At 48.4% G+C, this 70797-nt stretch overlaps 2 protein-coding genes across 4 annotated transcripts; one reads left to right on the forward strand and one right to left on the reverse strand.

Annotated features, from left to right (window-relative positions):
- The first annotated feature begins 13611 nt into the window (after positions 1-13611).
- LOC103650680 (probable LRR receptor-like serine/threonine-protein kinase At1g67720) lies at positions 13612-33329 on the forward strand. Of its 2 annotated transcripts, none has more exons than XM_008676243.4 (11): positions 13612-14058; positions 14146-15352; positions 15436-15507; positions 15583-15651; positions 15780-15800; positions 15907-15975; positions 16061-16227; positions 16296-16676; positions 16758-16817; positions 16921-17113; positions 32591-33329. In XM_008676243.4, exons 1-11 carry the CDS (start codon positions 13959-13961, stop codon positions 33117-33119), a joined length of 2868 nt encoding a protein of 955 aa, XP_008674465.1. In that variant the 5' UTR covers positions 13612-13958; the 3' UTR covers positions 33120-33329. The 2 variants fall into 2 exon arrangements, with proteins under 2 accessions (XP_008674465.1, XP_008674464.1); XM_008676242.4 differs by having other exon boundaries at positions 13627-14058; positions 15729-15800.
- LOC111591133 (uncharacterized) lies at positions 29211-32394 on the reverse strand. 2 transcript variants are annotated; one of them, XM_035966320.1, is made up of 3 exons: positions 30310-32393; positions 30086-30201; positions 29211-29617 (listed from the first exon to the last, which is right to left on the reverse strand). In XM_035966320.1, exons 1-3 carry the CDS (start codon positions 32231-32233, stop codon positions 29477-29479), a joined length of 2181 nt encoding a protein of 726 aa, XP_035822213.1. In that variant the 5' UTR covers positions 32234-32393; the 3' UTR covers positions 29211-29476. The 2 variants fall into 2 exon arrangements, with proteins under 2 accessions (XP_035822213.1, XP_023157762.1); XM_023301994.2 differs by having other exon boundaries at positions 29459-29617; positions 30086-32394.
- Positions 33330-70797: the final 37468 nt, after the last annotated feature.

Consider the following 70797-nt stretch of genomic DNA (forward strand, 5'->3'; position numbering starts at 1 on the left):
GTGCATAAGTTATGAAAGCATTTCTAAGTATATAAGTTTGATTTGATATTTAACATTTTAGACCACATTTGCACCACTTGTTTTGTTTTTGCAAATTTTTTTGGAAAATCTTTTCAAAGTCTTTTTGCAAATAGTCAAAGGTATATGAATAAGATTTCGAGAAGCATTTTCGAGATTTGAAATTTTCTCCCATATTTCAAATGTTTTTCCTTTGACTAAAACAAAACTCCCCCTGAATGAAATTCTCCTCTTAGTGTTCAAGAGGGTTTTACCAATTGAAAGAAGATTAAATATTTTTAGATACCAATTTGAAAAAATACTAACTAATTGAAAACTTATTTTAAAAACTTTGAAATTGGTGGTGGTGCGGTCCTTTTGCTTTGGGCTAATACTCTCTCCCCCTTTGGCATTAATCGCCAAAAACGGAGACATTTGAGAGGCCTTTTTACTTTCTCCCCATTGGTACTAGTAATAAGAGTGAAGATTATACCAAAGTGGAGAGCGGTGCGGAGTGACGGCAAAGGGTAAATAATACCGATAGAGTGGAGTGGAAGCCTTATCTTCGCCGAAGACTCCATTTCCCTTTCAATCTACGACTTAGCATAGGAATACACTTGAAAACATATTAGTCGTAGACATAAAAGAGATATGATCAAAGGTATATAAATGAGCTATGTGTGCAAAGTATCAATCAAAGTTCCAAGAATCAAGAATGTTTAGCTCATTACTAAGATTGGTAAAGGTTTTCTCATCTAATGGTTTGGTAAAGATATCGGCTAATTGTTCTTTGGTGCTAACATAAGCAATCTCGATATCCCCGCTTTGTTGGTGATCTCTCAAAAAGTGATACCGAATGGCTATGTGCTTAGTGCGCACTACACGACGGTTGATCTTTAGCGACCCTTATTAGGTACCAACTGTTGGTTGCTAAAGGTTAGGGACCGACGGTCAGTCGCTAAATCCGTTTGTAGCCACGGTCGGTTGGTCGCTAAAAGTCTAGAAATTTAACAACTTATGGTTGGTCGCTATAGATGTCGTCGGGGACTAGCGGTGGGTCGCTATAGAGCAAGGATCACTATCAAATCTTATAGCTTGAACGTACCTATGGATGTTAGTGACTAAAAATTAATTAAAACAAGTAAACATTGATCGCTAAATTGCGTGGTGATTTATTTCTTTTTAATATTGCTTATATATTTATTTCATGGTTTGTTTATGTATGGACATAACTATAGTATGCAACTATGTTCTTTGTGCTTATATGATATTAGATTCGAGTTGAAAGTCGTTTAAAATGTTTATTATTTATTTGCATTCGCAATAATTTATTCAAATGGTTATCGATGCAAGAGCTAAATCGGGCAGAAAAAATTAGTCCTAGCCAAATAACTATAACTAATTTGATTCCCTATTTGTAACTACGAAATAGTAATACGCTTAGTCCCTATGTCGCTTTAGTCCAAACCATATATATTTCGCCCAAACCAATTCGAGTTTATATGTGCATTTGCATTTGTATTTTCGAGAATGAATAAAAAAATAGGTGAGAAAAACCCTAATTCCCTACTTCCCTTCCCTTCCCGAGCTCCCATCCCGGCCGCCCACCCCAGCCGCCACTCCCAGGAGGCCAGGACCCCAGCGCCCCACGCCACATCCTCGCGCCCCCGCCCAGCAGCTAGTCCCCGGCGGCGGCCAGGCCACATCCCCGCGTGAGCCTGCGACGAGCCCCGAGCCCCGAGCGGTCGAGCTATGCCTGCGGCCTGCGCGGCTGCGACCAGCGACCGTCCCCAAGCTGCGACTGCGACTGCGACCGGCGACCGTCCCCAACCTGCGGCGTCCCTGAGCCCTAGGCCCGACCGGCGTCCTCGAGCTGTGCCTGCGCGCCTGCGCCGTCCACCGTCACCAAGTCGCGCGAGAGCTGGACCGACCCCGAGCACGACAAGTTCCTCGAGGCACTGCAGCTGTGAGTCGACCCACTCTCTCCCTCCCTCCCTCCCCCATCTCCTTCGGCGGCGGCGGCGGCTTACCTTTGCTTTGTCTCACTGGCGCTGACATCTCCTGCTGCCTCACCTGCTCTTCCTTCCTCTCCATTGCCGGGGGTTAGTTAATCTGCGAATTGTGCTCAAGTGTGTCTTCCTGTGCTTTAGTGGTCGGTCGTCGGTCAAATGGTAGATCTAAGGGTATGTTTGGAACTTTGGATACGACAACTAATTGCTAGCTAACGAAAAACTAGCCAAAAATTGGCTTAGGTGGGCAAGTCTTCAACTAGTTGTTAGCCAACTAGCTAGCTAACCCCGCCTAATTTGATCTGATTTTTTAGTCCAACTACTAACTAGCACTGCCTCATACAAAGAGCCCCCAAACATTGGAGGTTCCTCACTGATTGAATCCTGCAGTGTGGTTAGTAAGTGTCTGTGTTCACGTGTAGCTGCTGCTAAATCTGTATAAATATAGCCAGAATCCAAACTTATTAGAACTCAGGTCCTTACGCACCATTCCACTGTTACTGGATCTGTGTATAGGATTTGCCTAGTTCTGTACCACCTGTAGGGGTTGTTGGGGTTGATGTAGTAGTTGAGTTCCCAAGTGCCTCAAGTAAAAGATCCTGATGGCAAATCATTTCCTTTGCACGTTGTCTCACATGACAATTTTTTGGTTTTCCGTGTTCTGATTTAGTTGGTTGAATGCTGTAAGGCAGAAACTGGGTTACTTCATTATCTTAATGAAATAAAATCCCTTCATAAAAAATACGATATGTCTGTTGGGATTCTGCTTAGTTGTCTTTTAGGATTTCACCCTACTAAGTTATTCTGAATGGAAATGCCTTACCCTAAGGATAGATGTTAGGATTTTGGGTACATGATAATCCATTGTGGAATATGCATCCTGGTCACATAGATGACTTATCACCTAAACTGATGCTTTAGCAGTTTAAGGACATTTCATACTTGTAGAATGCCTCATGTCACACATCTGGAGCAGCTTTCTTACATATTATGCTATAAATCCTTCTTTCTTTTCGTGTAACAGCTTTGACCGTGACTAGAAAAAGATTGAAGCATATGTTGGCTCCAAGACAGTAATACAGGTCTAGTTAAATCTGCTCTTCGGCACTCAAATTTGTGTCGTTGTTTTCCTGTTTAGTTGGTTGCTACTTGGCTTTGTCACACAGTGTTTTAGGCTAGTTATGATGGAATAATTCTTGAGCATCTAGAGGACAGCTTGACTATCCTCAGCTCCTCCTTCATGTATTACAATGCAGAAAACAAAAGGATCTTTACCTTTGGATGGTGAAGTCTCATGGAGGGTCAATGGCAACCAAATTGAAACTGCTGCAAGGCCATATGCTTTTATCAAGTTTGGTATGGTTCCTGAGTTCACTTGACAGCATTGCTTCGTTTATCATTTCAAATTCTACCACTTTAAAACTTATGCCTCTTTCTGTTCTAGATACATTCATCCATAAGATTAAGAAACTATATTTGGATACAAGAACTCAGACAAACCTCGCAAAATTGAACGATGAACTCTATGAGGTGCATCAAATTATGGCTCGCAATGTTCAAGAGGTTCTTGGTGTTTAGATTTATATGAGCCATCAACTTAATGATGATTAACCTTGATTTGCAAATGTAGCAACAATATACTAATTTGGTGTACTTTTTTCTAGGGTGTTCTCGACAAAGAAAGCCTGTACCTTAAAACAGGAGGATACAAGAAGCTGGAGTGATTGTCTGAAGGCTTTTGAACTGCTTGAAGCATTAGTGTAGCTTTGGTGCTTTTGTGACTGATCAACTCTGGAGCAGCTAGAGTGATGTAGTTGTGGGCTTTTGAACAATAGCTGAAGTGATATGAAACATTAGTGATGTAGTTGTGGGCTTTTGAACTGCTTCAAGTTAGAGTGATGTCAATGTGGTGCTTTTGTGATTGATCACCTCTGGAGTTTTTGTGAATGATCTAGCTAGCTATCTGTAAATGATCTAGTTGTGAATGATATTATAATTGTGATGCTTTTGTGAATATATAATTGTGGTGCTTTTGTGTTTATGTGATGGATCTATGACTGTGGTATACTGATTAACTGTGTATGTCTTTATGATTTGTGTATAAAAATATGTGATTTGTGGTGCTTAATTAAATGTATATTATTACTAATAACAACTGTAAAAAGGGCGACTTTCTGTTGGTTGCTAAGTGTATAGTATGACGACTTACGGTTGGTTGCTAAATCTATAGTACAGCAACCCACGGTTGGTCGCTAAATATATAATATTAGCAACGGACGGTCGGTCGCTAAAAAGATGTCGGTCGCTAAAGCCTTTAGCGACGGCACTTACAGCGACCATCCTTATGGGTCGCTAAAAGTTTTTAGCGACCAACCGTAGGTCGCTGAAGGCCGTTTTAGCAACCAACCGTAGGTCGCTGTAAGTGAACCGTCATGTAGTGGCGGTTGTGTTCAACGGGATTATCCGCCATGCGGATTGCACTCTCATTATCAGATAGGAGAGGGACTTTGCTCAATTTGTAGCCATAGTCCCTAAGGGTTTGCCTCATCCAAAGCAATTGCGCGCAACAATGGCCTGTGGCAATATACTCGGCTTCGGCGGTAGAAAGAGCTACTGAATTTTGTTTCTTTGAAGCCCAAGACACCAGGGATCTCCCTAGAAACTGACAAGTCCCTGATGTGCTCTTTCTATCAATTTTACACCCTGCCCAATCAGCATATGAATAACCTATTAAATCAAAGATGGATCCCTTAGGGTACCAAAGACCAAACTTAGGTGTGTGAACTAAATATCTCAAGATTCTTTTCACGGCCCTAAGGTGAACTTCCTTAGGATCGGCTTGGAATCTTGCACACATGCATACAGAAAGCATAATATCCGGTCGAGATGCACATAAATAGAGTAAAGATCCTATCATCGATCGATATACCTTTTGATCTACAGATTTACCTCTCGTGTCGAGGTCGAGATGCCCATTGGTTCCCATAGGTGTCTTGATGGGCTTGGCATCCTTCATTCCAAACTTGGTAAGTATATCTTGAATGTACTTGGTTTGGCTGATGAAGGTGCCCTCTTGGAGTTGCTTCACTTGAAATCCTAGGAAATACTTCAACTCCCCCATCATAGACATCTCGAATTTTTGAATCATTATCCTACTAAACACTTCACAAGTAAATTGGTTAGTAGACCCAAATATGATATCATCAACGTAAATTTGGCATACAAACAAATCATTTGCAATGGTTTTAGTAAAGAGAGTAGGATCGGCTTTGCCAACTTTGAAGCCATTAGTGATAAGGAAATCTCTTAGGCATTCATACCATGCTCTTGGGGCTTGCTTGAGCCCATAAAGCGCCTTAGAGAGTTTGTAAACATGATTAGGGTACTCACTATCTTCAAAGCCAGGAGGTTGCTCAACATAGACCTTTTCCTTGATTGGTCCATTGAGGAAGGCACTTTTCACGTCCATTTGATAGAGCTTAAAGCCATGGTAAGTAGCATAAGCAAGTAATATGCGAATTGACTCAAGCCTAGCTACGGGTGCATAGGTTTCACCGAAATCCAAACCTTCGACTTGTGAATATCCCTTGGCTACAAGTCGGGCTTTGTTCCTTGTCACCACACCATGCTCATCTTGCTTGTTGCGGAATACCCACTTGGTTCCTACAACATTTTGGTTAGGACGTGGAACAAGATGTCATACCTCATTCCTCGTGAAGTTGTTGAGTTCCTCTTGCATTGCCAATACCCAATCCAAATCTCTTAATGCATCTTCTACCCTATATGGCTCAATAGAAGACACAAAATAGTAATGTTCACAAAAATGAGCAACTCGAGATCGAGTTGTTACACCCTTATGAATATCGCCAAGGATGGAGTTCACGGGGTGATCTCGTTGTATCGCTTGGTGGACTCTTGGGTGCGGTGGTCTTTGACCCTGTACTTCTTGATCATATTACTTATCTTGATCATTGTCATCTCACCCTTGATCATTGTCATCCTCTTGAGGTGGCTCATCTTCTTGATCTTCTTCTTCAATGTCTTGAGCTTGATCCTCATCTTGGGTTGGTGGGGATGCTTGATTGGAAGATGATGGTTGATCTTGTGCTTGTGGAGGCTCTTCGAATTCCTTAGGACACACATCCACAATGGACATGTTCCTTAGCGCGACGCATAGAGCCTCTTCATCATCTAGCTCATCAAGATCAACTTGCTCCACTTGGGAGCCATTAGTCTCATCAAACACAATGTCACAAGAAACTTCAACTAGTCCAGTGGACTTGTTAAAGACTCTATATGCCCTTGTGTTTGAATCATATCCTAGTAAAAAGCCTTCTACAGCCTTAGGAGCAAATTTAGATTTTCTACCTCTTTTAACAAAAATAAAACATTTGCTACCAAAGACTCTAAAATATGAAACATTGGGCTTTTTACCAGTGAGGAGTTCATATGATGTCTTCTTGAGGATTTGGTGAAGGTAGAGCCGGTTGATGGAGTAGCAGGCGGTGTTAATTGCCTCGGCCCAAAACCGGTCTGGAGTCTTGTACTCATCAAGCATGGTCCTCGCCATGTCAAGTAGAGTTCTACTCTTCCTCTCCACTACACCATTTTGTTGAGGTGTGTAGGGAGAAGAGAACTCATACTTGATGCCCTCATCCTCAAGAAAGCCTTCTATTTGAGAGTTCTTGAACTCCGTCCCATTGTCGTTTCTTATCTTCTTGATCCTTAATCCGAACTCGTTTTGAGCCCATCTCAAGAATCCCTTTAAGGTCTCTTGGGTCTGAGATTTTTCCTGTAAAAAGAATACCCAAGTGAAGCGAGAATAATCATCCACAATTACAAGACAATACTTACTCCCGCCGATGCTTATGTAAGCGATCGGGCCGAATAGATCCATGTGGAGTAGCTCAAGCGGCCTGTCGGTCGTCATGATGTTCTTGTGTGGATGATGGGTACCAACTTGCTTTCGTGCTTGACATGCGCTACAAACTCTATATTTCTCAAAATGAACATTGGTTAGTCCCAAAATGTGTTCTCCCTTTAGAAGCTTGTGAAGATTCTTCATTCCAACATGGGCTAGTCGGCGATGCCAAAGCCAACCCATATTAGTCTTAGCAATTAAGCAAGTATCGAGTTCAGCTCTATTAAAATCAACTAAGTACAGCTGACCCTCTAATACTCCCTTAAATGCTACTGAATCACCACTTCTTCTAAAGACAGTAACACCTAAATCTGTAAAAAGACAGTTGTAGCCCATTTTGCATAATTGAGAAATTGAAAGCAAATTGTAATCTAAAGAATCTACAAGAAAAACATTGGAAATGGAATGGTCAGGTGATATAGCAATTTTATCAAGTCCTTTGACCAAACCTTGATTTCCATCCCCGAATGTGATAGCTCTTTGGGGATCTTCGTTTTTCTCATAGGAGGAGAACATCCTTTTCTCCCCTGTCATGTGGTTTGTGCATTCGCTATCAATAATCCAACTTGAGCCCCCGGATGCATAAACCTACAAAACAAGTTTAGGCCTTGTTCTTAGGTACCCAAACGGTCTTGGGTCCTTTCACATTAGAAACAAGCACCTTGGGTACCCAAACACAAGTCTTGGAGCCCTTGTGTTTGCCCCCAACATATTTGGCAACTATTTTGCCTGATTTGTTAGTAAGCACATAAACAGCATCAAAAGTCTTAAATGAAATGTTATGATCATTTGATGCAATAGGAGATTTCTTTTTAGGCATTTTAACATGGGTAGAATGCATAGAGCTAGAAGCATCATTCTTATACATAAAAGCATGATGGGAGACAGAATGAGTCTTCTTAGCATGAATTCTCCTAATCTTGTGCTCAGGATAACCAACAGGATATAAAATGTAACCCTCGTTATCCTGAGCCATGGGAGCCTTACCCTTAACAAAATTAGACAATTTCTTGGGGGCATTAAGCTTGACATTGTCTCCCTGTTGGAAGCCAATGCCATCCTTAATGCCAGGGCGTCTCCCATTATAAAGCATGCTACGAGCAAATTTAAATTTTTCATTTTCTAGTTCATGCTCGGCAATTTTAGCATCTAGTTTAGCTATATGATCATTTTGTTGTTTAATCATAGCAACGTGATCATGGATAGCATCAACATTAATATCTCTACATCTCATGCAAATAGAAACATGATCAACAGTGGATGTAGAGGGTTTGCAAGATTTTAATTCATCTATCTTAGATCTTAGCATGGCATTTTCATCTCTAAGACAGGAAATAGAAACATTGCAAACATTTAAATCCTTAGCCTTAGAAATTAGTTTATCATTCTCAATCTTAAGGCTAGAAATTGATTCATTTAATTTGTCAATCTTAGCAATTAAACTAGCATTCTCATTTTTAAGATTGGCAATTGAATCATCACATTCATTTGACTTCTCAACCTTAGCAATCAATTTGGCATTTTCAATTCTAAGGTTGGAGATAGTGTCATGACAAATGCTAAGCTCACTAGTTAATTTTTCACATTTCTCTATTTCCTGAGCATAAGCATTTTTCACTGTAACATGCTTTTTGTTTTCCTTAATAAGGAATTGCTCTTTTTGTTGCATGTTTAGGTTGGCAAAAAGAGCAAGCAAATCATCTTCATCATCACTAGAGCTACCCTCATCACTAGATGTCGTATATTTAGTGGAGGCTCTAGATTTTACCTTCTTCTTTTTGCCATCCTTTGCCATGAGGCACTTGTGGCCGACGTTGGGGAAGAGGAGGCTTTTGTTGACGGCGATGTTGGCGACGTCCTCGTTGGAGGAGGAGTCGGTGGAGCTCTCATCGGAGTCCCATTCCCGACACACGTGGGCATCGTCGCCCTTCTTCTTGTAGTACTTCTTCTTTTCCTTCCTCCTTCCCTTCTTGTCATCGCCCCTGTCACTATCACTTGATAATGGACATTTAGCAATAAAATGACCGGGCTTACCACACTTGTAGCATACTTCCTTGGACCGGGGTTTGTAGTCTCTCCCCTTCCTTTGCTTGAGGATTTGGCGAAATCTCTTGATGGTGAGCGCCATTTCCTCGTTGTTGAGCTTGGAGGCGTCGATGGGGAGCCTACTTGATGTAGACTCTTCTTTCTTCTCCTCCGTCGCTTTGAATGCGACGGGTTGTACCTCGGGTGTGGAGGTGCCGCCTTGCTCAATGATTTGTTTGGAGCCTTTGATCATCAACTCAAAGCTCACAAACTTTCCTATCACTTCCTCGGGAGACATTAGCTTATATCTAGGATCACCACATATTAATTGAACTTGAGTAGGATTACGAAATACGAGTGATCTAAGAATAACCTTGACCATTTCATGGTCATCCCATTTTGTGCTTCCGAGGTTGCGCACTTGGTTGACCAAGGTCTTGAGCCAGTTGTACATGGCTTGTGGCTCTTCTCCTTGGTTGAGGATGAGTCGACCGAGCTCCCCCTCAATCGTCTCCCGTTTGGTGCACTTGGTCACCTCGTCCCCTTCGTGCGCCGTCTTGAGGACGTCCCAAATTTCTTTGGCCGTCTTTAACCCTTGCACCTTATTATACTCCTCTCGACACAAGGATGCGAGGAGTATAGTTGTGGCTTGGGAGTTAAAGTGCCGAATTTGGTCGGCCTCGTTCGAATCGTAGTCCTTGTCCCCTACCTTTGGTACCTGCGCTCCATACTCAACAATATCCCATATGCTTTTGTGGAGCGAGGTTAGATGATGCCTCATTTTATCACTCCACATACAATAATCCTCACCATAAAAAAATGGTGGTTTGTCTAGGGGAACGGAAAGTAATGGAGTGCGTTTGGAAATGCGAGGATAGCGGAGGGGCATCTTACTATACTTCTTGCGCTCATGGCGCTTAGAAGTGACAGACACCGATTCAGAGCCGGAGGTGGAGGGTGACGAAGAGTCAGTCTCGTAGTAGACCACTTTCTTCATCTTCTTGTCACCTCTCCGTTGTGACTTGATGGAGGAAGAGGATTCCTCCTTGTTCTTGTGGCCGGACTCCTTCGAATGAGTTCTTCCCGAGCTTGCGGACTTGTCGCCACCAGTCACGATCTCCCTCTTAGCGTGATCTCCCGACATCACTTCGAGTTGTTAAACTCTAATGAAGCATCGGGCTCTGATACCAATTGAAAGTCGCCTAGAGGGGGTGGATAGGCGGAAACTGAAATTTATAAACTTAAGCACACAATACAAGCCAGGGTTAGCGTTAGAATTAAATCGGAGTCCGAAAGAGAGGGAAAACAAATCAACCAAGAGATAAAACGGATGAACACGGTGATTTGTTTTACCGAGGTTCAGTTCCAAAGGACCTAGTCCCCGTTGAGGTGGTCACAAAGACCGAGTCTCTTTCAACCCTTTCCCTCTCTCAAACGGTCTCTTAGACTGAGTGAGCTTTCTCCTTAATAAAACGGGTCACTTAGACCCCACAAGAACCACCACACACTTGGTGTCTCTTGCTTTGATTACAAGTCACTTGAGAATAAGAATGGGAATAGAAGAAAGCACGATTGCAAAAGCCAAGCGACAAGAGCGACAAATAACACACAGATCACTCTTTCTCTCAAGTCACTAATCACTAATGATCACTTGTCTCAATTGTGGAACTTGGAGAGATTGGAAGCTTTGATTGTGTCTTGGAATGGATTGCTAGCTCTTGTATTGAATGTGAGAGATTGGAGTGCTTGGTTGAAGTAAATGGAGGTGGTTGGGGTTGTATTTATAGCCCCCAACCACTTCCTAGCCGTTGCTCCTTTTCTGCCGACCGCGGATGGTCCGCCCCTGCACATCAACGGCTACAATCGCAACGGTCAGCAGTAACGGCTACTATGCATTAAATGCGTCGTCAGATGTCAGATAAAGGCAGTCGCGGACGGTCCGGTCGTGCACCCCGGACGGTCCGCGAGGACGCTATAATTCATTTTACCGAACCCGTCACCTTTAGGTTTTTCGGTTCTGCACCGACTGGACGGTCCGCGCTTGAGGCCGGACGGTCCGCACTTGGTCTCGGACGGTGCTTGCTTTTCCATCGGACGGTCCGTAGTGTAGACTTGTGTGTTTTGCATTGGTTCTGTCCGAGGCTCACCCTAGTGTCGCGGACGGTCCGCCGCAAGGGCCTGGACGGTCCGCGCTTAGGTGATTTTTCCAAAAAGCTTCTCCTGTCCGGAATAATCTACGGTATTTTGGACAGTTGGCTTTAGAATAGTTGTAGATGAACTTATGCACCTGTGAAATGATCAACTAGGCAAACTGGTTAGTCCACAAGGTTTGTGATGGTCGTCAAACACCAAAATCGATTATAGGAAATGTTGAGACTATTTCCCTTGCACTATTCAACCCCCTCTAGGCTACTTTCAACTAATCAATGATACATGTACGATTTTACATGAAATCTCAAGAATTCAAATTTCCTTGTCCGAATTTCATACAAACCAAAACCAACTCCTTATTTGGCACTACAAAGGTACAAAATTTCTTCATTGGAACTTTGTCCATGTTTGAAGATATGTATACCCTTAGATACTAATGAAATATTTTCTAGAACTCTATCAGAAAAAGATCCAAAGTGGACCCTGGCTGGTGCCACCCTAGGATCCCACAACTCGTGGGGCGAAGCCCCTTGTACTTAGACCTAGAGCCCTCTAGGTTGAGGGTCTCAACCAAGGGCCTCCCGACATTCTTCAAAGATGTCCTTGAGCCAGTATTGTCCCAAACGATATGGCCTCAAGGCAGGACAACACTACGTGTTACATCCCTACTGCCACATGTACCCGCAATACGGCAATCACATAACACTGGGTAGAAAAATAAGGCTCCCATCAATTGCATTAAATATGACGGGTGACATTGTGGTCAAGAGGTATGTTGTGCTACACATAATATCGCAGGCATACTTACGTGCACTATGTAGGATGTGTGGGTGCAACAGTCATTATAGATGATGAGGGCATCATTCCCACACAAACAATGCATGGACCGACAACACAAGCACGTGCATGAAAGCTGAATCTCTAGGTTCATTCTAACCTAGTCAATTGTGTTTTAGAGTTTACGCTTGGTGCCATGGATGTTTTAATGATTAGGAACTTTGGAGAGGACCATCAAGGATTTAAGAAAGGCCAAGGTGTCGAGGAGGAGCAACAAGGGTGTCCACAATAGGAAGGAGATCATGTCCGGCTCGGCTGTGATTCCATCTCAGGTTCTAGGACCAGTCTGCACTAAAATGTACGCCTAGAACACATCTAGACTCCGATTGCGACTGACTTGATATGGTTGGAAAGATAAGAAAAATATATAACCAACCCAACTGGTCCCACCTTAAAATTCATCCGGAGTCAAGAGGAATCATAAACATAATTCAGCGCTCATATTCTGTTTTGGTGTTGCGACTTTGTCTGTTGGACCGTTGGGTCGTGTATCGTGTTGGAGCCCATTAGAGGTACATCTAGGGGTTGTGCATGCTCCTAACCTCTATTTTAACAGCAGCCGCCGCCACATTAGGGTTTGGGTTTTGCTTAGATCATATCTGTCATCGAACAATATCGTCGTTCATCGGTTTGTGAGACCCCACCTCGTGATCAATGCAGTTTTGATTGCATTCTTCCTGTTCTTGCTTGCGTTATTGATTACGCTTATAGGGATAAGCCTTCGTGGACCAGAAGGAGTATAAGAGCATGATTGGATCTCTCCTGTACTTGACTACGATGAGGCCAGATATACATTTTGCAGTGTGTCTGTGCGCTCGTTTATAGGCTTTCCCACACACTTTTCATAGATAGACTATGAAAAAGATTATGAGGTACTCGCGCTTTACTCCTGAGTTTGGTTTATGGTACTCTTCTTTTTTTAGTTCTATTTTTGTGCAATTATTCTGATGTTGATTTTGTGGGCTATCGCTTGGAGCACAAGTCTACTTCTAGGACTTATCAGTTTTTGTTGACTTCATTAGTTTTTTGGTCTTCTCGCAAATAGTTAGTGTTGTTCAGTAACAGTAGTAACAGTAGTAATAATAATAATAATAATAATAATAATAATAATAATAATAATAATAATAATAATAATAATAATAATAATAATAATAATAATAATAATATACCATTACTAATTACTAGAACATCTGCCTAGATGTTCTTAATCATGCAAGGTATGCTTTTAAAAGCTGTGCTCGCAAACAGGCAGGCTGATTGTGCATGAGGGGATGTAAAAGGCAGGCGCGGTAGCTTTTCTTTGGTTGGTGTAAGAACGAAGCTAGGTGTACGTAGATCTGCCTGGTGTTGGCGTCGCTGGAATAGCATGAGAAAGAGCAACCGTGGCCGTGCTCCTGCATGTCAAATGCCAATACTGGTTGATGTTACTGGAGTTGGTGGTGGGAGGGTACGGTGGTGGTAGTCATATTCATATGTAGCTTTGCCTTTACGAGTTGATGAATGTGGGCATGGAGATGCATGTGAAATGTGAATGGGCATCATAAAGCACAAAAGGAACCCGCGAATCCGCTAAAGAAAAGAAACATGCTATTGGTGGGCATGCATGATCCCGATCCCAGTCCCAATCCCAATCCCAATCCCAATCCAGCAGTACATTTGCCGGGCATGGTTGAGAGAGGAGCCTATGCACTGTTGGTTTCTGTTGTTGAGTTGCTTGGTCCCCTCCTTTAATTTGGTTTGGCCCCATACATTCATTCAATTGAACCAAGCAGCAGCAGCAGCAGCAGCTTTACTGTTGCTGTGGGCTTTTGCCGTGACCAAATAATATAATCAATCCATGTCCATGGTGATGCTCTGCTACCTTTTGATGCTTTGTTAGGACAGGAGTTAGTGCTGTCTGTGCTCCTCTCATCCCTTCCCCTTGCTTTGCATCGAGTTGAGTACGGTCTCTCACTCACTCACTTCGCCTGTAAGGAAGGAAGAAGGAAGGGATACGATTATTATTGCAATTGAAAGCGATGGCATCAAGCAGCAGCCTCAATCCCTCCTCCTATTCGTGCTTCCTCTTCGTCACCGCCGCCGCCGTCTTCTTCACCGCCTCCGATGCTCAGGTGCCTGGTGAGTTATTGCCTTCAGTGTGGATATCGATCAGTTAGCCCAACTGTGTAGCACAAAACAAAAACAAATACGTAACGTACTCCACAGGATTCGTCAGCATCGACTGCGGCGGCTCCACCAACTACACGGACGAGCTGGGCCTGCAGTGGACGGGCGACGCCGGCTGGTTCCCCTTCGGCCAGACGGCCACCATCTCCGTGCCCTCCGAGAAACGCGCGCAGTACTCCACGCTGCGCTACTTCCCATCACCGTCCGCCAGCAGCAGCAGCAGCAGCAAGCACTGCTACACGCTGCACGTCCGCACCCGCACACGCTACCTCGTCCGCGCCACCTTCCTGTACGGCAACTTCGACAGCAGCAACGTGTTCCCGGAGTTCGATCTTTACCTTGGCGCCTCCCACTGGTCCACCATCGTCATCTACGACGACTCCAAGGTGGTCACCAGGGAGGCCGTCGTCCTCGCCGCCGACCCCGCCCTCAGCGTCTGCCTGTCGTCCACGGGGACGGGGACGCCCTTCATCTCCACGCTGGAGCTCCGGCAGCTGAACGGCTCCCTCTACTACACCGACTACGAGGCGGACGCCTTCCTGGCCCTCTCCGCCAGGATCAACTTCGGCGCGCCCACCGCCGACCCCGTCAGGTACCCGGACGACCCCTACGACAGGATCTGGGAGTCGGACATGGTGAGGAGGGCCAACTACCTGGTGGACGTGGCCGCCGGCACCGTCAACGTCTCCACCGACAGGCCCGTCTTCGTGGCCGGCAGCGAGAGGCCCCCGCAGAAGGTGATGCAGACGGCGGTGGTCGGGTCGCTGGGCGAGCTCACCTATCGCCTCGACCTCCCAGGCTTCCCGGGCAACGGCTGGGCCTTCTCGTACCTGGCTGAGATCGAGGAGTTCTTGGTCCCGGAGACGCGCAAGTTCAAGCTCTACATCCCGGGGCTGGCGGACGTGAGCAAGCCCACGGTGGACATCGGCGAGAACGCGCCGGGCAAGTACCGGCTCTACGAGCCAGGCTTCCCCAACATCTCGCTGCCTTTCGTCCTGTCCTTGGCGCTGAGGAAGACCAACGATTCGTCCAAGGGGCCAATTCTCAACGCCTTGGAGATATACAAGTACATGCACATGGAACTCGGCTCACCGGATGGACCTGTGATGGCGACCCTGAGCCTGGCCCTGGCGTCGTCGTCGTCGTCCTTGGCTGATGTTGCAATGGAAGGCGGTGATCCCTGCCTACCTTCACCCTGGTCCTGGGTCAAGTGCAATTCAGAAGCGCAACCAAGAGTAGTTTCCATGTACAGCTAATTCCTATTAATTCATCTCTGAGGAGCTAATAAGCCACGCACTGACCTAGCTTGGTGGTTGTTCGAATCTGCAGAAATCTTTCAGGAAAGAACTTGACAGGGAGCATACCACCCCAAGTAGCGGATTTGCCCTGCTTAGCAGAGATGTATGTATATAAGCTAGCCTAGCATTGATTGCCATTTGAACCTGTCTGTCAGCAGCATTTCAATTCTCTTTGCAGCGGATTTGCTAATAACATGTTGACGGGCCCAATTCCTGATCTCAGTGGCTCCTCCAACCTATCCATCATGTGAGCATTTCAATTCTTTTGCTGCTCATCATCGTCCTCTTCTCCTTTAATTTTCTCGTTAAAATGCATGCATGCAGTCATCTTGAGAACAACCAACTGACCGGAACTGTTCCTTCCTACTTTGGCAGCTTGCCAAAACTGAGCGAGCTGTAAGTATAATAGTATAGTGTACTTCCTTCCTTTCCTCTCTCTCTATGTGTATATATATTGGTTGAATTAAGATTCCTTCAATTCACCAATACAACAACTGTTCAGGTACCTTGAGAACAACCGGTTGTCTGGACCCATTCCCAAGGCTCTGCTAAGTCGAAGCATTATTTTCAAGTTCAGTTTCTTTCTTGATCAATAATATCTTCAGTTTATTTCTTGATCTGATATCATCTCTGCTAATACGTAAACAAATTTTCAGCTACTCTGGGAACGTGTACCTTGGAACAGCAGGGAAGCAAAAGAAGAAGCATGTCATCATCATTATATCTGCTCTGCTTGGAGCATCCTTGCTACTTGCAGCCGCCCTCTGTTGCTATATGCTGACACGCAAGGCCATGAATTCATCATCCTCACCACAAGCACAAGGTCTGTTCTCCTCGATCTGCTGTCCGTTATCGAGCTTGCATTCATGTCTGCATGCTCTACCATTGCAGAGAAGGCGCTTCCTGCAGAGCAGAACAAGTTGCAGAAATACCCAAGCACGCAGCAGCTGCAGTCGATCGCCACCGAGACGGCTCATCCCTACAGCCTGTGTGAGCTGGAAGAGGCGACCAACAAGTTCGCGAGCAGGATCGGCTCAGGGGGTTTCGGGATAGTGTACTACGGGAAGCTGAGCGATGGAAAGGAGATCGCTGTGAAGGTGCCTAGCAACGATTCGTACCAGGGGAAGAAGCAGTTCTCGAACGAGGTGGTCTTGCTCTCGAGGATACACCATAGGAACCTAGTGGCGTTTCTAGGCTACTGCCATGAGGATGGGAGAAACATTCTGGTCTACGAGTTCATGCACAATGGAACGCTCAAAGAGCAGCTGCATAGTAAGATCGATCGATCGATCTATCTATCCATCCATCCATCCACGTCCTCCATCGCCTGAATGTCATTTGACTGACTTGCAGGGCGCGACAAGCACATCAGTTGGATCAAGCGGCTTGAGATTGCCGAGGATGCTGCGAAAGGTCAGCTATAGCTTCTTCATCTGTTCCAAGCAGCTTAGCTAGAATCAATCGAGATGCACACAAGGAAAATGAAATGAAATGAAATGAAATGAAATGGTTGCAGGCATCGAGTATCTTCACACTGGATGCACGCCATCGATCATCCACAGAGACATCAAGACGAGCAACATCCTTCTGGACAAGCATATGAGAGCCAAGGTGTCCGACTTTGGGCTATCCAAGTTGCTGGCAGCGGAGGGCAAGGACTCTCACGCGTCAACCAACGTGAGAGGGACAATGGGCTACCTGGACCCGCAGTGAGTACAAATCATCTCTCTCAACCTTGTTGCTCAGGACAGGACGTGCTTTGTTAGGGCTTTGATAGTGTAGGAAGGGGAAGAATACAGATCGCTCAGCCATGTTCGATTCAGTGTTTCGTTTCTGGAATAGTTCTTCGTGCGCTACACGCCACCTTATTTAAGCGGTCGCTGGGCTCAGCGCCTCAGCCCACGCTTAGATGGCCCACTCCGGCCCAGACAACCGAACGTTGCCGCGTCGCGGCAGCTCCTTGCATCGTCAGCTTCAGTTGTGATGCCTCGGCTGCTTCCTCTTCCCCGGGCTCGCTCTGGTCGTCTACATGTTCTGCCTGCAATGCCCTTGTAGTGGTGCTGACAGTCCCCTCCTTCGGACGCCACTTGCCCCCCAAGCTGGCGCGTGCAGAAACGTCATCTTTAGAGCCTCATTGTCTTTCTAGGTGGCCAGATATGGATCTAGGCCGGACCAGACGACACGCACCTGGGAAACCATCGACCCGCCACGACGTATCGTCCTACGAGATAAGATCTGTAGAGGCACCTGCAGACCGATGTTAGAATAAAGGCAAAGTAGGAATGACCGGGTGGATATGTGATGAAGCTGGAAGCTGTAGTTTGTATGCCACTGGTCCAACCCTTTGCACAATTGTGTAGGGACCGAAAAACTTGAAAGCTAATTTCTGGTTAGATCTTGCAGCAATTGAGGCTTGCACATAAGGTTGCAGCTTGAGATATACTTGATCCCCCACCTTAAAGACCAGTTCAGAGCACAACTTATCCGCTTGGCGCTTCATCCAGGATTGAGCATAGAGAAGGTGTTGCTGAATCAATTTGGAAATAAGCTCTCGATCCTGCAACCACTGTTTCAGATTCGTTATCTCGACGGTAGTCACTGAATCCACACCAAAATGTCGGGGAGCATGGCCGTAAAGCACCTCAGAAGGAGAACGTCCCAGGACCGAGTGGTAGTTGGTATTATACCAAAACTCGGCGACAGCAAGCCAAGATGACCATTTGCCTAGGCATAAATGAACAAAACATCTGAGGTAGGGTTCAATGCACTGGTTAACCCTTTCTGTCTTGTCGTCCGATTGAGGATGATAGGCCGAGCTCATACACAGCTGTGTGCCGGATAAGTGAAAGAGCTGTTGCCAGAAAGCACTGGTGAAGATCCGATCCCTGTCTGAAACGATGCTGGAGGGCATACCGTGCAGTTTGTAGACATTGTCAAGGAAAAGCTTTGCCACTTTTGCTTCTGTGAAGGGATGAGCCAGAGGCAAGAAGTGACTATATTTCGAGAATCTATCAACAACCACTAAGATACAATCCACTGATCTTGACTTCGGAAGTCCCTCAGTAAAATCCATGGATACTGAGTGCCAAGCCTGAGGTGGGACTGGTAGAGGATTCAGTAAACTGGGATATCGAGCACGGTCCGACTTGGCCTGTTGGCATGTGTTACAGGACTGCACATAACGATGGATGTCACGTTTCATACCTTTTCACATGAACAATTGTTTCACCCTTCCGTAGGTTACCGGCACCCCCGAATGACCACCGAGTGATGAATTATGAAACGCTACAATAACCTTGGTTTGCAACACAACATTGCTAACTAACCACAGACGATCCTTGTGGCGAATGAGGCCATTCTTCAGAGTGAACGGAGAGTCTGATTCAGTCTATGTAACCGTGAGCTATGGGTTAACAATTCTCGAGCTTGCGAGTCCTGCTGATATCCTTCTATAATCTCTTGCACCCATGTCGGTGTACATTGGGACACATGTAGCACATGTGCCAAAGGGTGAGGACAGCAAGACAAAGTGTCGGATGTGGCATTGTCGCATCCATGCTTATAAATGATTTTGTATTGTAAGTCGGGTAATTTTGAGTAAACCTTCTACTGCCATATAGTGTGAAGCTGCTGCTCGTTAAGTTGTGCCAGGCTCTAATGATCCGTGTATATATGGAACTCAGCTAGTTGGAGGTAGGATTGCTATTGTGCCACTGGAAGCAAAATTGCCATGTATTCCTTCTCGTATGTGGAAATTCCTTGGTTCCTTGGTCCCAATGCCTTGCTAAGGAAGTCTATAGGGTGTCCTTTCTGCATTAGAACCGCACCAATGCCGCTATGACACGCATATGTATATATGCAAAATGGGGTCGAGAAGTCTGGCAAGGCCAAAACCGGTGCCAAGATCAATGCCTGCTTCAGTGTCTCAAACGCCTGTTGATGCTCCGAGGTCCACACAAACAAGGTGTGTTTCTTGAGTAGCTCTGTGAGTGGCTTACTAATTATCCCAAAATGGCGGACAAACTTGCGATAGAAACCTGCCAGCCCGAGGAAACTGTGAACTTCCTTGATGTTAGTGGGAACAAGCCACTGTTTGATATCTTGCAACTTTGCTGGATCCGTGGCAACCTTCCATTGATCCTTGTGCAAGAGCTCGAGGAGAGTGGCTAAATGCTGCAGATGGGATTCGAAAGTAGGACTGTATATTTTTTTTGATAAGACAGGAGGGGCGAGCCCCTACTGAAAATTTTATTAAAACTTTAAAATAACAGAGTTAGAAGCAGACAGAAAGCAGATTACAAAGGGTAAAACAGCCTAACTACAACGGGAAAAGGAAAAGAAACGAGGTCTACTGCCAAAGCTGAAGCCATGCAGGAATTGTCGAATCAAAACGGCCTTTAGCCCTCAGCATGACAAGATGAAGTTCCCTTGCAAACTCGTTTTTGCAGTGCTGCACAGTCGGGGCTTTGTTCTGAAAAAACCATGCATTGCGGGTTTTCCAAATGCTCCAGTTCATGAGAATGACAATTTCCATAGAGAATGGAACATTGAGTTGTTGCATTAGGTTTACTGCCGCGGCCTCAGGATTAGCAATTCTGGGAGACGTCAAACCAATAGAAGTCCAGCAGGCCTTTGCAAAAGTTACACTTGAGGAAAAGATGGTAAAGAGTTTCTTCCTTTTGCCAGATGCAGTTCTCACAAGTGTAGGACTCTAGGTTCATATTCTTCCTTTTCAGCAGATCTCTTGTATTGAGTCTGTTTTTTAGCCACAGCCAAAAAAAGACCTTGTGCTTTGGTTGACACTTGTTTTTCCAGAGCAATCTGAAGATCCGGTGAACCTGGGCCTGACCCATCAAATGCTTATACGTTTTTTTTGTAGAGAAAATGTCTGCTCCCCAAATGAGTTTCCAAGAATCGTTTGTGCTGTTTACCATGATTTGGCCCCAGGTTGCATCTAAGTCTAAAAATTGTTCATGAGCTTGAACCGACAGAGGAAGCTGGAAAATTTCAATAAGTTGCTCTTTTTGGAGAGCCTCTTTGATGGACAGTTTGCTGTTGCGGGCAAAGGAGAATAGTTCAGGGAATTGATTAGCCGGGATGCCCGAATTCCACATATCTTCCCAGAATAGAATGGTTCTTCCATCTCCAATTTTTGGGGCAGCCATACCCTTGTAATCTTGGACAAACGTAAGTAAGCTTTTCCACCAGAAGGAGCCAATTTTCGAGCAGCCAGGCATCCTGGCTGTCCTGTAATAGTTGCTCCAGACCAAGTTAACCCAGGGAATATCGTGACTGTTGAAGAACTTGTATAAGAACTTCAGGAGCAAGGCTTTGTTTTGAGTCTCTATTCTTACCACTCCCAAGCCCCCATTTTTTTTTGTCTGGGTAATCATACTCCAGGCAGCTAGCGCCGGTTTCTTTGAATTGACGTCGTTCCCCCTCCAGAGACAGTGCTTCCGATAGGAATCAATCTTCTTAATCGTGGTCACCGGGATCTTCAGCGTACACATCAAAAAAGTCGGGAGAGCTGAGAAAACCGAGTTAACAAGCTCGAGCCTGCCAGCCTGCGAGAGGAGGGCAGAAGTGCATGAAAGTCGTTTTTGAATCCTCTGAATGAGTGGTAAAAAGTGGCATATTTTAGGTTTTGCAAGCCCCAGCGGGATACCCAGATAGGTAAAGGGCATTGAACCTATCTGACAGTTAAGAGTTCCAGCAAGGATCACCATTTTAGCCGGACTGACGTTGATGGGGTACATACTTGATTTGTTGTAATTCACCTTCAACCCCATTGAAAAAGCAAAAGAGTTCAGGACAGCTCTTAGAAAGAATAGCTGTCTAGGGCAAGCTTCCAAAATCAGCAGCGTGTCATCCGCGTATTGGACTATCGGAAAATCTTGACCGCAATTCTCTGGCAATGGTAACTTGAGCAAGTTTTGCCGCCGCGCTTTATTTATGATGCTTTGAAGCAGATCTGCCGCGAGAACAAAAAGAAGAGGCGAGAGTGGATCACCCTGCCTGACCCCACGCTTGCAGTGGAAAGTTTTCCCAGGTACACCATTAAGAAGAACTGAAGACGTGCCAGACCGAAGAATGTCCCTAATCCAGTTAAGCCATCTGGGGCCGAAGCCATTGTGCAGCAACACCTGAAGAATGAACTCATGCTCTAGAGAATCAAACGCCTTTTCAAAGTCCAATTTGAGCACAATAATCTCTTTTTTTTGAAATATGGCAAAGATGGATATATTCGAATGCCCAGGCCAGGCAGTCTTGAATGGTTCTTCCTTTGATGAAGCCATATTGATTTTTATGAACCAGGGAAGTCATCACAGTCTGAAGCCGGTTAGCCAGCAGCTTAGTAATGATTTTCATACTATTATTCAGAAGAGAGATTGGTCTGAAATCGCCCGCTACTCTGGCATTATCCTTCTTCGGAATCAGAACAATATAAGAGCCATTAATGCTTCGAAGGCAAACATCTCCGTGGTAGAATTGATCACATAAGTCATAGAAGTCTTGTGAAATAATCGGCCAGCATTTTTTGATGAAGTTAGTATTAAACCCATCAGGTCCCGGGGATTTATCAGAAGGAAGGGCCGCCACAATACTATCAATTTCTTGCTTTGAAAAAGGCTCATCAAGCCACTGTAAGTCCCTGTTGCAGAGAATCAAACTAGGAAGATCAAAGACATTGTCCACGAAATCGGAGGAACCCAGTCGTTGTTTGAACGCATTCCAGAGCAGGTTGGCTTTGAGGTCATGCTCTGAAAAGACTGCACCACTGTCATCTTCGAGCAGCGCAATTTTATTGCGGCCATGTCTTACCGTTGCATGGGCATGAAAGAATCTGGAGCAGATATCTCCATCCGTAACCCATTTGATGGAGGCCCGTTGCTTCCAATAGATTTTTTGAAGCCGAAGCAACTCAGCAGCCTTGAGTTGCAAAAGCTCGCGGAAATTCCATTCTTCAATCAAAAGGTCTCGATGCTCTTCGATAAGATCAATAAATTCAATAATCAACTTAATTTGGCTCACAGTTTTGTCAATTTTTGGCAGGGACCGCTGCCAATTTTTTAGAATCTTTCTGGTGGACTTGAACTTTGCTGTTAAATTCTTCGCTTTGTCCAAAATGCTTGGCATACCCGTCCACGAATTTTGAAAAATTGTCATGAACTCGTCAAACTGTAACCAGAAATTTTCAAATCTAAAGATCTTGGGCTTAGGAATCTTTGACTTAAAAGAAATCAAGCAGGGCACATGATCTGAAATATCCCTGGGCAACGTTGTAGCGAGAGTATCAGGGTAACTGACCGCCCACTCTTGCGACATGAAAAACCAATCGAGTCTCTGGAGAAGGGGTTCCCTTTGTTTATTCGACCAAGTAAAGGAGAGGCCATGGAGGGGGATTTCCACCAGATCTAGCTGGCTGATTGCCTCATTAAAGGCCAGCATCATATTAATGTCCCCCCTGCAGAATTTCTATTCTCAGGCCTACGGGTTAGGTTAAAGTCCCCAACAATCAACCAACGCTTATCGGAGGGCATGTTGATATTAGAAAACCAGTAGGACTGTATATAAGGATACCGTCGAAGAAAACCAATGCACATCGATGTAATACTGGAGCTAGAGTGTCATTCATTGCACCAAGAAATGTATTAGGTGCTCTCGTAAGCCCAAAAGCCATCACTCGGAACTCGAAATGACCGAAGTGTGTTTGGAAAGCTTTTTTCGGTTCCTCACCAGGTTACAACTGAATTTGGTGATGTCCGGCTTTGAGATCAAGTTTGTTGAACTAGCGAGCAGAGACCAACTCATCCATCAACTGATCGAATATCGGCACGGGGTATTTACTCTTCACCGTCATGGCATTCAAATAACGGTAATCAACATAGAATCGCCATGAGTGGTCTTTCTTCTTGACCAAGAGAATTGGAGATGCAAAGGGACTGCTGCGCTTTTGTATCACCCCCTAGGATAGCATTTCCTTAACTTGAGTTTCAATTTCATCTGAGGGTTGGAGGGTAATGGTATGGCCTTATGTGGAACGGCTGGGCACCGGGGATCAATGAAATTGAATTATCACACGGGCGGGTTGGTGGGAGTCCCACTGGATCGGTGAAAATGCTAGGATAACTGCCGAGTACATCTTGCACTCTGGAATCCACTGCAGCTGCTGCTATGCTAGAGTCAGATGTGGATAATGATATTTCAGATAGTAACAATAATTCCACCACCATTCCCACTAGTAAGGAAGACCTGATACCCTAAAGGTAGATAGTATTTTCCTGGTAAGAAATAGCCATCCACTTGTTTGTCCAATCCACTCTCCTCAGGCTATATCGCTGCAACCATTCCATACCAACCACCAAATCAAACGATGGTAGAGCCAAAAACTTGAGATATGCTGAAAATTGATAAACTTACATGGTCCATTGAGTTGTTGGAAGGTGGTGTGAGCAGGTAATAACTTGGCCATTAGTAACCTGAACTGTAATTGGTGTTGTCAATTCTTGGACTCCAGACAATAGTGGTTGAAGACTGTCATTGAGAAAAGTATGTGAAGACCCTGAATCAATAAGAACCAAGAGATTATGTTGTTGAATCTGACCCTGTAATCTCATGGTTGATACCGTGTCAGATCCGGACCATGCTGCATTAGACAGGGATACAACCATCATCAGTTGCTCTGTCGGTTCAATGACTTCCACTGTAGCTTCATCCAAGGTGAGCAAATCCCAGACTTCCTCAATGGCGTGAAGTTGCACCGTGTTGGCACACTTGTGCCCTTGGAACCACTTCTCTACACATCGATCACATAATCCAAGTGCTCGACAGTAACTCTTCAATGATGCCACTTGGTCAGCAACACTAGTGGCTCGAGTGCTGTCAGTTGGAGGCTTCTCACTGGCAGTCAGCCGTTCTATGGATCGATCCAGACGAGCACAGTCAGACAACGAACTCGCATTCAACCAAGCCGTTCGGTTGGAGAAAGGCTCAGCCCGGCGACGCCGTGTGGAATCCTTGGCCTCCTCCTGCACAAGAGCGAACGCACAAGAAGTATCGAGGTTTCGAGGTCGCATGGTGTAATAGCGAGGATCAGTCCTAGACTCGTAAGCTGCAAGTTCATCCACTAAAGAGGCAAGCTGCTCTACATAATTGGGCACTAATCCTAGTTGTCTAATGTGGAATAATTGGTGTATCAAGGATTCTTGTTATTCACGGTCGAAGCGCTCGTGAATCAGACTACAAAACTCCTCCCATGACAACTGACGCAAGCTGCGTTCCACCAACTGAAGCCAGCACTCAGCTCGCCCCACAATATGCATCGTAGCCACTTTCACCCACATGTAATAGTCTGTCTCATACATCTCGAAATAATTTTCACATTTGGTCTTCCATAGTTGCGGTTGTGAACCGTCAAGCTATGGGAAATTGAGTTTGGGTAAACCCCCGTGCGCCTGATGCGGTGATGCCCCCATCACGCATGGACTCACGAGGAAGAAATTGCTTAGGCATGAACCCAGAAATCCGAGATGGATGGTTAGCACACGTACACTTGACCGGGCCGTGAGCCTGGGTTGCACACTCGCGCTCTCGGTGAAAATTGTCGATGCGGTGGCTTAAATGCCCGTCGGCGTGATGTAGTCCGACAGGTGGGGGCGCGGACGCTGAATCATATGCACCGAAGATACCCGGTTTGCCGAAGGATGTTTGGCGGTGCTCATGTTCGAGAAATCGGTTGACCCGGGTAATCTCCAACTCGAGGTCGCCGACGCGCTTGTCGATGTTAAGTTGGGGCGTCAGAGGTCGGTTTCGGTCTTCATCATCTCGAGCGCCATTAGCGGTTCTTCGCCTTGGAGAGCGGCGACGTCGACTTGCTGCTGTTGGATGGAATCACAGCGATTGGTGAAGTGATTCTAGAGTTCATCGCAGCGATCATCGAGGCGCCGCTCAAGACCATCGCAGCGGCCACGACTCCGCTTGACAAGACGGGCTTCCATCAGCTGCATTTCATCGAGCAGCCTACGGGTGGCTGCGTCAGCGGTCTCCATGGTGCTAGAATGAGGATGACGAGGGACGATGATGAATGGATCCTGGATGACGGTCTTTGATACCAAGTGTTAGGGCTTTTTTTTTTTGAAAGACGCGGCAAGAGAAATGCCACGTCCAAGCTTTATTAAGAGGAAAAAGAGAACACACTTACAGACACTTAAAAGCCAAACAGCTCCCGAAAAAGCCACCCAAGAACTCAAGAATGAGAAAAAAGATAAAGAACGCTACGCAGAGACACTAGCAACCAAAGTCAAAAGAATTAGCAATTCGTTGCTGCCCAAAAACATCCTTATTAACCCTGCAATCACACACTCTGACTTCTCTAGGCTTTGGAAGGTTCTGCGGTTCCGCTCTTTCCAAATCTCCCACCAGAAAAGGATGATCAAACCATCAAACTCTCTCCTTGAGCATTTATCGACTTTGGCTCTGCACTTGTTCCACCAAGTGTATATTGACGAAGATTGTGCCATCCCTGGCAGCAACGCGAGGTCAAGCCAATGAGAAAGCTGCGCCCACACCGCCCTAGTGAAGATACAGTTTTGGAACAAGTGGGTTATAGCTTCTGGTTCTTGTTTGCAAAGTCTGCAAATCGGATCATTACTCCAACCTCTTTTCTGGAGATTTTCAGCTGTTAAGATCTTATTATGCAACAGAGTCCACGCGAAGAAACGACATTTTGGCTCCACTTTCGCCTTCCAAATTGGTAATAGATTGCACTTGGCATACCCTCCAATGAATTGGGCCAAATAGGCACTCCTGGTTGAATAGGCACCATCATTGGTCCAGCGCCAGTAAATGGCGTCCTCAATCACTGGATTTAATTGCACCTCGCGTAGAGCTTCCCAGAGAGCCACAAACTCTCTAATTTCCTTGGCCCCAACAACTGGAGAAATGTGGAAGATCCATCTGTTATTTGTTGTGGCTTTTAGAACTGAAATATTCTTCCGTGAGGACTTGGCAAAGAGCGTGGGAGCTATCAATCGTGCCGACGTGCCATCGATCCAACACGAATGCCAAAAAGAGGCTTTAACCCCATTGCCCACTGTCACCACTGTAGACGCATGAAAGAGATCCCGATCAACCTTGCTACAGGGAATGTCCAAACCGACCCAAGCTCTTTCTTGATTTTTCCACTCAAACCAAAGCCAACGAAGTCGTAAAGCTCTTGCAAAACGCTCCAGATCGACGATTCCCAAACCACCTAGGTTCAAAGGGCGCTTCACTAACGGCCACCTGACTAGGCAGTGTCCCCCAGAAATATTTTCTGGTTCCTCTCCCTTCCACAAGAAACTACGACGAATTTTGTCAATTTGCTTGAAAATCCACCTCTGTTCAGGGAACACAGTCAAGTGGTAAATTGGCTGAGCTGATAGCACTGTTTTAACCAAAGTCAATCGTCCAGCCTTAGATAATAGTTTCCCTTTCCATCCCGAAAGTCTAGCCCGCACCTTGTCTAACAGTGGCTGCACATCAATTTTTCGGAGGTTTCTCAAATGCAGGGGGAGCCCAAGATATCTACTCGGGAATGAAGCCAGCTTCCCCGGGAACCACATGGGCAAAGATTCGACCATATCTGCATGACAACGGATGGGAAAAATTTCCGTCTTATTAAGATTAAACTTAAGCCCCGAGCAACGACTGAAAGTTTGCAGGATACTTTGGAGGACGCCGAGCTCGGCCTCAACTGGTTTGACAAAAATACCCGCATCGTCAGCGTACAAAGAGCAATTAAGGGTTGCCGGACATGGAACGATTTGCGAAAGGATTCCTGACTGGATCGCCCGCTCAATAATTCTTTGAAAAGGATCGATGGCGAGGATAAAGAGCATAGGGGACAAGGGGTCACCTTGCCGGAGTCCCCTCAAATGGGTAATTCTCCTACCCGGCTTTCCATTCATAAGCACACGAGAAGATGATGAAGCGAGGAGAGCAGCAATCCAATTTCTCCATCTTGCACCAAAGCCAAGAATCGCAAGGACTTCTAACAAGTAAGCCCAGCTGACAGAATCAAACGCCTTGGAAATATCAAGCTTGATGAAAAGTGCTTCACATTTATTCTTGTGCAATTTTTGGATGACTCTCTGTACATATAGAAAGTTGTCATGTATACTCCTCCCTTTGATGAAGGCATTCTGCGATCTGGACACCAGCTGCTCAAGCCTAGGTGCTAATCTTTCTGCTAGCAGCTTTGTTAGAACCTTCGCTAAGCTGTTTATCAAACTAATCGGCCTGAAATCAGCAAGGCAGAGTGCCCCCTCTTTTTTTGGAAGGAGAACAATGTTTGCTTCATTCGCAAGATGGAGCTTAGAAGTGCGGTGATTATAGAATCCAATGAGAGCATTGACCAAATCTGTCTTAACAATACTCCAGCATTTTTTATAGAATAATCCAATGTAGCCATCAGGACCTGGAGCTTTCTGGGAAGGTATTGTCCGAATAACTTTGTTTATTTCATCCTCAGAAAAGGGGGTTTCTAAGTCACTCAAGTCTGAAGCCTCATAACCAAGAAAAGACCAGTTCAACGCCTGCTCCCTAGCTGAGTGAGATCCTAACAGATTTTTAAAATACTGAAAAGCCACCTCCTCCTTATCTGTATGGGTCAAAGCGATACCAGCGTTAGAATGCAGCTCCCCGATGAAATTCTTTTTCCGCCTAATATTCGCATGAAGATGAAAAAACCTAGTGTTAGCGTCCCCCAAACGCATCCATTTTAAGCAAGAATGCTGCTTTGCTCTAGACTTTTGCATGGCAGCCAGGCCCAATGATTTATTTTTCAAGAAACGAAGAAGCTCCAACTCTAGCGGAATAAGCTGTCTAAATTCTTGTGCCTTCTCTAAACACAATAAGGCAACTTGAACAATGGCCAATCGCAGTTGCAGATTACCACAATGTTGGGACTTCCAAATTTTGATGGCTACTGCAAGACGTCGCATCTTAATATGCATTCTCAAAATAGCATCACTAGTGTGAACCGGCTGATTCCAGTTGTGCTCCACCAGATCAAGGAACCCCGGCATTGTTGTCCAAAAAGCCTCAAACCTGAAACCCCGATAGAAATCAAAGTTGACGTCCCCTTGAAGGAATAGTGGTGAATGGTCTGAGATGAGGGAGGCGATAGCTTGCAGGTCGGAACGTGGGAACAGATCCAACCATTCAAGAGTGGCAAAGCAGTGGTCGATCTTGGACATAGTGGGGGTGTCATGGCCATTGCTCCAAGTGAAACGTTTCCCATTGAGCGAAAGTTCAATTAATTGTAGATCATCCAGAGTGCGATTAAACCGTTGGATCATCCTATGATTTATCCTCCCCATATTCTTATCACCTGCTGAGCAAATCAAATTAAAATCCCCTAAGGCAATCCACGCGGGGTTGGTAAGCAGCTTGATGGAAGCAAATTCTGCAAGAAAATTCACTTTGTCCTCATCGGATTGGGGGCCGTACACGCCCGTGATGGACCATTTTGTATTATCTGCTAAGGAGCAAATATTTGCAGTAATAGTGTGTTCTGTAGTGTACAGGTGATTAAGTGAGAAGTGCTGGTCAGAGGCTGCAATCAGGACGCCCCCAGCAGTCCCGTTGGCCGGAAGGCACACTGTCTGGGAGGCAAGAGCTTGACCAAGGGTTTCCTTCAGAAGGAAGTCATTCCATTGTGAGATTTTTGTTTCTTGCAAACACACCACAGATGCCCCAGAGGAAGAAATAAGATTACGCACACTGGCACGTCTTGCAGCACCATTCAACCCACGCACATTCCAGCATAAAATCTTGCAGTCTGATCTATTCATTTGAAAATAAAATACCAGTTGCGCTGCCATACAAATAAGGGAGAGGAGGGGCGTGCCGGGCTGGGGAGCCCCATATAAGGCAGGCCATCCCAAATCCAAAGCCAGAAACACAAAGGACACAAACACTCGCTACTGGCAATAATAGACCACCAAACACTAAGCCATGAACACAAACTTCCTTGGAGACACATCATAGGGGAAACTACTACCACACACCACTGGCCCAATGACATGGCCTTACGCCACAAATTCCACTGCATCGACTGGTGCCACCGTCGCCCTGGTAGATTTCTTCATCTTGTTCGTCTCCTTCGTGCCGAGGTTGGCCAGTGAAATAATTGCCTCCGCCTTGCCTTTGGTCAGTGGGCGATCAAAGTGCTGCGAAAGTTGTTCAACAACGTCAAGTTCAGATAATACAGATAGTTCATTGCGATCAGATGTCGAATTTAATTTTTTGACCAAAAGATCTTCAGCTATTTGAAGTGCTCCTTTGCCGACTCTATTCCTAGCCTTTTTTGCTAGCCTGCTGCTTTTGCGTTGAATGGGACTCGAAAGCTGCGGGTTTCCAGCAAAAGCACCACTAGACTGTCTACTGCAAGAGGGATCTACAGTTTGCAGGGTGAGAGGTAAATTCTGCGCACTATTATTGCAAGTTTGATCTTCGGTAGGAAGGTTATGAAAGGGATAGGGCGAAGACTCCTCAGCTGCTGTTGTAATAATGGAGGCAGCACCAGTCAACTGGGGGACATGCTGATTTGTTTGGACTGGACAGCTACCTAGGACTGGATCTGGGAGCGGCCTAGTGATTGACATAAGAAATTCATCAAGGCTAGGGATGGAAGGTACCTCTAGCGGAGGAGCAGAGAGCTGTCCAGTGCTCACAGTAGGAGACGCCACGTCCTCCATGGGTTGGGTGGACTGCAGCACCTGCACAGGCTTGGCCACCCTAGCTGTCTGAGAATCTGCAGCATCCAAACCACAAGAGACTTCATCAATCATTGGGTCAGCCCAGTCTGAAACATTAAAAACAGCATCCCCAAGATAAGGCATACAAAAATCAGAAACAGAACCTTGCTTGATGATAGCAGAAGGGTGTGCTGCAGCCTTCTCCTCAATAAAGTGCACCAAGGGCTCAGCAAAGGAGACCTTCTTGTTAGAGAGACGCTTGGGGCGCCACACCAGCTTGGAGTTGGGCATGAAAGCACCTTGGCCCCAGGCAAGATGATGAATAGCATGCTGGCGATGATATTGTGCAGGAGTGCGAGACCATTCCCCCTGGCGATGAGAGGAGGAGTAGCAGTCGTTGATCGAACCATGGCAACGGGACACTCGATCCCACACAGAGCGACTACGGTGACGGCGACCTCCATGACCGTCCTGCTCATCGTCATCGTCGCCCCCCTGGCGCCAAGAGCGGTTGCCGCGCTCCAACTGGCGCCCACGCTCCCGACGCTCCCCCAGGTGGTCAGGGACGCCATAATGCCACTCCATCACCCGGCGACGCTTCCTGCCAGGCCCCCCACCACCACCCAGGGAAAAACTGAGATCTTCAATTACCTCCATGTGGATAAGCACCTTGTAGAGCAGGCCATGTTTGATGCCAACCGGCCTCACAGGATGGACAGCTACCCCACTGTCTGGATCAGTGATGGTCAGCCAAGCCTCACGTGGCACCAAGCAAGGGTCGGAGCACCACGCCCACAAATCAAAGGTCCTAGTTCTCCTGCGAAAACTAGACTCCTCCTCCACAAAGTGGGTAGCACAGTGAGAGCCGATGATCAGAGCTGCCACCTTCTCATTCCAAGCATGCACTGGGATACCCTCCAACCTGAGCCTAAGATGAAAACCCCAACGGGTGACAGAACCATACCTCTGTTCATTCCATGCCTCAAAGGTGAAGACCCGGCCACGGTGGTTGATGCGACTTCGGTGAAGAACCAGCTGTTGGTCATGAGAGCTACTGAAGATGATGAGATATTGTTCTGGGAAGTGTTTCAATACCTGAAACCTACGGTCTCTGATTCCCAGCCTCTCTGACAGAGCTTCCTCCACATGCTTTGGTTCAGAGTCATGGCTGTTCCCCTCCAGCGAACAGACCACAGTCTTGCCCACCAATTCATCTCTTGCAGCCTCAATCGCTCCCGAAGCCGAGATCGCACAATCCACCCTCACAGGTCGGGCAAGGGGGTCCCCTGGGAAGGCAGCCATGGGCAGAGGAGGATTCTTCACTACCTGAACGTAAGAACGAGACTTGAAAGGGGCTGCAGGAGAAGTAGGACTGGTTGGCGTGGGAAGAGATGAGGTCCTCCCAAGTTCCCCTTTAAGGACAGGACAGGAAGCCGCCTGGTGCCCTTCCAAGAGACATCTCCAGCATTTGGTTGCGTTAGTGCAATTCAAAGCTCTGTGGTTGGTAGCGAAACAGTTGCAGCATTTACCCTCGACGTGCTTCAGGAACTTCTTTCTTCTTTCCTCGTGTGATGAATTGGAGCTCGGGCAAGGCCTAGGCTTGTTCTTCCTCCACCAATACGGAGGTCTGACCACTTCCCAGTCATCCGCGTCACCATCAATGAGCTCCCCAGACCTATCCGATTTCCCCAGATCCGCAGCAGGAGTAACGGCAGGGAGCTGGCCTGAACCTGCCAGCAGGGACTGGTTGGCACGGCAGGGCGACGTAGCCTTGGGGAGTAGCTGTGCAGGAGCGAGGCATGGGCGGCGGAGCAAATCCAGGAGCAGCGGGTCCGAATCGCCCTTCTCCGCCTCCACACCCAGATGTCCCATCCCATTAACAGCGAGGCTGGAGCGACGAGGACCAAGGAAATCCCGGCCACCAACTGAGCGCGGGAGGAGCAAATCCGACGCAATAACTCCGCGCCGCGCGAGCTCTGGCAGAGGCTCACCTCGAGCAGAGGCAGCTGGCCTTGGGGGTTGCGCATAGCGGAGGACCTGGGCGGGGGGCGGAAATGGCGGCGGCGAGCCGGGAGGAGGGAGAGGCATGGTCTACGGGCTTAAGTGTTAGGGCTTTGGTAGTGTTGGAAGGGGAAGAATACAGAGCGGAGAAGAGAGGAGGAGAGAGAGGTAGGTGATGAACATAGCCACGTTCGATTCGGTGTTTTGTTTCTGGAATAGTTCTTCGTGCGGTACACGCCAGCTTATATGGCCCACTCCGCCTAGACAACTGAACGTTTGCCGTGTCGCATACGTGGTTTGCGCGCTCCTTGCATCATCAGCTTCGGTTGTGACACCTCGGCTTCTTCCTCTTTTCGTGCTCGCTCTGATCGTCTTCTTGTTATGCCTGCAATGTCCCTTGTAGTGGTGCTGACAGTGCTCTAATATTTAAAATCCTTAATGCAGGTACTACGTCTCTCAGCAGCTGACCGAGAAGAGCGACATGTACAGCTTCGGCATCATCCTGCTGGAGCTCATATCCGGCTGTCCTCCCATCTCCACCATCGCCTTCGGGGACAACTTCCGCAACATCGGGCCGTGGGCCAAGTTCTACTACGAGAGCGGCGACATCGAGGCCATAATCGACCCCTCCATCTCCACGGCGGCCGAGTACCAGGACGTGCAGTCCGTCTGGAAGATCGCCGAGGCGGCGGTCCGGTGCATCGACGCAGAGCCTCGGAAGCGGCCCTGCATGCCTGAGGTGGTTAAGGAGATCCAGGATGCATTGGCGCTGGAGCGGGCGGCGGCGGAGACGACCACCAGCGACAGGGCGCTCGCCTGCCCTTTCTCCCCCGCGGCTGCGAGCGTCAGGTCCGGCGGGACAATGAGGTCGCACGACATGGTCATGGACAACCTGCTGCTCTTGGACGATGACGACGACTCCACCTTCTCCGGTTCGACCGTCACCAAGCTCAAGTACCCGGAGCTACGATAGCTGTGATGGAACCAAGCTCAAGCAGGATTGCAATTAATTAGTATAGTAGTAGTCAGCAATTCATTTGAGTTAGACTGTTAGAGCAGTGGTGAGATAGCAGATTTTAATTTGCAGTTGTTGTTACGTTACATTACATTACGAATGTGTTTGGTTGGCTGGCCTAACTCAGGACCAGGCCCATTTGATACATGCACATTATGTTTGGTTGTCTGGTCTAGTTTGGAAGCTGGCTGAGGCGGGCCCAACTGACTCCGTGGCCTGGCCCGATCGAAACATAGATAACTTACTTCGCTGGCTAGCCTGGCCCGTGTTCGCCCGGATAAAAATGTGTTAGGGTTTACTCGCCTCTCTCTCGTCTCCGGCTTCACTCGCAGCCGCATCTGTGGTTCTCACCTCACTCGTATGGTAACACAATACGTGCGGTCTTGTGTTATCGGAGCAGCAAGATCAAGCCGCTGTACGTGAAGGCGTCCCGGCGGTACGGCGAGCGCCTGCGGCTCGGCGACGCGGCGAGCGAGGGCGAGGAGACGGACGTGGAGCCCGACCCGTCCCGGCGCCGCCGTCCCAGGGTCCTTCGTCGTCGGCCCCAGCGCCGCAGCCGGTGGTGGTTGCCTGCGGCGTGCGAGCGCCCTGCGCCGGCGTGCCCGCGGGGCTGAGGCAGGTGTGCAAGCGGCTCAGGGAGAGCCGGTAGGGCTTGCGGCTTGAACTAATTACAACTAGCATGGTAACACAAGCTCCTGTTTAATTCATATTATTGTAATGCATTGTCATTTTCTCTAATGGTAAGTTGCTATGGTTGTAAATCATATTCAAATGATTGTAATTAGTTCAATTTATGTTTCAAAATCATATTTTCAGTTCAAATCTGTTCAATTTATTATTTCAAAATCATATTCAAATGATTGTATTACAAAGGATTTGTTGTAATTTATTTCAATTTATGTTTATGTAAGTTGCTCCTACTGTAGACCTGATGGGGGTATTATTCAAAATCTGTTGTAATCTATGGATGTAAATCATATTCAGATGATTATAATTAGTTCAATTTATGGGTCAAAATCATATTTTTAGTTCAAATCTGTTGTAATTTGTTTAATAACGCTTAAAATTTTGAAATTTGGCGGGAACGACATCTAACACATCAAAATTGGTGGTAACCCAATTGGGCCAAACTAAAAAAAAATGAGAACCAAACAATGTATCATATGAGTCAGGTTTATTTTGACCAGCCAACCAAACATCTTAGGTTAGCTCATTACATGCGGACTCTTTTGAGCCTGGTCCTCTCACCGAGCCAGGTTCAGGCTGGACCAGACAACCAAACATATCCTACATATTTCTTTACGGCCAGTTAGTACGCTCACTGTATTGATGTATACTTTATTAGAGATTTTAACATTTTCAATTCGCCCTTTCATCATTGATCTCATACTTTCTTCAACTTGTAACTTAATTTCTTAACTCTTTAATTTTTTAACTTACAATGTGTTGGCACCGCCCTATGTACCAATCTTCGGGGTGCAGAAGGACACTGCTGAGGCGTCCATGCATAATGTTGCACGATGTGCACTCTCGCAGTATTGATCTTTGTTCAGTAGGGTGGCTGACGGTCTTAACCTCAGGTATTACCCTCACTGTTCGACTGGCAGCACGAAGAGCGTGATTGTCTCACACGTTGGTGAAGGTGTAGGAAACAGTGACGCCTAAGAGGGGGTGAATTAGGACTTCTAAAAACTATCTCTAAACTAGGCCACAAATAAATCCCTAGACCAAAACCTATGCAAATAAACAATCTAGAATGTGTAAACTAGGTTTAGTCTTTGTGTTGCTATCTCTACCACAAAACCTAAGTTTCAATCCTTAATATTCTAAATAGAGAAGAGATATTGAAGCTTAAGTATTTAATGTAAATGCGGAAGGTAAAGAGCAAGGGCAGAGATGTAAACTCCCGTGGACAACGCCGGTATTTTTACCGAGGTATCTGAAACCACGTAAGGTTCCGACTAATCCTCGTTGGTGCTCCTACACAAAGGGTAGCCCTCGCGAGGGCCAAGCACCTCGGTTTAGTAAATCCGTAGAGAGTCGCGGTCCTTCTCCACGCGTAAGTGGTGTTCCGCTTTCGGCTCCTTTCGGACGCTCCCCGCCGTCTCCACTATCGAGCTTCCGATTGAAACATCGTGGGCTTCGTTCCCTCAGATACACGGTGGCAGCCGTGACATAAACTAGGTTGTCATGGTCTCGCAAGACTTTCCCCCCACTCGGTACAATATTACAATGGCTCACACAAAAGCCGAGGGGTTTTATGGGGTTTTCTAAACCCACTCAACTTACTAGGAACAACCTAGAGCAAGCACATAAGCGATCTAACTAACCTAAGCACTTCGCAAAACACCTAAGCTAATCACCGAGTGATTCTATTAGTACTTGGGTGTTTGAGCACTTGGAAATGTCTATACCATGTGTTGGTATGTTCCTTGGGCTTCCACACCTTCAAATGGACGGTTGGGTGAAGTATATATAAGCTCCAACTCAAATATAGCCGTTGGAAAGCAGTTCTGCATCTTTCTGCGGCGCACCGGATAGGTGCACCAGATATGCCACATGTACTAGCCATTAAAGGTAGCCGTTAGAGCTTCCGAAGATGGCGCGCCGGATAGTCCGGTGTGTACGGGACATCCATGCTTGCTTGTCGTATTTTGGCCATAACTTTTAACTTCGAACTCCGATTTCAATGATCTTGTACATTTTGGAAATCTTATTAAATTCTCTACATCCCATAGTTGAAGCCATATAATTTTGAACAAATTTGGCACACCAGACAGTCTGGTGAACCAGCTCCTATCCTGCTGCAGTTTTTTCAGCAATTCCAACTTTGTATTGTGGGCATAACATTTAGCTCCGAACTCTAATTTTGATGATCTTGGACTTTTTGGAAAGCTTATAAAATTATCTACATCTCAGAGTTGAAGCCATGTTAGTTTGAGTAGATTTTATATTGTGAAACACTTCCAATTCAGTCAGCCATTCCTTTCAACTTTGTCAATTTCACTTTTGTTTTGTGTCTTTACATTCCACTTCTACTTCTTGATGTGTTGGACTCTTAGCATGTATAAAGTGTCTTCAATATGACTTTTTAATGTCTTCTATGGGTCTTCTAATGTCTTCTTTGAGGTATTGTATCCTTAGAGCCTCAGTCCAATCCACTTCGCATCCTGTGAACTACAACACACAAACACTTGGGAAACATTAGTCCACAAGGTTTTGTTGATCATCAAACACCAAAATCATTCAGCGAAATGGGCCGAGGTCCATTTTACTTACAATATCCCCCTTTTTAGTGATTGATGACAACACAACCAATGCAAGCAAATATAACAAACATTTTGATAAAAATATGCAATCTACTTGCTAGGATGCATGAATGTCCCCACAATGTGAGATTATGGACTTAAGCCTCCCCCTAACTCCATAATCCACATACTTCCTATTTTAGACTAAAGACATTTGTAGAACCAAAACCACTTGTAAGATCAAGATTTTTAAATTTTTGAAGTTGGGTGGTGTTAAGTGTTTGATATATTTTGAGTTGATTTGGTCCCTAAAACTTCTTCCCTTTGGAATCAAACACTAGAAAGGAAGACATTAAAAGCGTATAGGAAGCAAAAAGACTTTCCCTCTAAAGGATTTACTACTTGCAGCTCTAAAACCTTACTCCCCCTAAACGAGTGTTCTCCCCTTTGAAAGAATATTCTCCCCCTTTGTCATAGACGAAGATATACTCCTCCTGTCGGAGATCCTCTACTTAGGAAAAACACATGAGAAAGAGAGAGACAAGACATGATTGATTAGACTAACTCCCCCTATGCATAGGTAAAAGATATATTCTGACAACATATGCATTTATAGCAATACGAGAAGCATAAGATTTGTAATATAGTATAAACAAATTCTGGAGAAGACATGTAAATGATACCAATTATGGAATGAAACCACTTGTGGAATCGATTGAAAATTCTTGTAGATTTGCAGTGGAAGCTTATTGTCTTTCTCCGGGGACTCCATTTTCCTTCAATGAGACTACTACACATAATAGACTTGAAAACAATTATTAGTCTCAAAGACTTAGATTATAGAGTAACCTCCCCCTGAAAGTGTGCATACAAGTTTTGAACACTTGTAGGAGACTTGCACTTTGATTTTGATGTCAAGAGGGGCAAATTATCTATAGTCCGAGCATTGGCACATATAAGTCAAAATGACACCATTTGGAGAATACCACTAGTAGGATATAAACTTTGAAGCATTAGTGTCATTTACTTAGGAATGTTAATTAAGCTATGTGTCGTGCTTAACTAAACATTTTAAACCATGTAGGTTTGATCAAGAATATGAATTGAAAACAAGCATTCCTACCATATGATTGACCTAGTATGCATGCAATTATAATCAAAAGTAAATACCACATGTAAAAACTAGGCATGTAAGGTAAAAACTAGATATAAGAAAATAGATACTCATATCTAAAAACAAAGAAATTCAATAAATCAATTTACCTTAGTCATGGGTGGGGAATTTGGGTCCAAAGTATTCACTAACCCACTTGGCAATAGACTTGATCCAATATGATGCATCCCATGATATACATCCCAATTTTGTCAAGTCTCCAAATTTCTCGATGTCCTTTGGACTTCTCACTTCCCTCTTGGGATCCAAACCTTCTTAGTGCTTTTCATGGTTGAAATAATTTCCTTTGGCACCCAGATGTGTTTGGTCCCTCTTTCCTTTGTTGGCTTGCTTATTGGCCTTGATCGCTATCACCTTTCCATTATTTTTCTTCTTGGTTAAATATGGTGCAGTGGCCTTTTTGTCCACCTTGTTGATGTAGGTGTTGGAGATTTTGTTTGTTGGCTTGAGGTCTTGCTTTTGCTTATCCCCGGTCTTCGCCTTGCATTGGTAAGACTTGTGGGCTTCCTTGTGGCATAGCCTACAAATCATAGTTTCTCCCTCCACATGATTGTTCACTCCCGCAGTGGTGTTATCCTGAGGAGGTTGGATTTGTTTGGCTTTGCCTTTCTTGTCATACAAGGCCTTGCCAAGACGAGCCACCTCTTGCTTTAATTGCTCATTCTCCATTGCAATCTCATCCGAACATGTTTTTATAACAACATTCTTAACAAGAACTTGATTGCAGGGATTAGAATCATCAATTAAATCAAAGCAAGAACTAGAAGCATCTTTCTTAATGATTTTAGGAATTTCAATTAAAGATGCTCCTGTGGTGCTACCGATGTTTTCTAGCTTAGTAGTTAGCTCATTATTGTGTATGCTAAGAATTTCCATTTTCTCTAGCTAGTTTTCAATAGCCTCTTGAGAGATAGCTAACTTAGCCTTAAGTTTTTCATTCTTTTTGATAAGGCTATCATCGGTAGTTGAGGATGGAGCATTAGACTCTAATTGCTCAAGTTTAGTTGTTAGCTCACAATTCAAATTTGCAAATGTTTCAATTTTTTCTAGCAAACATTTATAATCATTTTGAGAGCTAATCAACTTATTTTTCAAACTTTTAAGTTGAGCCTTTTGTTTAGTGCAGATATCCTCAAACAATTTAACGACATGCGCAAGTTCATCGAAGGAAGGTTTTCCCTCATCATCACTAGAGGATGGGATACTTGTTTTACCTCTTGCCATAAGGCATTTGTGTGATGACCGTGAAGAACGTGATGAAGAGCGGTGGTTGTGTGTCCTTGGAGGTTCATCTTCGCTTGAAGAGTCATCCCAAGTTTTGACACTTGTAAGTGCCTTGCCTTTGCTCCTCCTCTTTGTGGGTTCGGCCATATTTGGACAGTTGTCCCTGAAGTGGTCCTTCTCCCTGCATGCGAAGCATCCCCTCTCTTTCTTTGCTCTTTCCTGTCAATGTTAAATTGAAGATCCTTGACCTACAGGGGCACACCCATTAGATTAATCTTGTGAATCATCCCCCATTACCTTTCCGACTCGTCAGATTGTTTCTTCGTCCTTGGAGGACGATGTTGAGGGTTGATCATCTTCATCATCATCACATTCTTCTTCTTCCTCTTCTTCACTTGAGGAGCTTGGAGTGGGAACCTTCTTCTTGCCATTCTTTTCATCACATGCAAAAGCATATGGCCTTGAAGAAGTTGGCTTCTCTTGACCCATCTTTCACGACATTTCAAATGTCTCAATCTTTCCAATCACAATTGTCGGGGTCATTGTACTCAGGTCTTCCATGTTGTGAAGAATGGTGATGATGCTCCCATATCTTTGTTGTGGCAATAGGGAGATAATCTTCCTCACAATGTCCGCATCACCTAGCTTATTAATTCCAGTAGAATTGAGCTCATTGATGATTAGATTCAAACGAGAATACATGTCTCTAACAAGCTCATTATCTTTCATAGCAAAAGAATTATAATCATTTAAGACTAGGCAATGTTTTTGCTCACCGACATTGGATGTGCTATCATGGAGCTCATGCAATTTTAGCCAAATCTCATTAACAGTTTTTAATGTAAAAACTTGATTGAAAATTTCCATGCTAAGATATTCATACAAGCAATTTTTGGCTCTAGCATTCAAATGAATTTCTTTTTCATCACTCGTGGTGAGCTTCTCGGGATTTTTAGGTGGTTTCATCCCGTCACGAGTGACTCTCCAAACACCTAGATCAACGGCCTAGAGGTAACAAGCCATTCTAGCAATATAATATGAGAAGTTAGTGTCGTCGAAGTGTGGTGGCCTATGGGTATCCATCCCCTTCCTTTAAAAAGCGTCGGCTCGATTAGCGGTGAAGCTAAAATATTTCAAAGGAGCCAAACCGGGTTCTAATACCACTTGTAGGAAACAGTGATGCCTAAGAGGGGGTGAATTAGGACTTCTAAAAACTATCTCTAAACTAGGCCAAAAATAAATCCCTAAACCAAAACCTATGCAAATAAACAATCTAGAATGTGTAAACTAGATTTAGTCTATGTGTTGTAATATATACCGCAAAACCTAAGTTTCAATACTAAATATTCTAACTAGAGAAGAGAGATTGAAACATAAGTACTTAATGTAAATGCGGAAGGTAAAGAGAAAGGGTAGAGATGCAAACTCACATGGACAACGCCGGTATTTTTACCGAGGTATCCGAAACCACACAAGGTTTCGACTAATCCTCGTTGGTGACCCTACGCAAAGGGTAGCACCGCGAGGGACAAGCACCTCAGTCGAGTAACTCCATAAAGAGCCATGGACCTTCTCCACGCGCAAGTGGTGCTCCTCTTCTGGCTCCTCTCGGACGCTCCCCGCTGTCTCCACTATTGAGCTTCTGGCCAAAACGTCGCGGGCCTCGTTCCCTCTGGTACATGGTGGCGGCCGTGACACAAACTAGGTTGTCACCGTCTCGCAAGACTCTCGCCCCACTTGGTACAATATTACAATGGCTCGCACAAGAGTCGAGGGGTTTTGTGGGTTTTTCTAAACTCACTCAACTTACTAGGAACAACCTAGAGCAAGCGCATAAGCGGTCTAACTAACCTAAGCACTTCGCAAAGCACCTACGCTAATCACCGAGTGATTATATTAAGCACTTGGGTGTTTGAGCACTTGGAAATGTCAATAACATGTGTTGGTATGTTGCTTGGGCTCCCACACCTCCAAATGGTCAGTTGGGTGAAGTATATATAGTCCCCAACTCAAATATAGCTGTTGGAAAGCAGTTCTGCAGCTTTCTACGACACACCGGACTGTCCAATGGTGCATCGGACATGCCATGTATACTAGCCATTAAAGGTAGCCGTTAGAGCTTACGAAAATGGCGCACCGGACATGGCTCACCGAACAATTCGGTGTGCACCGGACAACCATGCTTGCTTGTCGTATTTTGGCCATAACTTTTAGCTCCAAACTCCGATTTCGATGATCTTGTACTTTTTGGAAAGATTTTGAAATTCTCTACATCCCATAGTTGAAGTCATACCATTTTGAAAAAATTTGTCACACCGAACGGTCCGGTGAACCAGCTCCTATCCTGCTGCAGTTTTTTCAGCAATTCCAACTTTGTATTGTGGGCATAACTTTTAGCTCCAAACTTCGATTTTGATGATTTTGAACTTTTTGGAAATTTTATAAAATTATCTACATCTCAGAATTGAAGCCATGTCAGTTTGAGTAGATTTTATATTGTGAAACACTTCCAATTTAGTCAGCCCTTACTCTCAACTTTGTCAACTTCACTTTTGTTTTGTGGCTTTGCATTCCACTTCTACTTCCTGATGTGTTGGACTCTTAACATGTATAAATTGTCTTCAATATGAATTTGTAATATCTTCTTTGGGTCTTATAATGTCTTCTTTGAAGTGTTGCATCCTCAGAGCCTCAGTCCAATCCACTTCACATCTTGTGAACTACAACACACAAACACTTGGGAAACATTAGTCCACAAGGTTATGTTGATCATCAAACACCAAAATCACTTAGACAAATGGGTCGGGGTCCATTTTCCTTATAGAAGGCAATCCTAAGTTGAGCAGCACAGTCAATCTTGTCGTCATGCTCAACACTGAGCTGGACCACACTCTGGATGAGCTGAGCAGGGCTCATACGAAGATTGTGGTACTGCGTGCTGAGAGCGCGGAGCACCGTCACCAAGAGGGTGGTTCCCTCGCCCCGCAGGGACTCATCTCCCTTATCGCTCGTCGCCCCATGGTCATCATGTGTATGGCACCCTCGACTATAGGACCAAGATAGACCTGGAGCCTTAGACCGTTAGCGTCAGAGTCTATAATAAATGCTTAAGTAATAGGTTTCAGTCTTAGTTAGTTAGGTTAGTTTGCTTGTCAGTTGCTTTTATGCTTGTTATGATGAACCTATGTTGGAGTTGGATCTTTGTAATGATTGTTGCCAAAATGTAGGTCTCCCTACAGTTTGGTTTAGTTAGTAATAATTAATAAAGTTAGTCGTTTAGTTGGGAAGCCTTTTACTCCTACTTTGCTCTTTATCTGAGAAGTTGTTGTTGGGGGCCTTCCTCTTCCGAAGGTCCTCAAAAACACGGCTAACCATTTGCTTTCAGCATACTACTGAATATTATAGGAGCTTCATCACCATAAAAGCTTCGACATAACACAAGAGGAGCACGACAAAGCAAGCTTCGTCTAACAAGCTTCATCACGGTGAAACGGGCAGACGACGTAAGGAGAAGGTGTTGTTCAAGTTAGTAAATACAAATGGTGATATTGTCCTTGTGACATTTTGTAAACTCTTTATGTTATTGTTGAGGGCATGAATGTAATAACTCACAAAGCCTTACATTGCTTATAAATAGATGAACAGTACCCCCGTACTGTTCACGCGGGATTATAATTGCCCTCGCGCCATTACCTTCAAACAAGCCGAAGGTATCTGTCGGCGTTTCGACCCCGGGGGGTCTCTGGACCGACGAGTGAATTGTCGCTGCGTGCCCCAGCCCAGATGGGTCGGCGCGAGACGGGACACAAAGGGGGGAGAACAGCGAGGGGAAACCGCGGCCTTCGTGTTGTCCTGTGCCTATGGCGGCTGGATGCGTTTGCAGTAGGGGGTTACAAGTGTTCGCGCGGGAGTGGGAGAGAGAGAGAGCGAGGGCCTTACGCGTCGGCCTGTTCTCCCGCGCGGCCAACCTCTTCGTACGAGAGCCCTGGATCTTCCTTTTATAGGCGTAAGAAGAGGATCCAGGTGTACAATGGGGGGTGTAGCAGTGTGCTAACGTGTCTAGCAGAGAGAAGCTAGAGCCCTAAGTACATGTCGTCGTGGCGGTCGGAGAGGTTGTGGCACCCTGTTCATGTGATGTCGTGGCCGTCGGAGGAGCGCTCGGGCCCTGTGGAAGTGCAACTGTCGGGGCTGTCGAATCCTTGCTGACGTCTCTTTGCTTTCGTAAGGGGCTGAGAGCTGTTGTCGTCATGGAGCACGCGGGGCGTCATCATTACTTGTTTACCGGGGCGAGCCAGATGGGACGCCGGTCTTGTTCCCCGTAGCCTGAGCTAGCTAGGGGTAGGGTAATGATGCCCCCTAGCGACATGGCCGGTCCGGACCCAAGTTTGGGCGAGGTGGCGATTCCTCCGAGGTCGAGGTTGAGTCCGAGCCCTGGGGTCGGGCGAGGCGGAGTTCGTCGTCTTCTGGAGTCGAGGCTGAGTCCGAGCCCTGGGGTCGGGCAAGGCGGAGTTCGTCGTCTTCCGGAGTCGAGGCCGAGTCCGAGCCCTGGGGTCGGGCGAGGCGGAGTCCATCATCTTCCGGAGCCGAGGCCGAGTCTGAGCCCTGGGGTCGGGCGAGGCGGAGTTCGTCGTCTTCCGGAGCCGAGGCTGAGTCCGAGCTCTGGGTCGGGCGAGGTGGAGTTCGTCGTCTTCCGGGTCGTGGTTGAGTCCGAGCCCTGGGGTCGGGCGAGGCAGAGTCCATCTTCCGAGGCCAAGACGGGGGCCGAGCCCTAGGGTCGGGCGAGGCGGAGCTTCTTATGTCGCCCGAGGCTGGACTTAGCCGCTGTCGACCTCAGTCTGGCGAGTGGCACGGCAGTCGGAGCAGGGCAGGCGACGCTATATTCCTGTCAGGTCGGTCAGTGGAGCGGTGAAGTGACTGCGGTCACTTCGGCCTTGTCGACTGGAGCGTGCGTCAGGATAAGATGTCAGGCGATCCTTGCATTAAATGCTCCTGCGATACGGTCGGTTGGCGTGGCGATCTGGCCAAGGTTGCTTCTCTGCGAAGACTGGGCCTCGGGCGAGCCGAAGGTGTGTCCGTTGCTTGAGGGGACCCTCGGGCGAGACGTGAATCCTCCGGGGTCGGCTGCCTTTGCCCGAGGCTGGGCTCGGGCGAGGCGAGATCGTGTCCCTTGAGTGGACTGAGCCTTGACCTTAATCGCGCCCATCAGGCCTTCGCAGCTTTGTGCTGATGGGGTTTACCAGCTGAGATTAGGAGTCTTGGGGGTACCCCTAATTATGGTCCCCGACAGTAGCCCCTGAGCCTCGAAGGGAGTGTTAATACTCGCTTGGAGGCTTTTGTTCACACTTTTTTGCAAGGGGACCGACCTTTCTCGGTTGCATTTTGTTCCGGTGGGTGCGCGCAAGCACACCCGCTGGGTGTAGCCCCCGAGGCCTCGGAGGAGTGGTTTGACTCCTTCGAGGTCTTAATGCCTTTCGCGATGGCTCAGCCGGTCTGGTTGTTCCCTCATGCGAACTGGTCGTAGCCCGGGTGCATAGTCGAGTCCCAAGTTCTCGTGCTGGTATGTTGACGCTGTCAACGGTTTGGCCAGAGCCGGGTTTGCGAGAGCAGCCCCTGAGCCTCCGCGTAGAGCGAGAGGACGGTCAAGGACAGACTCGGCTTTCTTCATACGCCCCTGCGTCGCCTTTCCGCAAGGAGGGGGGAAAGCGCCATGTTGCCCTCGAAGGGCGCCGAACATGGTGTCTCCAGTGAGTTGCTAATGGGTAATCCGAGTGGACGTCCGTGCCCCATTCGTTAGGGGTCGGCTAGTGGCCCGGAGGCGCGCTCCAAAAGTACCTGAGGGTGATTTGCTGGACCCGGTCCCCTTTTGACGGGGTCCGAGGGCTCGATGCCTCCCTCTGGTGGGATTCCATTACGAAAATCGCTCCCGCTGGTCTCGGAAATGTCCTAGGGTACCTCAGGAGCGTAGCCCGAGCCTTGGTTATGTATCGAACGTACCCAGGGTCATCCCTCGCTCTGCGTGCTCTGAGGCGGATGTCAAGCCCTTCGGGGGCCAGCCTACGAACCCCTGATCAGTAGTGGGCGTGGAGCCCGAGTGGCCTGAGGCGGCTGTTGAACCCTTCCGAGGGGCCAGCCTTCGAACCTCTGATCAGTAATGGGCGCGGAGCCCGAGTGCTCTGAGGCGGCTGTCGAACCCTTCCGAGGGGTCAGCCTTCGAACCTCTGATCAGTAGGGGGGCTCGGGGCCCGTTTCCTTCGTGGAGCGGATCCCTTTTGGAGTATCCCCTTTCTCGGTCCCTGTGGCAAGAGAGAGAAAGAGGAAGTGGAAAAGGATACGAAATCGAACGTCGTGGCGTACCTTTTTGACGCGGTCATTATGGCGGAGGTGAAGCGTCGCCCGCTTTGCCTGCCAAAGGTGCTGCCTGCCCTGTCGCAGAGTTAATGCGACGAGACGAGTGGTTCGCGGGGCAGCCGTGATGCGTGCGCAAGCCGTTCGAGGAACGGGCGTCTCGCTTTTTGAGTTTTGAATCTCGCGGCGGGTTTGGGCGAAGTGTTGAACGGGTCTCGCCTGGGCCTTTATATATTTGGGAGAGGGACTGGTGACGGTTCTTTACTCTGCTGCTCGCCTCCCACTTAGGTTTTTGCAACCTGAGGGAATAGCCAGAGAAAGGAAACCACGCACCTTGTCCTCTCCGCCGCCACCTCTTCTGCTTGGTGATGGCCGAGCGGGTGACCGTTGTTTCGCCGCGCGACCCGTGGCCTTTCTCCACCGTCACGGCGGATGATCTGGAGGCTCTTGTTGCCGATGGTTTGCTTCGCCCTCTCTCCGGTGACTCGCAGCCGGAGTGGATGGCCCCTCCGAGCGGAGCCGCCCCGTCCCCGCCGCCGGGGTATGTGCTGATCTTCGTCTCTTTCCACGAGCGGGGGTTCGGAGTGCCGGCAAGCCGCTTTATGCGGGCGATTCTGCTTGTCTATGGGGTGGAGCTGCACAATCTCAGCCCCAACTCCATCTCGCAAGCAGCCATCTTCGCGGCGATTTGCGAAGGATATTTGGGGATTGCCCCCCACTGGGACCTGTGGACCCATCTCTTCTCCGCGGAGCTTTTTGCCTCGACGACGGGGGAAAGAAGAGTTCGCATGGCGGTGCGGGCCGGTGGCTGCATTCTCCAGTTGAGGCAGGCGCGGGCGCAGCAGTACATCCCTGCCATCCTCGCGTCTTCGAACAAAGGGTGGCAGCGCCGGTGGTTTTATCTCCGAAATGACGACGGGAGGCTCCTGTCGTTTTCTCAGCGAGTGGTGACCGCCGCCGGCGATAACTGGCGCTACGGGGCCCCGCACGAGAGACAGAAGAATCTCTAGCCCCTTTTGAAGGCCTTGGAGGAGCTGCGAAAAGGAGGGCTCACCGCCGCGGGGGTGGTTGTCGCCATTCATCGCCGGAGGGTGCTCCCCTTGACGGAGCGGCGGCTACCGCTTTGGGAGATGACGCCGGGGGTCGACTTGGAGGGTTTGCAGATGTCCTTGGACCCCCTTCCCACCGATGACCTCCACAGGCGGGTAGCCGGCACGATGGGGAAGTTAGACCCCGGCGCCTTTTCCCAGCTCTCGATGCGTCCCGATCGCGGGTGCGTGTCCCTGGTGAGTGTCCGCTCCTTCTCCCTTCTTGTGTCGGATTGCCCTTGGTTCTCACAGCTGAGACTTTTCGCCCGTCTCCAGGAGGTAAGGTCTCACAACCTTCCCTGCCACCGGTCCCGGAGGACGCGGTGGACCGAGCTGCGCGGAGGGTCGCCGCGGAGAAGAGGAAGGAGAAGAAGGACACGAAGAAGGCTCAGGCCCGCGAGCGGATGTGGGCTCGGGATGCCTTGGAAAGGCTTCGTCGTCGGCAGGAGAGGGATGGGCTCCCGAGGGAGCCGTCGCCGGAGACGCCTGATGATGACGACGACGACGATGATGACGAAGACGACGATATGGTCGCCCGCCTCGGCCTCAGCCCGGATCTGAGGCTGGGTCAGGGGTCGTCGAGCCAGCCCCCGAGTGGGCTGGTTCTGTCGGTATCCGGGGCGGGGGCATCAGGGTCCCGCCCCGAAGAATAGGGGCAGGCTGAGGGGGTTTTGACCCTTCGACCCAGGTAGCTGAGGTGACCCCGGGGAGCTAGGCCGTCTCGCCTGTGCCCCCAGAGCCGTTGTCCGTGCCGGCGGCAGAGGAGGCCGATCCTCGGGTCGCCGTGTCCGCGCCTAGGCAGACCGTTCCTTCGGCGTCCCGGGCGCCCGAGGCAGGGATGGCACCGAAGCCGGCAGGGCGCAAGCCTCGGCGGCAGCCGCCGGGGCCGAGGCTCGAGGGGCCTCCCCGCAGGCGCAATTGATCGTGGCCCGGAGTGGGTAAGTATCTGAGGACACTTCTGTCCCGGTGCCTCCTTCGTGTGTCCTGATCCTGCTTTTTCCCTTTCTTCCCAGCAAGCGGAGGCATGGTTCGACCGGTCTAGCTCCCCGAAAAGCCCTTAAGACGGCGCCAGCTTCTGCAGCTGGTGCCGCATCAGGCCTCGGTGGCCGGCTGGCCTCTGCACAAGGTGTCCCCGATCAGGAGGTTCAGTCGGCACGAGTTGCCGTGGGGCGAGCTCCCGAGGCCGACTCCTCCATCGAGGCGGCCGTCGTGCCGGGGGAGACTGCTGGCGCGGCGGCGACCTCGAGCCCACCAGACACGTTGCCGGTGCTGGCACCGGCTTCTGCCAAGGCGGTTGCCGTTCTAGCCGTGGAGCCACCCGTCGCCGCTGATGCTGAGATGGCCGAGGCGTCGCTACTTGATGCCTCGGAGGAGGGGGGCGCAGAACCGCGACCCGTCCTGGGGGCGGCAACCTTGTCCCCGTGCGGCGCAGTCCCGACAGGCGGCGTCAGTCGCTCCAGTTTTGGACCAGTGGGGCTTCGGATCCCCTCTTCGTTCTTGACGATGAGCGAGAGGAGCAGTCTTGGGACGGGCTTCGTGAGTGCGCCGAGGCAACGGTGGGGTCGCTTCGGTCGACTTTGGAGGTCCTTTGCAGGGACGTTCCCAAGATCCTCCAGATAATGATTTCAAGCATACCTTTCACGTGACCAAGGCATTCTTCGTGACGCCCCGCTTCCTTTCCTCAGGATCTTGACGGATCTGAGCGCCGCCAAGTCGTCGTTCATCCGCTGCGAGGTCGATGTCTAGGGTTCGCTGCGGTCCCTGAAGGCCACGCTTGCCGGGGCTACCGAGCGCCTCTCCCAACGGAGCGCCGAGGTGGTGGACCTTCGGTTGCTCTGTGTCGATCTGGGAGCAGAGGCAGCGGCGGCACGCGCAGAGGCGCAGCGGCAGCAGCTGGAGCTTGGCCAGGTCATCGGCGAGCGGGACCAATCTCGGGGTCGGGCTGCCGAGGCTGAAGGCCGGGCTGAGGCTCTTGGAGCCCAGTTAGCCGAGGCGTCTGCTCGGGTCGAAGCCCTTGCGGCAGACCTAGCCGTGGCCCAAGACGCATCCTCAAAGCATCATGCCCGAGCCGAAGGTATGTCTTGGCTGTTTTAAGATTTTGATTCAGCTCTGTTCCTCAACTCGTGTTTGAAGTCTTCAGCTTTGGCTATTTTCAGAGCTCGAGTCTGCCCTCGATGAGTCCACCAAAGCACTTGCCCAGGCGGCCGAGCAGAGGGAGGCCGACCACGCGGCCATGTCCGAGGCCGTCTCGGCCTTCTGCGGGGTCTTCGGTTTCGACGACGTCCCCTCGGGGAGCTCCCCTTAGAGTCGCCTGCAGGCCTTGGGTGACCACGCGCGCGGCAGACTCCGCGAGGCGCTGCATCACGGCGTCAGGCGGGCCTTCGCCGTGCTCGCTTCCCACTACGACGTGGACCTAGAGCGGGTCAGCGAGGGGTATTGTCTTCCTGACGAAGATGAAGCTGCCCTAGCCAAAGTCCAGAGGCTTGACGCGGCCACCGCGGGCCCAAGCGCGGTGCTGGCGACCATCTTCGAAGCAGAGATCCTCCCGCTTGCACCGTCGTCCGAGGCTGGGGCAGATCTCGCCAAGGGTGGAGACAGAGCCGAGGGCGCGGCTCCTTCTTCGGGCGACGCCTGATTCTGCCGGAGCAGTTTATTTTGAATGCATATGTGTCTTTTGCGGCCGCCGAGGCCCGAACACTTTACCATCGTAATATAAGGTTGTGTCTCTTTTCCTCCCGTTTTGCGTATCCGAACTCGTTCGTCAGTAGCAGGATTGCTTAACCAAGTAAGAGTTATTTTTCGCGGTAGGCAACGAGTGAGGTATCCGTATCCCAGAGGCGTAGGAGTCCCTCGGCTCGGTCAGCCTTGCCACTTACATGCACTCTTATTCGTTTCTTGGGGTCCTGTTACTGATATAGCCGAGAGACGCGAAAGTCGTTTTGATGGAAGACTTTTTTCGAGGAAAATTTTGACGCGGAGGGGGTCCCTCCTTCTAGCCCCCGAGGGAGGGTCAGGCTTTGCCGAGGCAAGGCCGACCCTTCCTTGATGGTTAGACTTCATATGTAAACGAGGTATATGAACGGCTTGAAAACATCTTAAGGGTAGAAGCGACGTAGCTATCGGATGTTCCAAGCGTTGTTGTAGACCTCGTCTTGACTGTTGGCCAGCTTGTATGTTCCGGGCTTCAAAATCTGGGCGATGATGAATGGCCCTTCCTAGGGAGGCGTGAGCTTGTGCCGCCCTCGGGCGTCTTGTCGTAGTCGAAGCACCAAGTCGCCCACCTGGAGGTCTTGGGACTGAACCCCTCGGGCGTGGTAGCGTCGCAGGGACTGCTGATACCGCGCCGAGTGTAGTAAGGCCATGTCCCGAGCCTCTTCCAGCTGGTCCAGTGAGTCTTCTCGGTTGGTCTGGTTGCGTCGGTCGTCGTAAGCCCTCGTCCTTGGGGAACCATACTCTAAGTCCGTGGGCAAGATGGCCTCGGCCCCATAGACTAGAAAGAACGGTGTGAAACCCGTGGCTCGACTTGGCGTCGTCCTCAAGCTCCAGACCACCAAGGGGAGTTCCTTCATCCATCGCTTGCCGAACTTGTGGAGGTCGTTGTAGATCCTCGGCTTGAGTCCTTGCAGAATCATGCCGTTGGCACGCTCTACCTGCCCATTCGTCATGGGGTGAGCCACGGCGGCCTAGTCCACCCGGATGTGGTGATCCTCGCAGAAGTCTAGGAACTTTCTGCCGGTGAACTGGGTGCCGTTGTCGGTGATGATGGAGTTCGGGACCCCAAAGCGATGGATGATGTTGGTGAAGAACGCCACCGCCTGCTCGGACCTGATGCTATTTAGGGGTCGGACCTCGATCCACTTGGAGAATTTGTCGATGGCGACCAGCAGGTGCGTGTAGCCCCCTGGTGCCTTCTGCAAGGGACCGATGAGGTCCAGACCCCACACAGCAAACGACCAGGTGATGGGTATTGTTTGCAGAGCCTGAGAGGGTAGGTGCGTCTGCCTTGCGTAGAACTGACACCCTTGGCAGGTGCGGACAATTCTAGTGGCGTCGGCCACCGCGGTCGGCCAGTAGAAACCTTGTCAGAAAGCGTTTCCAACAAGGGCTCGAGGCGCTGCATGGTGACCGCAAGCCCCCGAGTGTATTTCTTGTAAGAGCTGCTGGCCTTCGGCGATGGATATGCATCGCTGGAGGATGCCGGAGGGGCTGCAGTGGTAGAGCTCCTTCCCGTTGCCCAGTAAGACGAACGACTTGGCGCGCCACGCCAGTCGCCGAGCTTCGGCTTGGTCGAGGGGCAGCTCTCCTCGGTGGAGATATTGCAGGTACGGGGCCTGCCAGTCTCGATCAGGCGGGACCTCATTCCGCTCTCCCTCGACGCGCAGTGCCTCACCCTCGGGGGCCAAGGGTGCCTTGGGTTGAGCCGAGGGCGCCTTGGGCTGAGCCGAGAGTGCCTCGGGCTCTACCGAGGGTGCCTCGGGCTAAGCCGAGGGTGCCTCGGGCGGAGCCGTGGGTGCCTCAGGCGGAGCCGAGGGTGCCTCGGGCTCGGTCGTGTCGCTGATCTTGACCGAGGGTTGATATAGGTCTCGGGAGAAGACGTCCGGGGGAACCGTTGTCCGCCCCGAAGCTATCTTCGCCAGCTCGTCCTTAGTCTCGTTGTACCGCCGGGCGACGTGGTTGACCTCGAGCCCGTAGAACTTGTCTTCCAGGCGCCGAACCTCATCGCAGTAGGCTTCCATCTTCGGGTCGCGGCAGTGGGAGTTGTTCATGACTTGGTCGATGACAAGCTGCGAGTCACCACGAGCGTCGAGGCGTCGGACCCCTAGCTCGATGGCGATGCGCAACCCGTTGACCAGAGCCTCATACTCAGCCACGTTCTTGGACGCCGGGAAATGGAGGCGCAGCACGTAGCGGAGGTGCTTTCCGAGGGGCGAGATGAAGAGCAGGCCCGCGCCTGCCCCTGTTTTCATCAGCGACCCATCGAAAAACATGGTCTAGAGTTCCGGTTGGATCGGAGCTGTCGGAAGCTGGGTGTCGACCCATTCAGCCACAAAGTCTGCCAAGACTTGGGACTTGATGGCCTTCCGAGGGGCGAACGAGATTGTCTCGCCCATGATTTCCACCGCGCACTTCGCAATCCTACCCGAGGCTTCTCGGCACTGGATGATCTCCCCGAGGGGAAAGAATGACACCACAGTTACCGGATGAGACTCGAAGTAGTGTCGCAACTTTCGCCGCGTCAGAATTACCGCGTACAGTAGCTTCTGAATTTATGGGTAGCGGATCTTGATCTCGGACAGTACCTCACTGATGAAGTAGACCGGCCTCTGGATGGGCAATGCATGCCCTTCTTCTCGTCTCTCGACCACGATCGCGGCACTGACCACCTGAGTGGTACCGGCGATGTAGATCAAGAGGGCTTCTCCGGCAGTGGGGGCACCAGGATGGGTGCGTTCGTAAGGAGCGCCTTTAGGTTCCCGAGGGCTCCCTCGGCCTCGGGGGTCCAAGTGAAGCACTCGGTCTTTCTTAAGAGGCGGTATAGAGGTAGGCCTCTTTCGCTGAGGCGTGAGATGAAGCGGCTCAGAGCCGCAAGGCATCCCATGACCCTCTGTACGCCTTTCAAGTCCTTGATGGGCCTCATGTTGATGATTGCCGCAATTTTTTCCGGGTTGGCCTCGATGCCCCGCTCGGAGACGATGAACCCCAAGAGCATGCCTCGGGGGACTCCGAAGACGCACTTCTCGGGGTTGAGTTTTACGCCTTTCGCCTTGAGACACCGGAATGTCGTTTCAAGGTCGGAGAGGAGATCGGAGGCTTTCTTCGTCTTGACTACGATGTCATCGACATAAGCCTCGACGGTTCGACCAATGTGCTCTCCGAACACATGGTTCATGCACCTTTGGTACGTCGCACCCGCATTCCTCAAACCAAATGGCATAGTAACGTAGCAGTACATGCTAAAAGGTGTGATGAAAGAAGTCACGAGCTGGTCGGACTCTTTCATCCTGATTTGGTGATACCCTGAGTAGGCATCAAGGAACGACAGGGTTTCGCACCCAGCAGTGGAATCCACGATTTGGTCGATGCGAGGTAGAGGGTAGGGAACCTTCGGACATGCTTTGTTTAGACCAGTGTAGTCTACACACATCCGCCATTTCCCTCCTTTCTTTCTCACAAGCACAGGGTTGGCAAGCCATTCGGGATGGAATACCTCCTTGATGAACCTAGCGGCCATCAGCTTGTGGATCTCCTCGCCTATGGCTCTGCGCTTTTCTTCGTCGAATCGGCGCAGAGGCTGCTTCACGGGTCGGGCTCCAGCTCGGATATCCAGTGAGTGCTCGGTGACTTCCCTCGGTATGCCAGGCATGTTTGAGGGACTCCACACGAAAACGTCGGCGTTTGCGCGGAGAAAGTCGACGAGCACTGCTTCCTATTTGGGGTCGAGCTCGGAGCCGCTCCGGATCTGCTTGAAGGTGTCGTTGCTGGGGTCGAGAGGGACGGATTTGACCGCCTCTACTGGTTCGAAGTTGCTGGCGTGGCGCTTCGGGTCTGGAACCTCCTCGAGGAGGCTTTCCATGTCGGCGATGAGGGCCTCTGATTCGGCGAGGGCCTCGGCGTACTCCACGCACTCCATGTCGCATTCGTACGCATGTCGGTATGTGGGGCCGATGGTGATGACCCCATTGGGGCCCGGCATCTTGAGCTTGAGGTAGGTATAGTTGGGGACGACCATGAACTTGGCGTAACATGGTCTCCCCAGCACTGCGTGGTAGGTTCCTCGGAACCCGACCACCTCGAACGTGAGGGTTTCCCTTCGGAAGTTGGAGGGAGTCCCGAAGCAGACGGGCAGATCGAGTTGTCCGAGGGGTTGGACACGTTTCCCGGGGATGATCCCGTGAAAAGGCGCCGCGCCGGCCCGGATCGAGGACAGATCGATCTGCAGGAGCCCGAGGGTCTCGACGTAGATGATGTTGAGGCTGCTGCCTCCGTCCATGAGGACCTTGGTGAGCCTGACATTGCCGATGACGGGGTCGACAACGAGCGGATATTTCCCTGGGCTCGGCACGTGGTCGGAGTGGTCACCTTGGTAGAAGGTGATGGGCTTGTCGGACCAGTCCAGGTAGACTGGCGCCGCCACCTTTACCGAGCAGACCTCCCGACGCTCTTGCTTGCGGTGCCGAGCCGAGGCGTTCGCCACTTGCCCACCGTAGATCATGAAGCAGTCGTGGACCTCGAGAAACTCCTCTGACTTGTGGTCCTCCTTCTGGTCATTGTTGTGGGCCCTGCCACCTTCCGCCGGTGGCCCGGCCTTGTGAAAGTGGCGCCGAAGCATGACGCACTCCTCAAGGGTGTGCTTGACGGGCCCCTGATGATAGGGGCACTGCTCCTTGAGCATCTTGTCGAAGAGATTGGCACCTCCAGGAGGTTTCCGAGGGTTCTTGTACTCAGCGGCGGCGACAAGGTCCGCGTCGGTGGCATCGCGTTTCGCTTGTGACTTCTTCTTGTTCTTCTTCTTGGCACCGCGCTGAGCAGATGCCTCAGGGACGTCTTCCGGCTGGCGGCCCTGGGGCTGCTTGTCCTTCCAGAAGATGGCCTCAATCGCCTCCTGGCCAGAGGCGAACTTGGTGGCGATGTCCATCAGCTCGCTCGCCCTGGTGGGGGTCTTGCGACCCAGCTTGCTCACCAGGTCGCGGCAGGTGGTGCCGGCGAGGAACGCGCCGATGACATCAGAGTCGGTGTTGTTGGGCAGCTCGGTGCGCTGCTTCGAGAATCGCCGGATGTAGTCCCGGAGAGACTCTCCCGGCTGCTGGCGACAGCTTCAGAGATCCCAGGAGTTCCCGGGGCGCACGTACGTGCCCTGGAAGTTGCCGGTGAAGGCTTGGACCAGGTCGTCCCAGTTGGAGATCTGCCCCGGAGGCAGATGCTCCAGCCAGGCTCAAGCGGTGTCAGAGAGGAATAGGGGGAGGTTGCGGATGATGAGGTTGTCATCGTCCGTTCCACCCAGCTGGCAGGCCAGTCGGTAGTCCGCGAGCCACAGTTTCGGCCTCGTCTCCCCCGAGTACTTTGTGATGGTAGTCGGGGTTCGGAACCAGGTCGGGAACGTCGCCCGTCGTATGGCCCGGCTGAAAGCCTGCAGACCGGGTGGTTCGGGCGAGGGGCTCCGATCCTCCCCGCTGTCGTAGCGTCGCCCACGCCTGGGGTGGTAGCCTCGGCGCACCCTTTCGTCGAGGTGGGCTCGACGGTTGCGGTGGTGGTGCTCGTTGCCGAGGCGACCGGGGCCGCAGGCGCCGTGTTGCGCGTGCGCCCGGTGTGGACCGAGGCTTCTCGCACGAATCCGGAAGTCGTGGCGTGATGCTCCGGGGGGTATCCCTGCCTTCGGGAGGCAGAGCTTTCGGCCTGTCGGACCGTGGAATCTTCTAGGAGGTTCTTGAGCTCTCCCTGGATACGCCGCCCCTCGGTGGTGGAGGGTTCCGGCATCGCTCGGAGTAGTATCGCAGCTGCAGCCAGGTTCTGGCCGACCGCACTGGAAGCCGGGGGCAGCCTTAGCCTGGTATTGTCGGCGATGCGGTGCTGGACGTCCTGGGCCAGATGACGCGCTTCTCCGACCGGAGCTCGACCTGCCCACTCCTGTCCGAGGTTCAGCCGAGGCTGCGCAAGTGTTCCTGCCTCCTCGTCGAGCCTGGCCTGCATCTCGCAGATTTGCTCGAGCTGTGCGTCCTGACCCCCCACAGGGACTCGGACCACAGCTAGCTCCCGAAGGATGTCAACGCGAGGCGCAAGCCTAGGGGGATCGCCGTTCTCCAGCATACCAAGATGGTTGCCTTTGCCGAGACCCCCTAGATCGACGTGGAAACATTCGCGACTTGGGCCACAGTCCTCGTCGCCAAGGCTGTGGCTACCATCGGAGAGGCAGTAGTCACATGCGGTCATGAAGTCTCGCATGGTACTAGGGTTACCAAGCCCGGAGAAATCCCAACCGGAGTCGGGCTCGTCATCTTCCCCGGAACCCGAGGGCCCGTAGGTCGAGACGGCCATCAGTCTGTCCCAGGGTGACCGCACATGGTACCCCGGAGGGTTTGGACATGCCTTCGCGAAAGCCTCCACCGAAGCGGGGTCGCTTGGTGGATCGAAGCTGAATCTGAAAGGCATGGGATGGGAAACGGACGGTACCTCTTGATCGACGGGTGGTGACGAAGTCGCGTCAGGGGCGGACTGCACCGTTTTCTTAGGTACGAGGGCGACGCCCAGCAAGCCCTTCGTGAGCGTGCTGGCGTCATCCGTCAGCTCGATGTCGGCGTGTTGCGGGGAAACGGCGCTCGCCTTCGTCTCCAACGCGAGGTCAATGCCCGACGTGTCCCCCGCTGGGGCGCCGGTGTCGTCGACTTGCTCGACAGCCGATGAGGTGCCGCCTCCTGCTTGGCCATGGTTGCCCCGCCTCCTCCTCCGTCGGTGGGGGAGATGACGGGACAAACCCGGATGTTCTTCTTCCGCCACGTGGGGAAGACGTCGTCGATTCCGCCGTCGGCGGGCGGGCTGACGGCCGCCATTGTCGTCGTCATGCGGCGGAATAAGGAGTATCATGTCGTAGCTGCCATCGAGAGACATGAACTCAAGACTCCCGAAACGGAGCGTCGTCCCGGGTTGGAAAGGTTGCTGGGGACTACCCATCTGGAGCTTGACGGGAAGCTGTTCGTCAACACGCAGCAGTCCCCTACCTGGCGCGCCAACTGTCGGCGTTTCGACCCCGGGGGGTCCCTGGACCGACGAGTGAATTGTTGCTGCGTGCCCCAGCCCAGATGGGTCGGCGCGAGATGGGACACAAAGGGGGGAGAACAGCGAGGGGAAACCGCGGCCTTCGTGTTGTCCTGCGCCCAGGGCGGCTGGATGCGCTTGCAGTAGGGGGTTACAAGCGTTCGCGCGGGAGTGGGAGAGAGAGAGAGCGAGGGCCTTACGCGCCGGCCCGTTCTCCCGCGCGGCCAACCTCTTCGTACGAGAGCCCTGGATCTTCCTTTTATAGGCGTAAGGAGAGGATCCAGGTGTACAATGGGGGGTGTAGCAGTGTGCTAACGTGTCTAGCAGAGAGGAGCTAGAGCCCTAATTACATGCCGTCGTGGCGGTCGGAGAGGTTGTGGCACCCTGTTCATGTGATGTCGTGGCCGTCGGAGGAGCGCTTGGGCCCTGTGGAAGTGCAGCTATCGGGGCTGTCGAATCCTTGCTGACATCTCTTTGCTTCCGTAAGGGGCCGAGAGCCACCGTCGTCATGGAGCACGCAGGGCGTCATCATTACTTGTTTACTGGGGCGAGCCAGATGGGACACCGGTCTTGTTCCCCATAGCCTGAGCTAGCTAGGGGTAGGGTAATGATGGCCCCCCTGGCGACGTGGCCGGTCCGGACCCGAGTTTGGGCGAGGTGGCGATTCCTCCGAGGTCGAGGTTGAGTTCAAGCCCTGGGGTCGGGCGAGGCGGAGTTCATCGTCTTCCGGAGCCGAGGCTGAGTCCGAGCCCTAGGGTCGGGCGAGGCGGAGTTCGTCGTCTTCCGGAGCCGAGGCCGAGTCCAAGCCCTGGGGTCGGGCGAGGCGGAGTCCATCGTCTTCCGGAGCCGAGGCCGAGTCCGAGCCCTAGGGTCGGGCGAGGCGGAGTTCATTGTCTTCCGGAGCCGAGGCTGAGTCCGAGCCCTGGAGTCGGGCGAGGCGGAGTTCTTCGTCTTTCGGGTCGTGGTTGAGTCCGAGCCCTGGTGTCGGGCGAGGCGGAGTCCATCTTCCGAGGCCGAGACGGGGGCCGAGCCCTGGGGTCGGGCGAGGCGGAGCTTCCTATGTCGCCCGAGGCTGGACTTAGCCGCTGTCGACCTCACTCTAGCGAGTGGCACGGCAGTCGGAGCAGGGCAGGCGACACTGTATTCCTGTCAGGTCGGTCAGTGGAGCGGTGAAGTGACTGCGGTCACTTCGGCCTTGTCGACTGGAGCGTGCGTCAGGATAAGATGTCAGGCGATCCTTGCATTAAATGCTCCTGCGATACGGTCGGTTGGCGTGGCGATCTGACCAAGGTTGCTTCTCTGCGAAGACTGGGCCTCGGGCGGGCCGAAGGTGTGTCCGTTGCTTGAGGGGACCCTCGGGCGAGACGTGAATCCTCCGGGGTCGGCTGCCTTTGCCCAAGGCTGGGCTCGGGCGAGGCGAGATCGTGTCCCTTGAGTGGACTGAGCCTTGACCTTAATCGCGCCCATCAGGCCTTCGCAGCTTTGTGCTGATGGGGTTTACCAGCTGAGATTAGGAGTCTTGGGGGTACCCCTAATTATGGTCCCCGACAGTATCATTGTAATACAATCTCTGAAAGTATATTTATATTCATCATGAAATGAATACATGGCATGAAATTACATCTTGCAAGTATATTTTTATATTTGTGAACAATGTAATCTTGTTGTTTGCGACCTTCGTCTAAGACTCATTATACCCAAGAGGGGATAATGCTTCAGAGGTCGAAGGTCTTTAACATATAACAAGTGTTGTCTTATTCTTGATTCACAGCAATTGAGAACAAGTGACCAACATTGGCACCCACCTCCGGTGAACTCAAACGACCACCTTCGACACCAAGAACTCGAGCAACTACCTTCGCTATGCCGCCAAAGAAGGCAGTAGTGCCAAGGGCTGCCCTTGCACCGCTGGACATCAATCAAGAGAGGCTCCCTCTGAGGAAAGCCTGAAACCAAAAAAGGAAGGTTATTAGCCCAACACCACAAGAAGAAGAGTTGGATCAAGAAATCAGAGATCTAGAGGCTATCCACCAATAAGTGGAGAGAAGAAGGGAGAAAATGCTTCGGCTGTCTGAACTCTAGAAGAAGATAGATGAAGCTGCCGAAAAGATGTGCCACATCACACAAGACAACAAGCAAGGGTGTAGGCCACAATAGAGAGAGCTTCGTCAGGAAAGCCCAATCTATAATGACGTATGGTATCACGATTTCCATCATGATAAAATTGCTTTTGATGATGCTTCCCCTCTAGCCACAGAATTGCAGGCTACCCCATGGCCACCTTCATATAAACCACCACAGCTTCCCATGTACGATGGGCATTCGGACCCAAAGCAGTTCCTCATGAGTTACGAAGCAACCATATCATCATATGATAGCAACACTATTATCATGGCAAAATCCTTCGTCGTGGCAGTCAAGAGTGTGGCTCAAACATGGTATTCTTTTCTTCGGCCAAAAACAATCACATCATGGCAGAAGCTGAAGGATATTCTAGTCACCAGCTTTCAAGGTTTTCAGACGAAGCCAGTGACCGCTCAAGCCCTATTCCATTGCATGCAGGACCACGAGGAGTACTTGCAGGCGTATGTCTAGGGATCTATGTATGTCTGAAGGTTCCTACGTCTCAGAGCTCAGGTGCCAACGGTGCCAAATGAGATTGTTATCGAAACCATGATCAAGGGACTTCGTCTAGGACCAACAGTGCAGTATTTTGCCAGGAAGCCTCCACAAACCTTGGAAAAGCTTCTACAGAAGATGGACGAGTACATCAGGACCGACAATGATTTTCGGCAAAGAATGGAGGAAGCCTACAGATATTCTAAGATGACCAGGGGCTTCAGAGGAAGGCTCCAACCAAGGCATGTCAGGATGATACACAATCCCAGCTCAAGCGAAGACAGAGGCAATCACACCGAAGGGCATCAACACAGCTCCCAATCATCTGAGACACAACAAAGCTCCTTCAGACCACCCACCCTAAGAGGCAGAGGGGGATGAAGCTTTAGAGGAAGATTTAGCTCACAACCAAGAAGGTTGTTCTGCTTGTTCTATGGAGAAGATAAGGGGCACACAACTAGGACATGCCAAGTTACAATATAGAAGCAAAAGTAAATAACTAAGGGCGAAGCATGGTAGAATCAGTCAAAGCAAGTCCTACATACTGCTTCGTGCTATTTCTCATACATTCTTGAGTATGTGGGCAATCAACAACCATTTTCACAACCCACAGTGTCAGTAGCTTCGGCGAGCCACTCCCCAGCTGCATGGGCCCTACCACCACCACCAGTCATGGCTCCAACTTTGTCTCACAATCAATAGCCTGAAGGGCATCACTAAATTCAACAACAACGTGATGCACGGGAAGAGTCCGAAGCTCGGACAGTCAAGAACACTGTACCAGAATCAAGACACATTTATTGAAGCAACAGAGGGGCTGAATCGAAAAACTTTTATAGACATCTAATGTAATTTTCATTTTTCTTGATTTCATATTTTTGCCCCCAATATAATCTGAGAAGGTACAATGTTGTAATAAATCTAGAGTTACACCATCGAGTGTAACAGAAAGAATGAAGAAGCTCCAAAGTCGTTCCTACGGGGATGCAGAGCTTAGCTCCAAAGTCGTTCCTATGGGGATGCAGAGCTAAAATACCACCTAACCTAAGTAAAAGGTGAAGAAGCTTCAAAGTCGTTTCTAAGGTTATGCAGAGCTTAGCTCCAAAGTCGTTCCTACGGGGATGCAGAGCTTAGCTCCAAAATTGTTTATTAACATTTGTTGCATCATATCATCGCATCATACCGCATAACATCGCATCATTCATCATCTCGCATCATCTAAAATAGTGGAAAAGAAGGGAAGTTGCTCCTTCGTCTACAATGGTTAGCTCACAAAGCTAAGTGTTTCTTTGACAAAGAATTATGAAAAGGATGCTGCAACTTTACCTGTTGCTACTAAACGGTAAAGAATTCCTCATACAAGACCCACAACAATAGCTTCAGGACTAATATTGTTACTTCAGCAATGGTATTCTTTATGGAAGACTCACGACAAGACTTTCGAGTTTTGATAATGCCGCTTTGGTAGAAAAGGGATCTTTCTTTATGAAGCGTGAAAAGAATGGAAGGTGTTTTTTCGCCTTCGGCTCAAAAATGGTAAGTACGACAATTTCACGCTACATAAAGAAATATATTACATCATGACATATATAGTTGGTAATTACTTTTTGCATAAGAAAACAACATACAAAAAATCTACAAGTGTTTTTATACACAGTCTAATCATCCCTCCTTCAGGATTTTCTCAGCAGCTTTGTTTAGGAGTCGATCCACAGCTTCATCAATTGCTTCATTTGCTATCCTTATTACATCGAGAGCACCATTCAGGGCTGGATCGTGAAAGTCACCTAGAGGGGGGTGAATAGGCGGAATCTGAAAATTATAAACTTAAGCACAACTACAAGCCGGGGTTAGCGTTAGAAATATAATCGAGTCCGAAAGAGAGGGCAAAAACAAATCACAAGCAAATGAAGAGTGAGACGCGGTGATTTGTTTTACCGAGGTTCGGTTTTTGCAAACCTACTCCCCGTTGAGGTGGTCACAAAGACCGGGTCTCTTTCAACCCTTTCCCTCCCTCAAACGGTCACCTAGACCGAGTGAGCTTCTCTTCTCAATCAATCGGGACACTAAGTCCCTACAAGGACCACCACACAATTGGTGTCTCTTGCCTTGATTACAATTGAGTTGGGAACAAGAAAGAAAGAAGAAGAAAAGCGATCCAAGCGCAAGAACTCAAATAAACACAATTGTCTCTCTCACTAGTCACTATTTGATTGGAATGATCTTTGGATTTGGGAGAGGATTTGATCTCTTTGTTTGTGTCTTGGAGTGAAGTCTAGAGCTCTTGTATTGAATGCAATGGCTGAAAAACTTGGATCCTTGAAGTGTGGTGGTTGGGGGTATTTATAGCCCTAACCACCAAAGTGGCCGTTGGGAGGGGCTGCTGTCGTATGGCGCACCGGACACTGTCCGGTACGCTAGCCACGTCACCCAACCGTTAGGGTTCGACCATTCGAGCTCTGACAAGTGGGGCCACCAGACAGTCCAGTGGTGCACCGGACAGGTCCTGTTCACTGTCCAGTGCGCCTTCTAGCGCTGCTCTGACTTCTGCGCGCGTAGGCGCGCACTGTTCACTTTCACTGTTCCTTTGCAGACGGCTGTTGGCGCGAAGTAGTCGTTGCTCCGCTGGCACACTGGACAGTCCGGTGTTATACCGGACAGTCCGGTGAATTATAGCGGAGCGGCTTCCCCAAATTCCCGAAGCTGGCAAGTTTGAGTTGATCCTCCCTGGTGCACCGAACACTGTCCGGTGGCACACCGGACAGTCCGGTGTGCCAGACCAGGGCAGCCTTCGGTTGTCTTTTGCTCTTTTTATTTGAACCCTATCTTTGACTTTGTATTGGTTTGTGTTGAACCTTTGGCACCTGTAGAACTCATAATCTAGAGCAAACTAGTTAGTCCAATTGTTTGTGTTGGGCAATTTAACCACCAAAATTCATATAGGAAAAGGTTTGACCCTATTTCCCTTTCAATCTCCCCCTTTTTGGTGATTGATGCCAACACAAACCAAAGCAAATATAAAAGTGCAAAATTGAACTAGTTTGCATAAAGAAGTGCAAAGGTTGCTTGGAATTAAACCAATAATTATTTCTACTAGATATGCATGGATGATTTTCTTCTTATTTAAAATTTTGGACCACGCTTGCACCACTAGTTTTGTTTTTGCAAATCCTTTGTAAAATTCTTTTCAACACATTTTGCAAATAGTCAAAGGTATATGAATAGGATTGAAAGAAGCATTTTCAAGATTTGAAATTTTCTCCCCCTGTTTCAAATGCTTTTTTTCCTTTGACTTAAACAAAACTCCCCCTCAAAGAAATTCTCCTCTTAGTGTTCAAGAGGGTTTTACAAATTTTTGAAGATACTTTCTCCCCCTTTTTGAACACAATAAGATATCAATTTGAAAACTATATTTTTGAAAATTCGGTGGTGGTGCGGTCCTTTTGCTTTGGGCTCATACTTTCTCCCCCTTTGGCATGAATCGCCAAAAACAGATACTTGTGAGTGAAATATAAGCCCTTTTATTTTCTCCCCAATGGCAAATAAATAGATATGAGTGAAGATTATACCAAAGTGGAGAACTATGCGGAATACCGGCAAATACCAATGGAGTTGAGTGGAAGCGCCTTCTTTGTCGAATACTCCATTTCCCTTTCAATTCTATGACTAAGCATGAGAGTACACTTGAAAACACATTAGTCATAGACATAAAAGAGATATGATCAAAGGTATATAAATGAGCTATGTGTGCAACGTATCAATCAAAGTTCCTAAAATCAAGAATATTTAGCTCATTCCTAAGTTTGGTAAAGGTTTTCTCATCTAATGGTTTGGTAAAGATATCGGCAAATTGATCTTTGGTGTTTATATAGGCTATCTCGATATCCCCTCTTTGTTGGTGATCTCTCAAAAAGTGATATCGAATGGCTATGTGCTTAGTGCGGCTGTGTTCAACGGGATTATCTGCCATGCGGATTGCACTCTCATTATCACATAGGAGAGGGACTTTGTTAACTTGTAGCCATAGTCCCTAAGGGTTTGCCTCATCCAAAGTAATTGCGCGCAACAATGTCCTGTGGCAATGTACTCGGCTTTGGCGGTAGAAAGAGCTACTGGGTTTTGTTTCTTTGAAGCCCAAGACACCAGGGATCTCCCCAGAAACTGACAAGTCCCTGATGTGCTCTTTCTATCAATCTTACACCCTGCCCAATCAGCATCGGAATATCCTAATAAATCAAAAGAGGATCCCTTGGGGTACCAAAGACCAAACTTAGGTGTATGAACTAAATATCTCAAGATTCTCTTCACGGCCCTAAGGTGAACTTCCTTAGGATCGGCTTGGAACCTTGCACACATGTATACAGAAAGCATAATGTCCGGTCGAGATGCACATAAATAGAGTAGAGATCCTATCATCGACCGGTATACCTTTTGATCTACGGATTTACCTCCCGTGTCGAGGTCGAGATGCCCATTGGTTCCCATGGGTGTCTTGATGGGCTTGGCATCCTTCATTCCAAACTTGGTTAGTATGTCTTGAGTGTACTTCGTTTGGCTGATGAAGGTGCCCTCTTGGAGTTGCTTGACTTGAAATCCTAGAAAATACTTCAACTCCCCCATCATAGACATCTCGAATTTTTGTATCATGATCCTACTAAACTCTTCACAAATAGATTTGTTAGTAGACCCAAATATGATATCATCAACATAAATTTGGCATACAAACAAATCATTTTCAATTGTTTTAGTGAAGAGAGTAGGATTGACCTTGCCGACTTTGAAGCCATTAGTGATAAGGAAATCTCTTAGGCATTCATACCATGCTCTTGGGGCTTGCTTGAGCCCATAAAGCGCCTTAGAGTGTTTATACACGTGGTTAGGATACTCACTATCTTCAAAGCCGGGAGGTTGCTCAACATAGACCTCTTCCTTGATTGGTCCATTGAGGAAGGCACTCTTCACGTCCATTTGATAAAGCTTAAAGCCATGGTAAGTAGCATAGGCAAGTAATATACGAATTGACTCAAGCCTAGCTACGGGTGCATAGTTTTCACCAAAATCCAAACCTTCGACTTGTGAATACCCTTTGGCCACAAGTCGTGCCTTGTTCCTTGTCACCACACCATGCTCATCTTGCTTGTTGCGGAAGACCCACTTTGTTCCTACAACATTTTGGTTAGGACGTGGAACCAAATGCCATACCTCAATCCTCGTGAAGTTGTTGAGCTCCTCTTGCATCGCCAGCACCCAATCCGAATCTTGAAGTGCTTCCTCTACCCTGTGTGGCTCAATAGAGGAAACAAAAGAGTAATGTTCACAAAAATGAGCAACACGAGATCGAGTGGTTACCCCCTTATGAATATCGCCGAGGATGGTGTTCACGGGGTGATCTCGTTGGATAGCTTGGTGGACTCTTGGGTGTGGCGGTCTTTGATCTTGTTCATCATCCTTGTCTTGATCATTGGCATCTCCCCCTTGATCATTGTCCTCCTCTTGAGGTGGCTCATCTTCTTGATCTTTATTTTCATCATCTTGAGCTTGATCCTCATCTTGGGTTGGTGGAGATGCTTGCATGGAGGAAGATGGTTGATCTTGTGCTTGTGGAGGCTCTTCGGATTCCTTAGGACACACATCCCCAATGGACATGTTCCTTAGCGCTACGCACGGAGCCTCTTCATCATCTAGCTCATCATGATCAACTTGCTCTACTTGAGAACCGTTAGTCTCATCAAACACAATGTCACATGAGACTTCAACTAGTCCAGTGGACTTGTTAAAGACTCTATATGCCCTTGTGTTTGAGTCATAACTAAGTAAAAAGCCTTCTACAGCCTTAGGAGAAAATTTAGATTTTCTACCTCTTTTAACAAGAATAAAGCATTTGCTACCAAAGACTCTAAAATATGAAACATTGGGCTTTTTATCGGTGAGGAGTTCATATGATGTCTTCTTGAGGATTTGGTGTAGATATAATCGGTTGATGGCGTAGCAAGCGGTGTTGACCGCCTCGGTCCAAAACTGATCCGAAGTCTTGTACTCATCAAGCATGGTCCTTGCCATGTCCAATAGAGTTCTATTCTTCCTCTCCACTACACCATTTTGTTGTGGCATGTAGGGAGAAGAGAACTCATGCTTGATGCCCTCCTCCTCAAGGAAGCCTTCAATTTGTGAGTTCTTGAACTCCGTCCCGTTGTCGCTTCTTATTTTCTTGATCCTCAAGCCGAACTCATTTTGAGCCCGTCTCAAGAATCCTTTCAAAGTCTCTTGGGTTTGAGATTTTTCCTGCAAAAAGAATACCCAAGTGAAGCGAGAATAATCATCCACAATAACTAGACAGTACTTACTCCCGCCGATGCTTATGTAAGCTATCAGGCCGAATAGATCCATGTGGAGTAGCTCCAGTGGCCTGTCAGTCGTCATGATGTTCTTGTGTGGATGATGAACACTAACTTGCTTCCCTGCTTGGCATGCGCTACAAATCCTGTCTTTCTCAAAATAAACATTGGTTAGTCCCAAAATGTGCTCTCCCTTTAGAAGCTTGTGAAGATTCTTTATTCCAACGTGGGCTAGTCGGTGCCAGAGCCAACCCATGTCATTCTTAGCAATTAAGCAAGTGTCGAGTTTAGCTCTATTGAAATCAACTAAGTATAGCTGACCCTCTAACACTCCCTTAAAAGCTACTGAATCATCACTTCTTCTAAAGACAGTAACACCTATATCTGTAAAAAGACAAGTGTAGCCCATTTTGCATAATTGAGAAACAGAAAGCAAATTGTAATCTAATGAATCTACAAGAAAACATTGGAAATAGAATGGTCAGGTGATATAGCAATTTTACCCAATCCTTTGACCAAACCTTGATTTCCATCCCCGAATGTGATAGCTCTTTGGGGATCTTGGTTTTTCTCATAGGAGGAGAACATCTTTTTCTCCCCAGTCATGTGGTTTGTGCACCCGTTGTCGATGATCCAACTTGAGCCTCCAGATGCATAAACCTACAAAACAAATTTAGGCCTTGTTCTTAGGTACCCAAACGGTCTTGGGTCCTTTTACATTAGAAACAAGCACCTTGGGTACCCAAACACAAGTCTTGGAGCCCTTGTGTTTGCCCCCAACACATTTGGCAACTACTTTGCCTGATTTATTAGTGAGCACATATGAAGCATCAAAAGTCTTAAATGAAATGTTATGATCATTTGATGCAATAGGAGATTTCTTCTTAGGCATTTTAACATGGGTAGAACGCTTAAAGCTAGAAGCCTCATTCTTATAAATAAAAGCATGGTGAGAAGCAGAATGAGTCTTCTTTGCATGAATTCTCCTAATCTTGTCCTCAGGATAACCAGCAGGGTATAAAATGTAGCCCTCATTATCCTGAGGCATGGGAGCTTTGCCCTTAACAAAATTAGACAATCTTTTAGGAGGGGCATTAAGCTTGACATTGTCTCCCTGTTGGAAGCCAATGCCATCCTTAATGCCGGGGCGTCTCCCACTATAAAGCATACTACGAGCAAATTTAAATTTTTCATTCTCTAGTTCATGCTCGGCAATTTTAGCATCTAGTTTAGCTATATGATCATTTTGTTGTTTAATCATAGCAAGGTGATCATGAATAGCATCAACATTAATATCTCTACATCTAGTACAAATAGAAACATGCTCAACGGTAGATGTAGAGGGTTTGTAATCATTTAATTCAACAATCTTAGCATGTAAAATAGCATTCTCATCTCTAAGATTGGTAAGAGAAATATTGCAACCATCTAATTCCTTAGCCTTAGCAATTAAGTTATCGTTCTCAAACTTAAGGCTAGCAAGAGATTCATTCAACATGTCAATCTTAGCAATTAAACTAGCATTATCATTTCTAAGATTAACAATTGAATCATCACAAACATTTGATTTCTCAACCTTAGCAATTAATTTGGCATTTTCATTTCTAAGGCTAGAAATAGTGTCATGGCAAGTGCTAAGCTCACTAGTTAATTTTTCAATTTCTCTACCTCCTGAGCATAAGCATTTTTAGTCTTAACATGCTTTTTATTTTCCTTAATAAGGAAGTCCTCTTGGCTATCCAAGAGTTCATCCTTCTCATGAATAGCGCTAATCAATTCATTCAATTTCTCTTTTGGTTGCATGTTAAGATTGGCAAAAAGAGTAAGCAAGTTATCCTCATCATCACTAGAATTACCCTCATCACTAGAGGTTGCATACTTAGTGGAGGATCTTGATTTTACCTTCTTCTTCTTGCCGTCCTTTGCCATGAGGCACTTGTGGTCGACGTTGAGGAAGAGAAGACTTTTGTTGACGGCGATGTTGGCGGCGTCCTCGTCGTCGGAGGAGTCGGTGGAGCTCTCATCGGAGTCCCACTCCCGGAAAACATGGGCATCGCCGCCCTTCTTCTTATAATATCTCTTCTTCTCCTTCTTCTTCCCCCTCTTGTCGTTATCCCTGTCACTATCACTAGATAAAGGACATTTAGCGATAAAATGACCGGGCTTACCACACTTGTAGCATACTTTCTTGGAGCGGGGCTTGTAGTCTTTCCCCCTCCTTTGCTTGAGGATTTGGCGGAAGCTCTTGATGATGAGCACCATTTCCTCGTTGTCGAGCTTGGAGGCGTCGATGGGGACCCTACTTGGTTTAGAGTCTTCTTTCTTCTCCTCCGTTGCCTTGAATGCAACGGGTTGTGCCTCGGGTACGGAGGAGGAGGCGCCTTGCTCGATGATCTTCTTGGAGCCTTTGATCATCAATTCAAAGCTCACAAATTTTCCTATCACTTCCTCGGGAGACATTAGTTTGTATCTAGGATCACCACAAATTAATTGAACTTGAGTAGGGTTAAGAAATACGAGTGATCTAAGAATAACCTTGACCATCTCATGGTGATCCCATTTGGTGCTCCTGAGGTTGCGCACTTGGTTAACCAAGGTCTTTAGCCGGTTGTACATGGCTTGCGGGTATTCTCCTTGGTTGAGCATAAAACGACCGAGCTCCCCCTCGATCGTTTCCCTCTTGGTGATCTTGGTCACCTCGTCTCCTTCGTGCACGGTTTTGAGCACATCACAAATCTCCTTGGCGCTCTTCAACCCTTGTACCTTGTTATACTCCTCTCGACTTAGAGAGGCGAGGAGTATAATGGTTGCTTGGGAGTTGAAGTGCCGGATTTGGGCAACTTCGTCCGAGTCATAGTCTTCATCCCCCGACGATGGTACCTGTACTCCAATCTCAATAACATCCTAAATGCTAGTGTGGAGTGAGGTTAGATGATGCCTCATTTTGTCACTCCACATATTATAATCTTCACCATCAAACATGGGTGGTTTGCCTAATGGGACGGAAAGTAAAGGAGTACGTTTGGAAATGCGAGGATAGCGAAGGGGGATCTTACTAAACTTCTTGCGTTTATGGCGCTTAGAAGTTACGGACGGCGCGTCGGAGCCGGAGGTGGATGGCGATGAAGAATCGGTCTCGTAGTAGACAACCTTCTTCATTTTATTTTTCTTATCGCCACTCCGATGCGACTTGTGAGGAGGTTATTCCTCCTTCTTCTTGTTGCAGGACTCTCCCGATGGAGCCTTCCCGTGGCTTGTAGCCGGCTTCTCGCGGTCACCATCCCCTTCTTGGCGTGCTCTCCCGACATCACTTCAAGCGGTTAGGCTCTAATGAAGAACCTAGCTCTGATACCAGTTGAAAGTTGCCTAGAGGGGGGGTGAATAGGCGGAATCTAAAAATTATAAACTTAAGCACAACTACAAGCCGGGGTTAGCGTTAGAAATATAATCGAGTCCGAAAGAGAGGGCGAAAACAAATCACAAGCAAATGAAGAGTGAGACGCGGTGATTTGTTTTACCGAGGTTCGGTTTTTGCAAACCTACTCCCCGTTGAGGTGGTCACAAAGACTGGGTCTCTTTCAACCCTTTCCCTCCCTCAAACGGTCACCTAGACCGAGTGAACTTCTCTTCTCAATCAATCGGGACACTAAGTCCCTACAAGGACCACCACACAATTGGTGTCTCTTGCCTTGATTACAATTGAGTTGGGAACAAGAAAGAAAGAAGAAGAAAAGCGATCCAAGCGCAAGAACCCAAATGAACACAATTGTCTCTCTCACTAGTCACTATTTGATTGGAATGATCTTTGGACTTGGGAGAGGATTTGATCTCTTTGTTTCAGTCTTGGAGTGAAGTCTAGAGCTCTTGTATTGAATGCAATGGCTGAAAAACTTGGATCCTTCAAGTGTGGTGGTTGGGGGTATTTATAGCCCCAACCACCAAAGTGGCCGTTGGGAGGGATTGCTGTCGTATGGCGCACCGGACAGTCCGGTGCGCTAGCCATGTCACCCAACTGTTAGGGTTCGACCGTTGGAGCTCTGACAAGTGGGGCCACCGGACAATCCGGTGGTGCACCGGACAGGTCCTGTTCACTGTCCGGTGCGCCTTCTAGCGCTGCTCTGACTTCTGCGCGCGCAGGCGCGCACTGTTCACTTTCACTGTTCCTTTGCAGACGACCATTGGTGCGAAGTAGCCGTTGCTCCGCTGGCACACCGGACAGTCCAGTGAATTATAGCGGAGCGGCTTCCCCAAATTCCCAAAGCTGGCAAGTTTAAGTTGATCCTCCCTAGTGCACCGGACAGTCCGGTGTGCCAGACTAGGGCAGCCTTCGGTTGTCTTTTGCTCTTTTTATTTGAACCCTTTCTTTGACTTTGTATTGGTTTGTGTTGAACCTTTGGCACATGTAGAACTCATAATCTAGAGCAAACTAGTTAGTCCAATTGTTTGTGTTGGGCAATTCAACCACCAAAATTCATATAGGAAAATGTTTGACCCTATTTCCCTTTCAGATCGGCCTCAGGGTTGAACGACTCCAGAGAAGGAGAAAGTTCAGCTACAACAAAGTATAATTTTTCGTCAAATACGAAGCTAAAATATTTACGAAGCTAAGACATAACAAACATACCTATACGTCTTTCGCGCTCTGCGGCTTCTTTAGCCCTTCTTGCTTCTTCTAAAGTAATATGAGATTCCTTTTCATTTTGCCTAATAGCTTCATCTACCATTTCTCGGCCACCATTCATCCATACTTTAGAATAAAATTTTCCACTAAGGACAATAGCTTCGGCTGAAGTATCCTTGACGTCACTCGCTGAAACTGAGAATTCTGGCTAAATTACAACCTTTGCATGCTCACAACCAGCTTTTTCAAGTAGAGAGACAACTCCTCGAGCGCCGATGCAGGCACAAAAATCTCCTCTATCGCTAAGAATCACATCAAAGGCTTCGGCTTTGCTTTCAATCCATTTGATAACTCCTTCGGAATCACCACGAATAGTCTTGTTCAGTAGAGAACGCGCCAACCTTAGCAAAACTACTCCTCATCTTGTTGCAACATTGCATAGCAACATTGTAGCATTCCTCCTTCGTCTGACGAAGCTCCTCAACATTCTTCTGAACCCTCAACCATTCGGTATCGGATATCTCACGTTTTGATTGCTCGACGTTGAAGTTTTTAGTAATTTCATCAAGCTTCTTCTCCAGCCCTGCTACTTTGGATCTGTGTAATTCCACTTGAATGGATAAAGCATATTCTAGATCAGCGATAGCATCTGCTTCATTTTCTTTCTCAAATTTCAGAATTTTTGTTTCACTTCAAAAAATCTAGCCAATTTAGCTTCGCTAGTCTTTATCCTCTCGACCAAAGAAAGCAGGTTCTTGTCTTTCTCAAGGACCTCATTCCGAAGTGTTATGACTTCTAAGCGCAGGTTTCCGAAGGCTATCTGTGTACCTTCATCTTCATCATCTTTTTGGGCCTTCAAAGATTTGCAAAAAATAAGACCCTGACAAACAAAAGAACATACAAGTAAATAATAAGCATTAACACAAATTGTTTAACATAAATCTTTCTAACATAAACTAACAAATACAAAAATAAAATGTGCAAATGTCAATGGAGCTTTGCACGAAGATGTCCACGAAGCTTCACGAGTTCCGACGATGATTAGTATGAAGTTATTGAGGAAGCTTTATGTAAAGATGCCGGAGAGGCTCCGCATGAAAGTTCCGATGAGGCTTCATGCAAAGATGGTACAAAGCTTTGTACGAAGATATCGACAAATAAGCTTTGCATAAACTATTAGATTATAGCTTGTCCCGCTTGCTCATTTTGTAGGATTTCTAGAGGAATGCAAT

Source organism: Zea mays, chromosome 3 (assembly GCF_902167145.1).
Source record: "Zea mays cultivar B73 chromosome 3, Zm-B73-REFERENCE-NAM-5.0, whole genome shotgun sequence".
Taxonomy (NCBI): Eukaryota; Viridiplantae; Streptophyta; class Magnoliopsida; order Poales; family Poaceae; genus Zea; species Zea mays.

Excerpts from the sequence above, each read along its gene's own strand:
- LOC103650680 (XM_008676242.4), top strand. The coding sequence starts at position 13,959 with ATGGCATCAAGCAGCAGCCTCAATCCCTCCTCCTATTCGTGCTTCCTC. Across the intron at positions 15,801-15,906 it reads TTGCCAAAACTGAGCGAGCT|GTACCTTGAGAACAACCGGT; the intron begins GTAAGTATAATA and ends ACAACTGTTCAG. Across the intron at positions 16,818-16,920 it reads TGCCGAGGATGCTGCGAAAG|GCATCGAGTATCTTCACACT; the intron begins GTCAGCTATAGC and ends AAATGGTTGCAG.
- LOC111591133 (XM_023301994.2), bottom strand. The coding sequence starts at position 32,233 with ATGCCTCTCCCTCCTCCCGGCTCGCCGCCGCCATTTCCGCCCCCCGCC. Across the intron at positions 29,618-30,085 it reads TCTCTGCTCCTCCGCTAGAG|CACTTTGATCGCCCACTGAC; the intron begins GTACCTTCCATC and ends CAACTTTCGCAG.